The sequence below is a fragment of the Acanthopagrus latus genome, chromosome 14 (assembly GCF_904848185.1).
Source record: "Acanthopagrus latus isolate v.2019 chromosome 14, fAcaLat1.1, whole genome shotgun sequence".
Lineage (NCBI taxonomy): Eukaryota > Metazoa > Chordata > Actinopteri > Spariformes > Sparidae > Acanthopagrus > Acanthopagrus latus.
Genome location: NC_051052.1, coordinates 19,147,747 through 19,219,835, shown reverse-complemented (window position 1 = coordinate 19,219,835; position 72,089 = coordinate 19,147,747). Strand labels below are relative to the sequence as shown.

The window sequence follows — 72,089 nt, the reverse complement described above, 5'->3', positions numbered from 1 at the left end:
GAAAGCAGAAAAACTTGTGTGACTTTTCTTTTTTCTTTTTTTTTTTTTGGAGGGGGCTGGTGGTCGGAAGTCGAACGCCTGTCGAGGCGACGCGAGGTCTCATCTTTCTGGGTGGTCGGACGTGATGGTGTGTTGAAGCTGTGTCTAATTGGCGTTATTTTTAACATCTAGCGGTGTGTCAGCCGAAGAAACCTCCGGAGTTATGAACGCCACCTTTAATGGAATCTAATTAGTGGACGGGTGTGCTAACAGAAAGTCAGTGAGCAGAACAAGCACCCATGTGTGTGAGGCAGTGTGTGTGTGTGTGTGTGTGTGTGTGCTCCTTATCTGATTGCTCACTGAACAGTTCTGATACCTAATGCATTGTGACAGAATATGTGTGTGAGTGTGCATGCATGCATGTCTTTCCAGTGCAAGCATCACTTACCAGAACTTTCTCAAAAGGCTGTTGGACCATATATATATTACATAAAAGGACATATTTTTGTATTTAATTAGGATGATGACAAACAATGTTTTTTTCTTCTTACATTCGGATTAATGAGATAAAGTGGAATCAGTGTAAATGCGCAGCTGACATTCAAGGATCAACAGTCCAAAAACCAAGAACAATGGTATAAAACTCCAGGTATTCAGTGAACAGTGAATAACTTTTTTTTTCCATATTTGAGAAGCTTGACAAAAGGTCTAATGTTGTGCTCATCGACGACTCTCCCCGGCCAATCAGAACTTTTTAAGGACAGTGTGAGGACAGATAAGTTACTTTTACGTGCCAGAGCAGAAAAACAGCCTCAAAAATGTGAACTACCGCACATGAGATGCAACACAGATTGACTTATTTCATCTCCAGAATTAGCACATTGTATCTACTGACATTACAAATGTTTCAAGATCTTTCCCAAACTGAAAACACTGATGTGGTTCACCAAAAAAAAAGAGTTCATTAGACAACTTTGGGTTTCCACATTACACACTGAACCTCGATTAGCTTCCAAAGTAGTGATTATGTCACAGTGTGTTATGGTTTTACCTCTATAGTCTAAAGTGTACAGTGTTTGGATGCACATCAATGTGAGGATGAGTTGTTATCACAGCGCAGTATTTTGAGTTTCAACCCAACTGCTAATAGGAGCCTAATAACATCATGAAGGGGAAGAGTTAGTTTCCTCACTGAGAAGTGGGAGGTGTGCAGCCTACGCTCGCTCGCTCATAAGAAAACACTTTGTACTGCTTGAGTATGCTTAATAATAGAAGTCGACTCAACATGGCAGTTCAGTGTGATCATCAGACTTCAAACTGATTAAACAACTAATCACTGAGAGACTGGAGCTCGTTGTTTTATATGTTTTACCAAATGTTTATGATGCCTTATAGCTCACATATTAGAAAATCTTCACATCTAGTTTCAGTCAATCCAAGAGTATGACCCTAGTTAGACCCACCAACACACACAGACACACACAGATCACAGTATTGTTTTTGGAATTAGACGAAGACAGATTCAAGAGAGATTAGTCTTCTCAGGCGACATAATCAGATTTAGTTTCTGGCCCCCGGAGCATCCTCTGGAGCAGCGCTGATCTGATCTGATCCCGGCGTCGAGCACAACAGCAAAAAAACAAAAAAAAAGAAGCCAGAGTTAACCCCGCCTGCCCTCCTCCTCCATCTAACTCTTCCTCCCGCCGCCCTTTTTATCTCCACAGCTCCATATTTGTTAAACTTTGTTAAACTACCTCATTTATTCTGGCGCTCTGCGGTCCATTCTTCCTACGTCTGCTTCTCCCCTTTCTTCTTTCCTCTGCACCTTTTTTTCTCCAAACAAGTTGTTTTTTTTTTTTTCCTGCTCATTACTGCCTTCTGGAAGCATGAAAGTGAGTCTAAAAGGAACATTAAAGACCGTTGTGTTTATTTGTGTATTCGGCGTGTTAAAACTGCCAACTAGCCGGCCGGTAATGTCTGTTTTCATGATGAGCCTTCCCATGGAGTTTACACCGCACACTGAGTTCATTACAATAGATCAGTGGAGAGAGAAAAAGAGGAAAGGATGGCCGAAAAAAAAAAAACACACACTCACACACACATGCATACACACTCACACTGATATGTGTAATGGGTCCTCCTTTTATGATGAGCAGCGGTAATTAAAAATGCCACTCCGTGTGACAGGGCAGGGTGGAGGAGCGATGGGAGAGATGGGAGATGGACGGAGGAAGGGAGGGAGGTGGGAGTCTGGTCTGGTCCTCTCTTTAATGAGGATCCTAATCAACCCAGCGGAGGCTGCCCTGAGACCCCCCAGGTTCATTAGACCAGAAAAACCAGACTGCCAGCAAAGGAGGGGAAGAAGGGAGGGGTGGGACCACGAAAAAGAAAGAGGGGAAAAGTTTTCACCGACTGATGAGGCAAAGAAATGTTGCAGGGGAGGCAGGGAAAGGCAGGAAAAAGTGTAAAGGAGAGACAGAGAGGAGGGGACAGATGGGAGGATGGCCAGCGGAGATAACAGCATGGGTCATTGGGCGAGTCACGGCTGCCATCGATCCCCTGATTGGCTGTCTGACGGTTTCAACACGGCTGCCAAACCCTTTAAAAAACGGGGGTGTCTCCTACTGTGTGTGTGTGTGTGTGTGTCTCCATGAGAGTGTGTGTGTGTGTGTGTGTCAAAACGAGTGCTATCTGTGCCATATGTAGTCCATGTCTCCGCCACCAGAGCTGATATCTGTCCACCTTCCTCAGGAGGCTGATAAGAGCACCTTACAGCTGCACTGATAAACACACACACCATCCTTTTCCCAGCCACTGAGACAAAACCTGCAGGTCCATGTGTGTGTGTGTGTGTGTGTGTCTGTGTGTGTGTGTTGAGTGTAACGTTTAGTGACGTGTGCACACTGTGAGGTGAGAGTGTTACAAAGTGTTATACTGGCCCTCAGCCCTTCCCTTCCCGTCCTCTCACATTGATTGGACAGCAGGACGAGGAACACACATCGCTTCCAGCAGCCCACTCGACTCCTCTCCTCCCTCTAAATGCCAAGACACAGTATGTGTGTGCATGTGTGTGTCACTATCAATTTCATCTGTGGGGGGAAATCTCTTATGGATGAAACTCGTCATGTTGTCGTGTTGAACAATGCACGAGTTTGTGTTGTGTGCTTTTATTTCTTTACTTCTTAATATGTGGCTTAAATGACTGCAAAAGTCAAAAAATGTGAGACTGGAAATGGGAGTTCTGCGTCTTTACGTCAACGTATTATGATAAAAAAAAAGTGCCAAATAAAGATTTAAACGCGAGGAGAAAACACTCGGGATGATTTATGCGAAGCCTTGCATGTTTACATCAGCTTTGTTGGAGAAACTAGCGTCGAAGCTAAAATAAAAATGTTCAAAAAAGCACCTGTAGCTGTGTTCATACACGTTTGGGCTCGAGATGCACAATGACATCAACATGTTATTGTTAAAATGAGATTGTCAGTATTGGATTATGTGCATGCAACACAAACCGTCGCCAAGCTAATGACCTCAGAACCTCCAGGGGGGAAATTCAGCAAGTTGAATCCATCAGTGTTGTTGATTGTTAAAACCTTGAGAGCAGAATTAAGAGGCTGTATCGTAAATAACATGAACTATATAAGTTATTCTTGAAAATGAGTCCGTCATGGTCCGAGGTTTTAGTTCAGGTGATTCCCTGAAAGTTTATCCCGATGTGTCTTCCTGCCTTTGTCTGCTTTCCCACCATGTTTCTGCCCCCAGACCTCCGTTTGTTCCACATGGCTTCATGGTTTGTCAAATTTTTTGCGTCCTGTTTTTGTGCAACTCTTGTCTCCAGTTTGTTTGTTGTCCTTTTGTTGTTTCTTACATGCCTGTCTCATTGAATTTACACTTTTTCGTCCTCACCTTTCTTTTAGCTATACTGTGTAAACATCGGCCTGTAGCATTAGGCCGGAGTTGTAACCAAACCTTGACTGAGAGACTAAACAAACAACTCGGACTGACGGATGCTTTGCCTTGTAATTCACCAAAATGAGCTGGAAAATAATGAATATTGGTGAAAATCCAGTATCCTGCATCCGTAGTTTGGTCCTTTGGATTTTGACCTCAGTGACTCTATTGTCTGTGGCGTTTCTCAGCCTCAGAGGCTCTTCTACAATAGTTTCATGCTCAGTGACTCCGAGTAGATCAGATCCACCACTGTGTTTGACCGCTGGCTCTTCATTCAAACAGTGACTCGATAAGTTGATCTGAATATAAAGCAGTTTAAACTAAAGCGAGAAAAAAAAAAGCTGACGTATTAGTGAGTCTTCGGCTCACAGCTCCAGCCTTTGTGCTCCAAACACCAGGTTATTCATCATTGTGTTCGGCCTTGGATACGAGTGGTTTCTACATTTAAATGGCAGCTTTGGCACAAGTAAGGTTTCTGTGACACAACGTACAATTTTCATTGAAACTGCGTCTCAGAGGGTTTGACTCAATCTGTGGTATTTTTTAAGGCTGTAATTTTGGGATGTTTAGCAACTATTGCTGTTCAGGGTGTTACTCTCCCTGTCGCTGAGGTTTCACTTCTGATCTCTGATACTTTTGCCGGCACAGTCGGGGAATCTGCTGCCCAACCTTTGAAGTCTGGTCCACATTGAATAATTCCACTATTCTTTTAGTTATTTAAGCCCCGACAGTTACACCTTTTTGAAAGTCTAGGTCGTTTCATAATCCTTTATATAACATCTCTTTCAAAGCTAAGACATCCAGTTAAATGAGTGTTTTTGCTATTTGCTACTTCTGGTTTATTTATACTGTATTTCTGGTGATGCATCAACATTTTTGCCCTTTTTGTCTCTCATTGTAATTCTCGGCCGAGTCTCCAGGATGTAATGTTAGTTGTCAACGTTTCTGCAAATGACATCTGTTGGGGGCATTTCTATCTGTTTTTGTGATGCCAAAAGTCTTTCACGGAAAGTCAGACAGTCTCGAGCCGGTCTACTGGAGACTAAAACCTGGTGTCTTTCACGGAAAAGTTCATCCATCTCCAGCCGAGTTTGTGGAGACCAAAACTGGGTGTTTTTGACCGGCAGTCAGACAATCTCCAGGTGTTTTTGTGGCAAAGGAAACTGGTTGTTCTTCATAGTAAATCGAACCACCTGCAGCCATTTTTGTGGAGACCTCCAAAACAGGTAATTAAAACCAAACCATGAAGCTTCCTGACCTCAAACCAAGTGGCTTCTATTCGTAAACTTAAGCAGAACATCAACACAGTTTAATGAAACTCGAACCTTAACAAATTTGCAGAGACGCACTTAGCTATCATTTATTCTGGTCATTAGGTTGGTAAATCTCTAATCTGGAATGTCTAATAAAGTCAAAAACAGGAGTTTAAAAATGAAAAACCAATCAGGATTACACGTGTAGGGTGAGAAAGAATCATGATCGGTGTAATCACTGAAATTGGCTGTGGAGAGAGAAAAATACTAACAGAAAGTCAGACGCTGAGCACTGATGTATAAAGGCGAGGACGCCCTGTAGAAAAACATCACCGAGCACAAACCATCCACCTGCCCTGCCCACAGCGATGAAACTGTGACGACTCCACAAAGATTTCCATGCCAGACAACAAACATTCATTATGCCGGAGACAAACAATTCAAAAAATTCTCCTCATCTAAATAGGCATTACAGCTTAGAGGAGTAAACAGGATTCACAGAGGAGCTTAAGTCTTTAGGATGCCGTTGTGCTCTTCTTGGCTTTGAGGATATTGAGGCACCTCTCTGTGCTGGAATCGCTCCCTGGGTCATAAGCATCTCGCTGCATTAGAATAATCACCTGTTTTGTTTAACTAAATTATGGAAAACAGGAGTGTATTATGACTGAGCAAACAACTATTTTTAATCCCGAATGTGTAACTCGATTAAACGCAATTTAAAACGGCAGACTCTGCGACGGTGTGGGCGCCGCTAAATCGATACGTACTTCACACACAAAAAAGTTTGCCGCTTAATAAAATTTGTGCATTTAATAAGCAAATTATTCTAATCATAAACCTCTTGCCAAAGCAATTAGTGATAAATTATAATCTTATGATAAATTATCTTGTGTTGACAGCCTGGGGGAACGCTGCAATCAAACATTAATTATTCATTGGGTAATTAAGTTCATAGGTGTTTCTCCCTCCCTTCTCCTCCCCGCGCTCTCCCCTCCTTTTTCTTTCAAGGGTGGCATAGGTCGAGTGTCCAGAGTTTAGTCATCCAAACTTTTCATTAGATTACTGAGGAACAAACTCAAACACAAGGAAAACCAGGCTAACCAGGTACTGTGAGCCTGCTGACGCGGAGACTTAAAGCGAAACTCACCTCCATGTTACGTCGCATTCGGAGATCGATATTTCTGGCTGGCAGGACGGCAGCTAGCAGAACAAGCTACTGCTAACGCGAGATGTTCAAAAACTTTATTTTTAGTAAACTCTGTGTACACAAACAATGTCCTCATGTGTAGAGACCCTGGTGATACCACGAGTAAAGTTTCATGTCGTGTCGAACCTTCTTACTGTTTTAAAAATAACGATTTTGATGCTATTGCTAAAAGTGCCTGTAGCACTCCCACTGAAAATGAGTTTGAGCCGAAAACGAAAATACAGTAAATTGAAAAAGTGCCTCTTTCATCGTAATTATGCTTTTACATGAAGGTTTGACATTCACAAAAAAAAAAAAAAAAGCCTAGGTTGCATTTTGGTGAGAGTTTCACTTTAAGGCTTCATAACTTGAGCAGATACATTAACAACAGGTCGGTACAACTGCAGACGGCGACGACACTTTCTTATTCGTGTAATTTTGGAATCAGCGAGAAGTTTACAATAATCACTTACATCCTGTTTATGTTCTTCACAGTCACAGCCATAATTTAGACTTACTGTGAAGGATGACTAACAGAAAGTGTAACTCAACAGTTGAATGCATCAGGTTCATTTTCTCAATTTAATAAATGTGTCATTTTGTCGAGATTAAATTCCGTTTGCAATTTGATTTGATTCGACTTAGCACGGACTCAGTTGGGGATATTTCAGTCAAAGTATTAATTATGCTCTGAAATCAAACAGATTCTGAGTAAAATGTACAAAGAACCATCTTACCTGCTGTGATTTAAAGATGTCTATACGTCTTTATATTAAGGGTTTAATGAAATGCTTTTCAGAGATGCGATATTGTCACGATTTTAGCATCAAATTATTAAAATGCTGTAGTGAAAGAGCAAGAAAGTAGTGACAACAACAAACATCCTCCCGAGCCATCCCTACATCCCCAGCTACAACCAGCAAGTGTTTGGCATTCTTGCTTAAAAAGAAAATAACAACCGATAGATTATGAGAATTGTTTCGTGTCGCTTGATCGAGTGCCAATAAATGTTTCTCTAAGGGTGCAGTTGTGCTGTTGTTTCCAAATGTTGAACTACAGCCTTGAAACCACAAAAAAAATCTGACCCCGACATTCAAAATATCAGAGTTCAACACACTTTCTGCTGTTCACAATGAACACAGCATCATCTTTTTTTCTGCATCTTCTCTCCTCGCTGCATCATCCAACTCAGGCGGTGCACACTCGACACAATCATTCAGATTCTTCGCAACCATATGCAAAAAAAAAAAAAAAAAAAAAAAACCTGCAGCAGCGACCGCAGACACAAAGAAAAGAGAGAAAAATCACATGAAAACATTCTCATGACTACATATAACTGACAGTTCAAACCTCGGCACTTCACCAGACAGACAGGTACTGGATTGTGTTCTGAAAATAACCGGCCCGGCCCAGATATGTCAGATGGGGTTGAAAGGACAAAGCGTGTTCGCGGGGAAAAACAACGCCGCCATTCATCAAGTTCAATTACACGGAAGAGACATCAAACTTAGACAACGAGACGAGCTGAGCGGCTGTGGTTCTGGGATAGTGTGTGTGTTTTTTTCTGTTTTTTTTTCTTATTAAAGTCTTTTTTTTTTTTGTTTCTTCTTCCCTCCCTCACTGGGAAGAGACAGCCCATTACCAATAACAACGATTTCGGATGAAGACATGAGGAAGATTAAAGAATCAAAGAAATAATGAGCTCTGACTGTCCCTCTTTGTTTTTTCCGCCTCAGACTGACGCTCTCGGCATGATGGAGTGGCGTGCTGCTGCCATCTAAAGGTGCGAGTCGGACACAGCTCGGTGCTGCCAGTGTGACAGAACTATGAAACACTTCATTACGGGGGGGTGGCGGGTTTTATCCAATAACATCTCCCTTCAGTCCGAGAGAAATACTCACCCCTCGTGTAAACTGATGGATTCAAAGTGGCGCTTGTCTCTGGGGTTGCTGTGGTGAAGGGGAGAAGGGTGAGGAGGACGAATGTGGGATTTAATTAGACAAAAAGAAAAAACCGCAGCGTTGTTCAACGTACAGGCAGGAACACAAACAGATATCACTGTAATCCCCTCTGTCAGCTCCAGCCAGGTATTCTGCTGGACAAACATATCCTGAGTTATGTCATTATGTACATTTTTTCCCGCCTCGCACCGTTAATGGGAATCAATTATTTTTGTTAGATTTTGTTTTTTTCAAAGCGACATCGTGAAGCTTCAGACTGTAAGGAGGTTAATGAAGCTCTGAAGACGCTCGCTGCTGCATATTCATCACTCTGAACATGTTTGTTAGCCTGTCCAGGTCTGTTTTTGTGAAGATCAGCTTCACGCTGCCTCGTTCGCTCATCATACGTATCACAGCACGGCAACAATTAGTGTTTGTTAAGTGCTTGTAATGTGAGAATAGTAACGTGATTGGATAGCCGCACAGCTTTGACGTCGTCGCCTCAGCTGCTGTGAGAATCTAACCTGTTACTAAGGAACAACTTTTTTCCCATGTGTTGCAGCGGTGAAAGCACAGCGCGGCGCCGACGAAGATACAAGACGGGTTTGAAAACGGCAATTCGTTGTCATGACCGTCAGAGAGTATTTCATACTTCGGTGCAACAGATCTATCCACCTTGCCGTTGACTCGAGTCACGCCCGTGTCTCCACCCTGCGAACAAATCTGAACGCACCAGAGGTCTGCAGAAAAAAAACGCCAACATACTATCCTGGCGTTTGGACTGAGACGTAGATCTGATCAGAGATCCAGAACCAGCTTTGGATATTCGATGCTACGAATGCATTTTTAGCCAAAAAAAACTGACACCGTGACTTTCTTCAGCCTGTGTGAGGCTGCATGTGGGCTTGATACTAAAAAGACGTCGCATTTCAAGTACAACCGTTCTGATTCGTCAACAGGTCGCCACGGTACCGACTGCATAACGCACTGTGACGTGTCCCGTTAACAGAAAAAGCAGACGACCCGACTCAGAAGTCAGGTATGTTTCTCTTTTTCACTGGGACACCACCGCGTCACGCATTATTGCTCTCACACCAGCCTGAAACAAAAAAAACAAAAAAAAAGAAAAAACACAGGACAGCCAAACAGTTTTCTGCTAATTAAAAGTCTGCAAACTCTCCCTGCTACATCTCAGAGAACATCCTCGCACAAACACACACACACACACACGCTCATCATGGTTTAATCAGTGCGGATGTACTGTGGAGGCCCTTTCCCCCTTCGGTGCCAGGCGCTATTGTGGTGATGACTGCACTGGCATATTGATGTCAAGTCTTTATTGTGTGGGTTTACGGTGGAGAGAGAGTGTTGATTATCTTGTAACCTCTCCACCCTTTCTCTCCACACCTCGCTCCCCCTCAGCTAACAACGCCGATGTGTGTGTGTGTGTGTGTGTGTGTGTGTGTGCATGCATGTGTTTGTGTGTTTAGTCTAATGAAAGCTACAGGCCCCCACCGCCTCCTTTGGCATGTTCACGCCAAAGCCTCAATCAGACGCTCTCATGGCTGTGTCTATGTGCCGGGGCCTCTCTTATCCCTCGCTTACATTAAAAAAAAAGAGAAGAAAAAAGAAAAGAGCTTTGAGGGGTGTTTGTGTTGCTCCCCCATGTCTGACTGTCACTGTGCCGCTGCCTCTGTCCTTGTTCTAAGCCCAGATATTAAAGTTACACAGCGGCAAAGATTCAGCGAGTGAAGAGAGGGAAGGATGATAGAAGATCTATACACAACAGAACAGAAAGAAGAAAAAAATAATACAAAATAAAAAGCGGGGTGTGGGAGAGTAAAAAAGGAATCGTTTCTGAAAAAAGTCAAGGCATCCAGATCACATAGACAGTCGCGGTTAGATCCGCAGACGGTTCCCGCAACCAGAAACAGACGGCAATAGAAATGGAGAGAATGAATGAAGAGAGTGTAGAAGAAGACAGGCATTTTGCTCTCCTATCAAAGTCTATTAGTGCCAGCAGAGAGGGGAAGGGAATCTCAGAGCACCTCCAGGGTTTGATTTCAACTCAAGGACGGCTACGACGCGACGATAAAAACGATCATCAACGCATCTTTACGCATCCAAATTTAGAATTTCTACACATGATTTTTGATTTCCTCACCATGTGACAACAACATAGTGTGTTTGTAATGATCCCTGATTCAAACGACAACACTAAACACCAGAGTAGCTGCTAACTGTAGCTGTAGTTAGCTCATTAGCTTAGTTAGCTGTGCAGCTAGCAGTCCAAAAGTGGGAGCTAGGAGTGGTAATATGTGATAGGACAAGCTGGGGTTAGCCTGTTAGCATGCTAACTTCAGAAGACATAGTACATAGACGTCTTTGACATAACGTTGGAATTTACTTCTTCACATGCCGTTAATCATTTTGGTAGTTTGTTTTGTTGAACGTTAATTTTGTTTAACTAAAATTCTTACACATTGCACCTTTAATACCCCCCTAAAAAAACAAAAGAATAACGGTGATATTAAGACAGAGTGCAACAGGACATGCTAGCAAAAGAAGCTCTTACCATCGTGAAGTGAAGAACTGCAGAAATTTGGAAAAGATTCATGCTGCTGCTGGTCCAACGCAACATTAGCAAACTTCCGCTCGTAGTTCAGCGTAAGAAGCTGCTAGCTAGCTTCAGAAACGCTAACTAGGCTGCATTAACAACAGCAATGCTAGCACTAGGTGTTTTAATATTTACATACGTTTACATTAATGAGGTAATAATACAAACATAAATGAATGAACACGCTGTTCTCAGAGGAGAATAAGGTCGACAGAACACTGTCTGAGGCTAGAAAGGTGGCAGGGTCCGCCACATATAAACAGAACAGTGTGAAATTGTGTTGTGCTTCAAGGTGAGTTTGTTTATTCAGTCACAGAAACAAAGAAATTTTTATTATTTAGTTCACATGGTGTACTTTTAAAACTTAACATGATAAATCAGCTTTGATAAAAATGTGTTAAAATCAACTTTAAAATAAAACAAATGAGTGTTAAAACTTCTTCTCAGGTCATTAACAACCGCCGTCCCTTCCCTAGTGTGTGCATCTAAATTGGACCCAACACAATGAAATATCAGCCACAACTTAAGGTGCTTTTAAACATGTTGTGTTAAACTCATGAGAATGTTTAAAATTCTCCATTATTTGAAGTGTGCGCACACACACACACACGTACGTGCTTATGTAAGTGTGTAGCAGCGATAGCGGCACTCTTTATTTGTCTCACTTGCACTTCCTTGTGTTCGTAGCGCTCCATCTCAGTTTCCGGGGCGCTGTGTAGCTGCAGTAATTGCCATCGGAGCGATTGCTCCTCATTAGATGCTATGGAAGCTGTAATTGGCCATCCCAGGCACAGCGATCAATGCCACCGTTATTATCAGGATTTCAGGCTCCCGGGCCCCAGACGGCAGGCCCAGCCGAGGCCAAAGGGGAACCGGGAGGAGGGGGTGGGGGGGCATGTGTGGAGGTGAGGCTCCACAGCTTGTTATGGCTGCATAGAGACTGGACAACTGCTTCTCAAGGTTTTCTATTGACAGCTCGCCATCCAACATGTATCCCGCTCTCTCCATCCAGCTCATTGACACTTTCCCTCCACAGAATCTGTCTCTTTCGGCCTCCTCCCGTCTCTCACCCTGCCTCATTAATGGGACTCCTGCTGCTGCCGTATCTTGAGCTGCCACACGAGCCCTGTCAAAAGGGTCGTGTTGTGTTCAATCTATAGCAGGAATCGCAGCGCTACAACTGTTACTGCAAGAGGATTTTGCCTCAGTGTAACAGTAAATGCACCGTACGTTCACTTTGCTGGGTAAAATAAAACCATCTTTCTAAATGCGTATCCCCTCAGAGTTGTGTTTTCCCACACAGCTCCCAGCCGTGAAGGCCCCATATCCTAAAAATGGGACATTTCCATGACTTGCTTCTGAGTATAAAGCAGTATAAAGTTAAATACACATAATGTGAAAATGTGAAAGTGTTTCGTCTGTAAGAGGTTGAAACCGTGCCTTCAAACAAGCCGTCAGGACTTCCGTATGGTTGTGATGTCACAACGATACAGTCCGTGTCTGGCTGTGGTTGGGAGGGAAACAAAAACAGAAACACTGTAGGCGGTGTCTCCTCAGGCCTGCAGGAGCCGACCAATCAGAGAAGACTTTGTTTTTTGGGGGGAGGGGGGGTCTTAAAGAGACAGGCAGAAGTGCTGCAGCAATGTCTATGTGTTTGTTTTATACATTAAAGCATGTAAACCTTTTCTAGCATCGGAATAAAAGTATAAAAGCATGAAATAAGCAAAATATGGCACCTTTTTGGTTTGAAGATAGTTGGGTGACGTTTGAGCGTCTAATGTCTCATAAACCATAATTTTATGGTAAACTTGATTACAGTTTCAAGGGAATTAATGCCATTAATATAAAACATATTTGTATGAATGTAAACAAACTGTTCTGCTCTTCTGATTAAACTTTATTACTTTCCCACAAAAATAAAGACGACGATTAAAATAAACTTCAGACCAAGGTCCCTCGTCGTCTGCTCATACAAAGTATGTCAAAGACGGCCTGTTCAATAGATCAGACTACATCAGATTATGATAAAAAGAAAAGTTGCGTTATTGACTTTAAAGCAAAGTGGAGATTTTTCTCGTTGACATAGTTGTCGGTGAATAACACATTCAGAAGTGAATGAATGTTTGAAGCCACCTCCAAACTTCAGTAATTCATGGACAACAAATGAAATAAGAGAAAAGCATGGCTGCCCTTTAGGACTCTTAATAAACTATATTTTCATTACGGATCATTTGGGTCATCGTTTAATTTGATTATGTAAATTAAAGCAGAAGTAGAACTGGCTTTTAAAAGTATTCCAGACGCCCTTGATAATAACTCACAGAAAAAAAAGGTGGCAAAATTTTTTACCTCCTTCGAGTCAAACATCCCATTATCGCTCCTTTTTTTTTTTACTCCATTACCAGAAATACATAAAAGCCTCAGACATCTTCCCCGACAGACGCATTGTCGCCAGAAATCGTCTCTCTTACCTCTTTCACCCGTCTGCTTTTGTGGATTAATTTATCTCGCCATTATCCGAGGAGCTTTTTCTCCCTCGTGAAAAGAAGTCTCTGTAAATACGTTACAGCAGAGAGCGTTCTGTTCTTCCTCTACTGTAGAAAGAGCTTCGTGAAGGGAAAGTTATTTATACATCTGTACCACATGATGGAGGTATTGAGTCACTTGAAGTCTCTGCCCATGTCCTTTACAAAACCTTTTAATTCCCTCCAAAACTTTTTTCACATTTAATACTCTCGTATCCGCCTCGCCGCTGTGTAGAAGCCATTGAGTTTCTGTGGATTACGTCTCAGTGATCCGGCAACTGGTAGACAGGTGAGGACGAGGATGGAGACGAGGATTAACCCCCTGATGGTTTGCACATTTGGAGAAGAGATATAAAGAAGAACAGCAGGCAGATGTTAGACGCTCATCAAAATGGCTGCTGCGAAGACGGATAAAGTTTTTTTACAAGCTGCTGTTTAACCTCCCATAAGTTGGTTTTATGTGCAGTAAAGACCGAGAAACAACCTCTTTTTTAAATTTGCCACCGCGTGACTCAACACAGACCCAACACTTTGTCCTCCAGGTTGTCCTGGAAGTTCAAACTAATGACCTTGAGCCATTAAGAAATGCTTCGCAAACATTTTAAAACATACTCTAACGGAAGAATGTATGTTTTTATTTTTCCACCTGAAGCTGAATTATTCCTCCTGCCTTGCCCTCCAATCAAAAGAGGAAAATGACAGCATTGTACGTTTCTACAAAATCCCCAGATACCTTAAAGTTGTATGTTTCATGTTTAATATCAACATTTCTACAATATGTTACACATTTTGAAAACAACTTTTTGACAAAAGGTCTCTTAAAAAAAATAGTTTAAATCGTAAAAATGTTGAAACGCATTCTCCACCAGTGGTCTCTCATTTGAACTGTCCAGTGGCGTCACGCTGACAAATTTTTAAACTCAAATTTCAACAAGTCAAAAGTTTCAATCTTAAAAATGATGAAAGCGTGAAGCCACTGAACATTTGGCTGAGATACCACTGTTCGAGAAAGTGTTTCAGCATTTGTTAGCGTGAAACCACTGGCTTTTTTTGTCGTTTGAGATGGCATTTCAACCTCTTTAAGCAAAGAACCACTGAATGTTTTTTGAAAAGAGACCACTGTTGGAACTGGCGTGAGAGTGAAACTACTGGATATCTTTAACGAGAGACCAGGATTCAAGATTTAAGATGTTTATTGCCACTCTGGTTGTACAGGTGAGCTTCAAAATGTCCGAGACAGCATTTCGACACTCATAAACATGAAACCACTGAATGTTTTTCACGAGAGACCACTGTTCGAGATAGCGCTTCAACATTTGTAAGTAATAAAACACTGAAGATTTTTAAGAGAAGTCAAGATATTTTTCAAGACGTATTTGTAGCAACAAAAGTGGGTATTTTTGACGAGATGTTTGGACACCTCGCTGAAGAACGACATTTAGTTTTAAACATTTCCAGCAGCGTTTGTGGCGACAATCCAAAGTACACAAACGCATGATCTTTATCTAACCTGAACAAAGTGGTTTTAATGCCTGACACAAACCGGATGATTGGCACAGCGTTGTTACAATATAAATGTAATCTAAAAGAAACATAAAGCTGCAAGACAGAGAAAAGTTGTATCATGTTTTTGCAGAACGTAATCATTTATTCTGGGGATTGAGTGGCTCGAATACATTCTTAATATTCTTTCGTCAACAATTAATGACGGCTTACACATCAGCTCCCTGTAATTAATGCACATTATATAAAACTTTAAACTGAGACTTCAGCTTTTTGCTTCACAAGCTAAAACTCAGATCTCTGGAGTGTTCACACATCAGCTCGGGAAAGACGTGTTGAGAACATATCGACTTCTGAGAGACATTCAGACTTACAACATGACACTAATGGCACGCAGTCGTTTCGATGATTGGCTGTGGCCTGTGATCGTATGAAAGCTGTGCAGCGTTTTTGCTGTAATTAGTAGCAGCAGCGCATGTTGGGGGCGGCTTCTGATCAATGTGCATGAAAGCTGTAATCAGCAGTGTCACTGTCGCAGCCCCGAGTCGATCGACTCCAGCTCGGGGGGGGAAATTACACATCTGATCAAGAATGTGTGGCTGGAGGATATTGAACATCTATATTTGTATGTTTGCAGCTCTCAGCGGTTTAATTCCAGCGTGCTGTTTTAGAAACTCCTTTTATTGACAGTGTGGTTTCTGTTAGCTATTGAAGAAATGCATGTTTCACTCATTTCTAATCATGTAGGGAGGATTGCATTTCATGCGTAGACGGTAAGATGAGGGGTATTTGTTGTGTCACACTGCCCTCTATAGGATATATGGATGATGTATGACGTAAGAGCAACATCACTGATGACACCACAGAGGGGCAGCATCTGCCTGCTCTTATTTAAAGAGTTCACATCATACTAGAATCACAAAAAGATCCATAAATGTTCTCTTCCACCCTGTCAGAAGCCAAAGATCAAGGATTGAAGTAAGACTTTTAAATCTAGAGATGATGTACAATCATCTCAGACGTGAAAATACGTTCATTAATTCCTCCTGTGAGCAAACACTAATAATAAAACCCTTAAATATGCTTTTAAGACATTTTTGTACTCCATGTTTGACTGTAGTTGTTACAGGATGAAGGCTGCAAACTTTATATCTCAGACAAGACCACAAATTCATGATTAATAATCTAAAACTATCTGATCTATCTAATCTACATTGTGGCTCTCGACGTTTTCAAGTCACTCAGCAGCTCGGTAGAACCGGCCCATAATAAAACTGGTGCAAACGTGTGCAGAAGCAACGACGTGATCAATAGTAATTAAACCTGGTGGGGTGAAAAGGGTTTGCAGGACTGAGAGGACAAACCTCAGCGCTCAGACGCCTGACGGATGTATAATTAATCAATGGAAATGGTGTAACTGTATCCACCAGGCGTTCGCCACGTAATTACAAAGCTTATTTTAAGAAAAGGAATTGAAAACTAAGTTTAAATGAAGCCATTTTTATTAATGAGGCCTTCAGGCAGGGAGAGTTTGTAGCTCTGCAAGAAGTAGAAGAAAGAAAAAGATAAATTCAGAAATATCCATCTACTGTCCGTTTCTGCTCGGGGGGTCAGGACCAGGAGGCAGATGGTGAAGTATGTTAAACACAGGAATCACAAGAGAAACAAGATAGAACGCGGACTTATACAGTGCGCCAATGTCGGACAATGACTGCTGAGTGACTCAACTACAGATTTATCCAAATGTGCGACCGATTTATAGATTTTCTAAAAGTTGCTTTAAAAGGATGAAGACCTTTCTGTTCACTGCTTCCTTTCACGAGAACGACTAAAAGACTTTGACCTCTTCTATTATAGCTTATGTGTCTATTTTTTAAGCTTCAGCATGTTGTTTCTTGATGTCTTCCTTCTTGCATTTTGAGTTGCCCTGCGTCTAAATTGTGCTGTACAAATAAACTTGCCTTGCATTCATATATCTGTAGTGGACACAAAGGGTTGACAAGCCCTTCAAAGAAAACACTAAACACTGCAGAAATGTGTCTATGGTGCAAATACTTCCAACCTGATGTCTGTCGCTGTTTAGTATCATTCTTGTGTTACGGTACGTCCAAGCGGTCCTTGGTAGCTCGTTAAGTTGTATCTCATGACCAACATCATCAGAAAACCAGTGAAAAAGCCACTGCAGACTTAATTCAATCATGTCCTTGTCCACAGCCTGGACAAAATATTAAAGACAAGAACAGCCTAAAAAATAATACTCAAAGGATGTTTTTACCATCAGCCTGCAGTATTTATCGAACGTTAACCTATTATGCTTCACATGTTGACAAAGTTAGTCTTGAATCCCCCTGCAAGACCCCATCAGTCCACACGATGCCAGTGTTGCACTGCTGAACACTTGGCTCTGTTCAGTCGGCCTCCTCAGCTCAGCTCGCCCTCCGACAACCAACAGCGGCTGACACGAGTCAAATAATACAAGATGACGGATGGAAGTTCTGATGGAGGTGCCACAAAGCCGAGGAGGTCAGCCGATCACTGAGAATGAAAACATATGACTCACTCTCCACCTGTGTGAAGCTTATTTCCGCCTCCACTGTGCTGACGTATGTGACTATGTCCAGAGACTGCTGACTCCTCCACGTTCAGGCCCGTCAGAGGTACACCACCTCCCCCACCCCCCATTCTGATGCATTATTGGTCCACTCTGTAGGGCCCAGGAAGCATTTTGGGAGATAAGGAAAGAAGGCCAGGCTCTGCGATCCCTCAGATAGCACCTAATCACATTCATTACATCAATTAGGGCAGTCCGACACAACACCGGGCCGGGAGTCAGACCTCCATCTCCTGCTGATCGATGCTAAACACAGAGCACATCCTCCAGGCTCCAACCTCCACCCTGGAGACCGCCGTACTGTACTTCTACCCTCACCTGATAAACCGCTGCTCCACCTGGGGAGCTCTGAAGTTTACAACCACATCGACCTCAGGTTTTTAAACACTGGTGGCATTATTTCACAATTACAGGGATGCAACACACTGATACGTTCACATTTACGTGTCGCAGAGCAGAGTTTAAACAGACATGTTTCAGCTGCGTTAGCAGCAACAATGGTAGGTATTTTTGACGAGGAGTCCAGATAATTTGCTTCTGAAACACTGGGTACTTTTTAGAGACTTCAGGACGTCTCCAGCCATGTTTGTAGGAACAAGAAACACACACTCTGGGCTAGAATATGATGTGTTCCCAACCCTAACCAGACCAAGAGTACAGCATTGTCACAGATGACGGGGTGAGCATGATTATTTGGGAGGTAGAGGTATTATACTTAAGCGAGAAGACTGTGAAGCCAGCGACCGCTGTTCAAGACTGTGTTTCAACATTTGTAAGTACAAAACCACGTTCTAATGAGACGTCATGAAACTGTCCAACTGTATTTTTGCAGGATGCCCTCAAATGTTTAGACCTGTAGCTTAAAACCAGTCTACGTCTGGTTAAGGTGTGAAAGTGTTTTATCCACCTGGGTCATAAGTTTAACTTACTTTTAAAATGACTGTATTTCAGCTAAAAGCATGTTGAAATATGATGAAACAGCAACACAGACGTCACTGACAACTGTCACATTTAACCCTTCATGTAGACATAAAGTCAAGCGGCCTCACATCGATACGGATCAATAAAAGAAGCCGGATCACTTCTATAAAAATCACGTCCAGAATATAAACACAATCTCGGTGTATTGGCAAACCGATCTGCTCAACAGTGGACCTGTGGTGCCTCTTTAAGTGCTGAGGATATTAAAGTGGTTTAAAGCTGAATGCACATCCTGAAATCCCCCCTGTGTGTAACTCCATCCATATAATGATTACCAAAGTAGAACCTTTAAGAAAGGCAAAAAAAAAAAAATATATGTGTATTTTAAGCCGTGCACAATGGCTTCCTGAACGATAAATATACAGAATGATAATCTGAGCCGGCTGGTCATTAGATGTGATTTCAACAGAAGCTTTCGGTGCTGCTGATAGATAGCAGGAGCTGTTCGAGGCATTCAGGCTCATCGAGTGGAATCCAGAAGTTAATGTCAGGTAATAAAAATATAGAGAATTAAAGGGCGATTTCACCACATCTGGGAGTTTTACCGGTTCAATAATCTCCACATGTGGAATCCTCTTTAAGAGCCGACCAGGAAACAAATCCTGAAAATACGTTCATGTACTTTTTTTCCTGCGTACCTGATGTTAAACTAATGTTCCCATAAAATCCTGATCGAGACACATTCCTGTATTCACAGAGCTGCAGGGTTTGGTCAAATTATTGGATATTTGATTGGAATAAAATCAATTTTTAACTATTTTGATTTTTAAGCAGAAATGTCAAATGTTTGCTGGTTCCAAAATATTAAAAGAGTAATTTCACCAGAATAAAACCCAAATACTTAAAAGCAGCAAATCCTCACATTTAAAAAGGAAACACGAATCTGATAAACTGCCTCCAGGGATGTCACTCAGTTGCATTGTGGGTAATGTAGGCGCCAGGTTTTGAGAAGCTCTTCACTCCTGTGACACAGTTGGACTCATTATGGTCAGTTTACAGACAAATTATCAAAATGGATCCAGCAGAACCGGAGATATTTCGAAACATGGCACCAACGATGCAATTTAGCCAGTGAGTGACGTCACTGGAGGCAGTTTATCAGATTACAGAAGCTTCCTGTGGACAAAAAGACTTCATACTACTTCCCAAGAGCTGTAAAAGAACTTTAGTATGTAAAATTGTTGCAGTGTTCTTTTAAATTTAAGGATTTTTTTGCTCTTTATTTGACAGTAGGTGAAGAGTCAGTGGATTCTGGACTGGGGGTCGGACAAAAGAAGCAATTTGACGACGATACTTTGCACTTTGTGAGGGGCATTAATCGATTAATCGTTAAAAATAATCAGCAGGTTAACAGAAAATAAGATAATTGTTTAGCTGCAGTTGGAGGAAGACGTGCAGAAACCCACACAGAGGCCGACGGTCGGGCAGACGTGGAGGGTCACGCAGAGTTTGAGCAGGTGATACACGTAAGATGTCACAAGGTTAAAGTCACATGAACGCTGTCGTGCTCTGAACTCGCTGCAGGTGTTTGCGTGAGGACGAGGAGCAGGTGACACGCTCAGGTATGGCGTCAATGCGTGGAATGCCGCCTCGAGCGTTCACGGCATCGATCAGATGTCTGAGCGGCAGGTATGTCTCCGAAAAAAAAAAAAAAAAATGTTCATCTATTCTGAAAACCAAACGACTCGTGACCATCACGGGGGCGTTTGCGTGCCACATGTCGTCGGTTGACCTCCTGACTGAGCCGGCTTCCTCCTCGCTTCCCCGCCGGCGACAGAAAACCTGGTGACACCGGGATGAGCGACAGGCGAGGAAGAGGAGAAATGGCGCCGAAAACTGGGAGGGAGATAAAATGGATAGATAAGGGTCGGGGGCATCTTAGAAAGAGGAAGAAAAAAAAATGGGAGAGTGGATAGATTGCGACGGAAGGGAGAGAGAAAGAAGAAAAAGCGAGGGAGAGAGAGTGGGGGGGAGGGAGGGAGGCGGCGGGTGAGAAGAGTGATGCTATTGATACACTGGAGCTGCAGAAAGAGGAGAGGAAGGTGCGCTCCATTTTTTTTTTTTTTCCTTCCTTCTCCCCCCCTCAAAGTGTTATCGGAAGACATACGTTACGTTGACAGCGCTGCGTCCACGCCAAGCACATAAAAAAAAAAAAAAAAAACACACACCGCCTTTATTTCATCTCCCACAGATAGTTATTAATAAAAACCAGGACAGGGACACACACACACACACACACACTAACACACGATGAAAGAGCGATGGAGAGTCCAAAAACGCAGAGAGGAAGGAGGACGGTCGTGTTGCGAGGGAGGCTCGTCCGCCTGACGACGTGGAGTCGAGAGCGATGAGGACTCACACCTCGATTTGTCAGTGTGATGAAATAAACTCCGGCGCTCCACACTCTCCTCCGACGTGACATCTGAAGCGCCTCTTTTTTCCTCCTCTTCCCCTTTTTTTCCCAAGTATTCATGTATGCCCTTATTTCTCTTCTTACTTCCCCCCCTCTCGCAGACTCTCTCCCCTCTCTCTCTCTCCCTCTCCTGCCTTTCTCTCTCAGAGTCTCGGTGTTATCAGTATCTGACACACAGTGAATCAGGGAGTATCTAGCGGCCCCGCTATCAGACCTCTCTTCATCTCCCGCTGCCCCCTCTGCGCTCGGGCCTATCAATCAGAGAGCCGCTGCCAGGACAGATGCCCCGGCGACGACGACGACGACAACGCCGCCGCTGCCGACACAACTCCGCTTTCCAGCCCCGCAACTTAGAAAAGGAGCACACAATTAACCGGAGTCGTTCAGTCACTGCGGCGAGGGAGCGGTGGGGAAGAAAGTTAAGCATTACGGGATGTCTGGGTGGGAGATTGTATTTATACAGCGACCGCTCAAAGCGTTTTACAACACAAGAAGCACCGGCTCGGTTTAGAGTTCAGTGTGCTGCTCAAGGACGCGACGACATGCAGCACGCTGGGGTCAGGGATCAAAACCAGAGACCCAAGACTGTAAAATACCTTTTGGTCCAGTTGCACATCATTTAATCCCTCGTCTCTCCTGAACATAGAGTGAAAAACGTAGAGTCCAACGAGTGCACGAGAGGTTTACTGACTTAATTTTGTGGCTTTTTTTCCTTTTATTGGACGTTGACAGCTGAGACATGTTAAGATAGAAGAAGATAGAAGAAGTTTATTTTTTAACTATATTATCTTTCCACCTACGATTGCTTTGATTCTTATTCCGTTTATGTCAAAATAACAGTCAGACACACATCAGACATGCATGAGAACTGCTTCTCTGCCAACAGAAGGCCTCAGTCTGACAGCATGTACACCTTTACTTTGTCACATCTCCTCCACTGTAGTTAAAACATCACACACTCACCTTTGTTGATCTTTTCCTGGAACGTTAAAACCCTCAAACGCAAACCAGGACACACGGCTACTCTTTGTGCATCCACACCTTCAATCTGAGCTGCTCCTGCAGTCACATGACAAACTGCACCAGGTGCAGCAGATCACACTCACCTGAGGCCGGCCTGTTAAACACCGTCGCTGCCCTCCAACTCTGGTTTGCTCAGCCTGGGTGCCATGGAGCTAGCATGTCCATGAGCACTGGTGAATCTGGAAACATGTAACAGCAGGAACCACATGAGACTCTCCCGTCCTGCTGCTGGCCGTCTGGATGTTTCCCCACAGAGGTCCCCGGATCTGCGCTTCACTCCGGCAGAGTAGGAGCTGATTTAACTTCACATCTCTGTTGTTGTTGCTGTTGTTGTTTTCTGCTGACGCTGCTTTGTCTCAGACATCTGATCGCTCTCCTCGCCTCGTCGTGCTGTTTGCCTGCTGTTAATATGAGCTTTTCATCTCACTACGTTGGCACTAAAGTCTGGATCCTCATAGCGTCTGAGATTATTTCCCTCATGGTTTTTGCTGTGTGCAATTTTTTGAGGCCTCCGAGCTATCGATTTACATGCCGGTGAAAATATGAATCATCTCCACGTTGGAGTGGTATGAGTGTAGGATAATGAGGTGAATTGGTTGTGCAGCAGTTTGTGGTGGGTTGGAAATGCGGCTGGCGTCTGGCGCGCCGCTCCTACGTACAGTTGTTTCATGGGAACCTCAGCGTGGACACGTTCACAACACGTACCTCGTCCTCTACGCTGCTGCTGCTGCTGCTACACCGACCATGTGCTCACACATGCTGCTCATCGATGCTACTTGAGGTCTCGGCCTTACGTGTTCACATCAAGCCTGAGGTTTGCTTTGCTAAATCAAGGTACGTGTTGATGCTCTGCTGTGGATTTTCTGATGCCGTCTGTTGTTTGAGATCTACTTCCTGCTAATTTCCGCCTGGATGCTAATTGTGATGATTTGACCTTTTTGTATTTGTGGATGCCTGTTAGCTTCCTGCTTCCTGTTAACCAACCACTGCTAGCTGCAGAGCTAACTTAGCTAACAGCAGCTACAGTTAGCAGCAGTTACAAGTTGCTTTTGATGATATATTTGTTTTGTTTTTTTCAAGAATTAATTTGACGGTGGCCATGTTCATATTGCACCTTTAACTGTCTGACTATATTTTGGCTTTTAATTAGCATCTAGAGCTGGCTAATTAGCTTTAGCTGGTGGCTAAACTGAAATAACTTGAAATAACTTGAATAAATGAAAGAATTAGTTGCTGACTGGATGGCTTATTCTGCGTTGGCAGATGGTGAAATGTGTCTGAAACCTCTCAGTTAAAAGCTTGGTGTGACGCTTCATGTGCTAACAATCTTAGCAGCTAGTTGTTATACTGCTGCACAGACTTCTGGGAGATTTACTGTCGACTTACAGTTCTGCATGTGGTCGAAGTTTTGCTATCTGCTGATTGTTTCATGCTGCTGCTGCTGATCTCTCCTTGTGTGTGTTTGTATTGCAGTTACTGTATGTTCTTGTGGTGGCTGCGCTCATTTTAGTTTTTAGGTTGTTCCGTGTGTGTTTGGTTCTTTGCTCCATCCGTCCAAGCCTCCATCCAAAGATATTAGGCGCTGGCACATCTGAAGGCACTGAGAGATGTCGATGTTGAAGGTTATGATTGTATCTGTAAAGGTTTATTTTGGTTAATTCTTACAATTTGTTTGCAAAAAAAAAAAAAATGCTCTTTATATTTTTGGCTTTGACGGTCAAAGACAAGCGTCTGCGGCGTCACCGGAGCAGCGTTACACAACGACTCTACCGCAGTGGGGGTTTTTTTCTGCGCCTTTCAAACTAATGATACTGCATTCAATGTCATCTGTCTTCATTTAATTGTCAGGTAATTGCACTGATGTCTGCACTGATTACATCGAGCCTCAGGTGTGATTAGGACTGTATCTACGCTTCTCGATTAGAAATTAAAAAGGGGTATTTTTTTCTGTTCCGATCCGCAGCAGCGTCCTCACCAACCCTGACGTGTAAAATACTGTATGTTCATCACATCGTTCACGATTCAACCATCCGCCTGACCAGATTCTGATCCTCTCATTTTGCACACACACTTCATAGAGGCATAAAAGCATCAGAAGCGCCGCAGCATTTGCACCAGCGTCGGCCTTCAAACGGCTCACAGTGGTCCGATCCTTGACTGTTGAATTAAGTGAAGGGAAAAAAAAAAAATCGAATGCGCAAAACATGCGACGAAAGGAAAGGGATAAAAGTATGTTTGAGACTCTCATCTATTATTGAAGAGGCCACGAGATCCAGATCGCATCAGGCCTGGGACAGTAGATAGTGTTTCATGGTGGCTTTGTCTTTAAATATTCTCCTAGATTGAAAGCTTCAAAGTAAACTTCAATTACTGCAGTGATTAGATCTGGCCTGCTCCATTAGAGGACATTCTAGCTCGGAGGGGGGGACAGACAGACGGAGAGAGAGCAGGGCGACGACTCTCAGACCCCCAGCCAAGGAATTACTAACTATTGATCCTGCTGCCACAAGCCATCTGACAATGACATTATAGTTGTGTAGCTTCAGAAGGAGCAGTACAGTTCGGCACCGGGGCTGACGTAGTTCCCCCTGCAGAAGCACTTAGACGTGGAGAGGAAAAAAAAATCCTGCTTCGCCTGCAGGCGGGTTTCTGCCGGCTGCTGGTTAAAGTTCCTGTTTGATTCAGGTTTTATCGCTTTGTTTTGAAATGATGATGTTGAGTTTCATATCAGTTCTTTGCAACTTAACACGCTAAAAACGCGACACGGTTCGAGCTGATCTTGACCGTTTGGCCGTTTTGAGACCATCAACGTGTTTTTTGTTTCAAGACCAGCAAGATCAACCCACACTGGACTCCTTTTTCCAATCGTTCATTCATGTGAAAATATTCTTTCTTTAATATATTCTGGATTGCACCGACTCGTCAACTCCAGAGGTTATCGGGCTCGCATTCAATGCGGCAGAGAGGCCTGATGGGACGGCTTTGACATGTTTGTTAGGTGAATAAATGACGCTCGATTGCCCGTAGGTGCGAGTGAGCAGAGTGTTACCCTGCCTCCCACGCATTGCATGCTGGGATAGGCTCCAGATCCCCTCGCGACCCTGAACGGGATAACAGGTTTAGAAATCGAACGGAAGGATGAGAATAATCAGGGAGCCGGTTCTGGCTGTACAGTAAAGTCAGGCCAGTCATGTGTTTTTACTGTAAGGAAGTCGGATCGTTTTCTCATAAGCTTCCATACAATCAGGCTTCTTTGTGTAACCAGTGGAGCCGCCGTGTGTCGGCTATCCACACTGTCCGATGTGTCCACAACAAAATCTGTTTCTTAGTTCAGTTGTTTCACATGCTTTAAAGGAGCATTGCACAATATGAACACATCATAGTCTGATGTTACATTAAATACACAATAATCCTGTCAGTCAGTAAGAAGAGCATCCAAAGTTTCATTTGTTAAAATTGATATAAGTCGAGACAACCATGCAGTACTTTTATAAACGGGATGTTCATTCCTCTCATGAAGCCTTAAATAATCAGACCTACAAAATGTTTTTTCCAGACTTTGATATTTGCATAAATGCCCGACGTGTATATATCGGTTGGCTGATATTGGCCCATCACAGAATTCCTGGTGAAGTTTCCGTCATTGATGTCATTTTAGACATAATATCTATCGTTAAACTGTGAAATGTCCCTGCGTCTATTAAATGTCTTTGTCACATGTGCAAGAAAAAACACACTTGAGGTATCAGTGCAGTGATTCTGATATAATGGCAGATATCAATATTGGCGTCACCCACATGAAGTAGTAAAAATGGTTTGTTTTTTATTGTGTGATGTCTGTTTTATGTCTGTGTGTTCATGTGTGTTGAATGTTCTCGTCCTTCAGCTTTTATTTTCACACACGTCTTCTCCGCTAACAACGCTTGGACTATTTAAACATGAGGGATAACAATCCGAGGTGTTTATTATCTCGACAGAATCTCTTTTGCTTGCATGTTGGAAGGTTGTCAATAAAGCAAACCGAACCAGATGCCAGGTGTCACCTCTCGCGTTTCAGGATCCAGAGTCTCGGGCTTCCAGCAGAAATGACGGGAAAATGCTCGACCCCGATAATGACGATAATGATCCTGATGGTTTTTCTTCGTCACAATGCCAATACTGTTAATAATGACGGTGATGATGATGGATATGATGATGATGATGATGATGATAATGACAGTGCTCCCAGTGATGGTGCTGGTGCTGTTGATGCCGCTGATGATTGTGGAAATGAGCATGTTGATAAGGCGCCCTAAAACATTTTCTTTGAGCATGCACGGCTCCTGATAACGGCACTGTAAGTCTCCGCTGATGGTCCTCGCTGACCAATCTTATCTGCTTGCATCTCGCTGTCGGACATCCACTTCCCCTTTCCTCCTCTCTCTGTTTGCAGGCTCCCGAAAACCATTACAACAACCTGATCACCATCCATAATCATGAGACATAATGAACGACAGCGTGGTGGGGGGGGGATTTGATTTAAAAAAAAAAAAAAAAATTAAAAACGGGGGGAGAGGAAAAAGGTCTTTGGGGGGGAAAGTGAAGAAGAAGGAGAACGCGAGGCCACTCGAGTGGGAGAAGATGGAGACAGAGAGGGAGAGAGGGGAAAGAAAAGGGAGAGCGAGGAGGCAGGGGGAAGATAGATCACGGTCCTGAGCGATTGTGACAAGCATAGACCCTATCAGCCGCTGTTTGTTTGCACACTCCCCTCTCTGCATTAAAGGAGCCGTCCGGGCCGCCGGCAGGCCGCGAGCGCTCCATCTCATCACCTGACACGCCAACAGATGTTATGGGCTGATAAGAGCCCCGCGGCCCCCTTTCCCTTTGCATCTACGATTACCTCCGCACAAAGGAGAAAGGGGCGGCGGAGGAGGAGGAGGAGGAGGAGGAAGGAGGTGGAATGGAGAGAGAGAGAGAGGGAGAGTGAGAGAGGGAAGGAGGCAGAGGAGGGAGGAGAGGAAATCAAATACTTCATGATGACCTGGTGGAAAAAAAAAAAAAAAGAAATGAAATAGATGGAAGTGGTGTGTGTGTGTGTGTGTGTGTGTGTGTGTGTGTGTGTGTGTGTGGATGGGAGATTGAAAAGTAGGGGAAAAAAAAGGGAGTGAGAGGAGGAAAGATGGTTGGGACACACTCATTTGTCCTGTATGAAGTGGTAAATGGCCTCGCCGTGCTTCCTGGCCCCATGCTGTTTGTCTCTGTCCTAATCGGCTTATTCCATAAGCACTGCTGCACCATCGTCATTAGGCAATGATAATGATATTATTTAACAGGGGATGAGAGAATTAAGGAGGCGCACTATCTGATGGCTAGTTTTTTCGCTCGCCGCCTCATTTCCTCATCCCCTTCGGAAAGCGCGGCGCTCTCTCTCTCTCCCCCACGTTGATAAGAATTGTTTTGCAATTGTGAGGACGGCTTTAATGACGGCCACATCCATCGGCTTTTTATTGCCTAAAAAAGAAAAAAAAAACATCATTACTCCAACTTTTATTGTGTATTACATGGCTGGCTTGTTCTCCAAATAACACTAACTAAATTGGGATGTCAATAAGCGAAAAAAAAAAGAAAAAAAAAGAGGGAGCTATGTGGAACATTGCTCTTGTTTGTTACGGCGAATGTAACCCAATCACTGCGGTAAATACATACATATCTCCCCGGCTCCCTCCCTCCGCCGCTTCCTCCTCCTGATCACTAATTTATGATATAATTTAACAACGCTTCTATATTTGTTCCGCTAAACACTTTGCGTGGCATCAAATTACGGCTCACAAAAGATCATAGAAACCCAATCTCATGCATCCTATTCTCAGCCAATCTGAATGGAGAGATTGTGTTTCCTTTTTCTTTTTCTTTCCTTTTTTTTTTCTTTTCCTCTTCTTCCTCTTCTTCTTCTTCTTCTTCTCTCTCCACTGCTTGGCTCCAAGTCTGGGGGTGGTGGTGGTGGTGGTGGTGGTGGTGGGGGGGGGGGGGGGGGGGGGGTGGGGGGATAGATGACATTACTAAACACAAATCAGCCAATAGAATAAACAAACTCGGGGGGATAAACAACAATGCAATCTCCATCTACGCGTAAACAATATGGAAGCGAGTGTGTGTGTTGCGTTCGTGCGTGTGTGTGTGTGGCTTCTCTTGATGAGATTGAATATGTGCAGATGATAAGCCGAACCAAGGTAATCAATGCAGTAATGACGAGGGGGGGAGCAGGAGTGGTGGGTGAAACGGGGGCACCGGTACTATCGCAGGCAGTCATCAATGGAATTTCTAAAGCGCCTTGCCCTTGTGTGTGTGTGTATGTGTGGGTGTGTGTGTGTGTGTGTGTGTGTGTTTGTGCATGGACCAAAAGCGTGACAAACGCGTCATTTCGTGTGCGAGAGAGATAAGCTCTAAATAATTGCAGTCTGACAGGCCTGAATAATGGCCAAATTAGACAGAAGGTGCACATTATTACGAGCGGCAAACATTCAAGGCTGGTTTGAGATGTAACTGGGCTTGATTAAGGCTCCGATGACGGCGATGGTGGTGTTGCTGGACCCCCTCCACCCCCTCGACACCCCCACCCTAATCCTACCCCCCCCCCCACATCTTCTACTTTTTCCCTCCTCTTTCTTCTTTCTCTCTCCCCGTGCATTAGCATTGCGGCGCTGCTCCGCTCGGTTACCTGTGGACGACCTCCTGTTGAGCAGCGGCCCACACACTGAGAGCAAAGGAGGGATGGGCAAAGAGAAAGAGGATGAGGGGGGTAAAACAGCCACGGCCGTTGATAATCAGTGGATAAAAGCGGTGGTACAAGGTCAGGGAGAGGACGCGGGAACAGTCGGGTGAAGGTGTGTGAAAGGAGCGATGGCGGGGAACAGAGACGAGATGGCGGCTTTGATGTTGATCAGCTTTGGATGTGGTGTTTTGTCTGTGCGGCGGTTACGCCACGCTCAGGTAGAAAGATGAGAAAAGGGCCTTTTTGGAAGCCTTCGCTTGGCTGGCGCTTCACCCGAGGCCCGAGCGAAACAAGGCGCCTGCATCCACCGACGGTACGGATCAGAGCGGCGGCGCGGCGTGACCCAACGGCAGAAAAGACGGGCTGAGAAAATGACAGAATCGAGCATGTAGGGGAGAAAAAAACCAGAGCTAAAATCAATTTCCCCACCTGACACGAGCCTTTATGGCACAAATCAAAGCATAGACCAAACTAAATTACATCAAACTGATGTAATTTTGCACCGGCCCTTTAAAAGGGAAAGCCGCAATTCATGTTTTTGTCCAAAAATAACATGGCTTTTTAGTCAATTTGGTAGCTAAACATCATCCTTGTACTATATTGCACCGCCTCTTTCGAGGGCAGTCTCCTTTTGACATGAATTATAAATGACAACATACACAGAAAACACATGAGCATGTAATGTGGCAGCATGTTGGCTCAGTGGTTAGTCCTCACAGCAAGAAGTTTCTTTTTTTTTTCCTTTCCTCTCAGGTTCCTTTGGCATTCAACTGGTCCGATGGAGGTTTTCATGGACTATTGAACACAGCAACAGTGTGGGGGTTGTTCTGGTGGTGCAGAGAAAAGGAAGGAACACAGTAACAATAACTAAAATATGAATTAAAACACATGAGCGAAACAGTTTTATTGGCTAACTGTGGGGAAAAAATGTGCTTGAGATTGTCCCTCGCATGATTTTACCCACAAACTTCAACTTCAAGTACTAGCAAATCCTTGAAGATGGCGACATTGAACACAACATTCAGCCATTATTGTCAGAGAAAGCTCCTCCTCACTGTCTCGTCGAAGGAGCTGAGTTGCTTTCGAGGCAGCGAACACAAGTTGTATCGAAGGCATGTCTGTTTGTTTGGGTGGGACAGTGTTCTCTGGCTTTTCTACTCAGTGAGACTTTTTTCACACAAGCTGGATAATTTCAGTTTTGGAGCAGAACTTCCCAAATCTATTTCTAACACCCATCTGATATCACCGGGAGTGATCAGATCCAGATCACATCCATAATCTCCACGCTGATCACTGCCCAAGCAGACGGTTATCTGCGAGCATTCGTGATTTGGGAGATTAGTGTTTTTAAATGCTTATCCGTGTAGACCTCCCCGAGGTAGTCTCTCTCCAGAGCCTCCGATGAATCACGGCATCACAATCGCAGACTCGGAGGGAGACACGGATCCAACATGTTGGCTTTTTTTGGGGGGGGAGGGAGAAGGGAGATGATGGAGGGGATGGCTGGAGTGGATCATGTACATAATCACTTGTTTATCACCAGAGCATCTTGCCAAATCACTAAAGCACTGCTCTAATCACAATAACCAGAGCAGCTGCTTCTTTCCTCTCCTGTGTGCATCTTAAAACCTATATGGGGTCAAGTTAGGGTTGCAAAGATACAGGTTTTTCGGAGCTGATAACACCAGCCTACGGATATTTTGGATAAAATCAGCATAAATATCTTTTAATGTAACGGTGTTTACAGTTATGAAGATAGACCTGCTAGCTCAGCTCAGATGTAGAGGCTTTCTAACAACTGCAGAGCTCTCATATTTATGCACTTGATCTTCCGGTTATCATGTGTCGACTAGAATTCAGACAACCATGGTTTAACAAGCAGCTAGCGCAATAATTAGCGCACATTACTGACCAACAATAGCTGCAACATTCAGGTAAGTCTTGGATCTTTACTTTTTCTACCAACACATGCTCATACTATAACAGAGTAGGCCATTTTCTAACAGTTGTAATCGTTGGACCATACCAGCCAGGAACATGCACTCATAGAACAGGAGTTGCATTTAGTAACTGCTATTTCACATAAAACATTAGCATCTGGTTAGCTTTGTGAAAAGGCCACAGTTTGTTGTTGTGGTCGATGACTCAGCGGTTACTGGCGGATTGAAGTTGGGTTGGGTCATATTGACACTTTGGGTTAAAAAAGGTCGTTTGCACACAACTTTAAGTACGTTTCGTAAATAAACATACGTATTTAAGTTCAAATAAATCACAAAAGATACAAACACTGGTCTATTATGTGAAATGTCTGTGTTTGTGTAGGTTTCAACCTCCGACCTCCACCATACATCACCTGACTTCCTCCTTTGCTCCCATCACGTTTACTACAGCCAACAGAGGTCGCTGCGTAACAATGAACGCAGATATGTACTGTAAGAAGTATTTAGTGTTAAGCACAGCTCTGTATTTGTTGTGCTCAAAGAAAAAGAATTACACATCTACACTTGTTGGGTGTTGAGCCAATAACCACAGAAATGTACTGAAAGTTCCTGAAAGCTTTTGAATAACTGCAGGCTAAGCTGTTAATTCTCCGTGGTACGGTCACACCAGCAAGTTATTTAATTCATTGAACATAAACTATGATGCTTAATGCTGCTTGTAAACAGAATCCATTCAGGCTAAGATCGTCCCAAAGATGACCACTTCTGTAATAAATCTGCAGTCAAACTACTCCGACACTTCACCTTGCCGGCCCTATGGGCCAAGAGTAGTGCATCTCTGATCGGAGAGTGGCTCTGGGTATGAGTGTGTTTCAGTGTTTGGAATCAGGATGAGATCAAATCCTCCATACACAAAAAGCTTCCTGCCATGTATCTGCTGTCCTCATCTACCTTGGCCTGGTAGGAGATGTTCTAGTGCCAGTAGGATGGAGGGCAAACTTCAAACACTAAATAAGCCTTATCTGCTCCCAGTGCTCGGCTGAGATTAGGAAAGGAAGAGAGGATGCCAGCAGAAAGGAAAAAAGAAAGGAAAGGAAGCCAACAGAAAGGAAAGGATGCCAGCAAAAAGGAGAAAGAGATTGGCAGAAAAGAAACGGAGGATAATAAGGATAGCGGAAAGGAGAGGGGAAGGAAAAGAGGTCATCAGAAAGGAAAGGAAGTTAGAGGAAAAGGAAAAGGAAGCCAGTGTAAAGAAACTGACGCCAGGGGAAGGAAGAGTCCAAAGGAAAAGATAGGAAGCCAATGGAAAGGATCGCAGAGAAATGGAAGCCAATGGAAAGGGAAGGAAAGGAAAGGAAAAGATAGAAAAGGAAAGGAAGCCAGCAGAAACAGATGGAAAAGGAAGCCAGTGGGGGAAATAAGTGGTGACAAGTGGAAAGGACACAAATCCAGTGGAAAGGAAAGGAAAGGAAAGGAAAGGAAAGGGAGATGACACGAAAACAGATAGGAGTAGAGGACATTTGAAAGGAGGTTAAAGGAAAGCTGAGGATACGAGAAGTAAGACGACCGGATGTGACTTGTAGACGAACGGTGTAATTTTTTTTTTTTTTTTCAACCAATTCAAAACCACCCCCACGCTTTATAACTCCCTGCTAAAGAGTGTCAGAGTCGACCCAGTCTCTTCTTGGAAATGAGCGTCTATCTTTGGAGAGAGGCGCTTGTTTTTGATTCCATTACCCAGGCGAGGTGTGGGGTGAGAGGGTGGCAAATGGGGGAATTTGGGAGTGCTTGGCGAGCGGGTGCATGGGGAGAAAAGCCAGTTTGGGAAGCAGCGGTGGAACCACAATCTCTGGAGTCCATTCTGTCCCTGCCGCCCTGTGATCCCCACAGCAATTAAAGGCAAGGAGAGAGAAGGCCACAGGGAAGTCCAACAAATCACGCCTACGTCTAGATGCACTCGGGCTTACTGACAAATGTATTATATTCTGTGCATATGGAAAGGTACCGAGGAGAAGACAGTGAGGGTGTCTAAAGTGAGATTTACTCACAGAGTTCTTGTAACAGTGGATCGAGGGGGTTTCAGAGGACTCTCAACAAAAACGAAGAAACATTTGATTTGACTTTTAGCTCCCTACTTGACAACTATTTTATCGCTTTCCCTCCTCTTACCATTTTCATTTCATCTTGGCTACAAATGGGATGGGAACGTGTTAGGTTGTCTTTAGCATAAAAGAAAATACAATACAAGAAATATCAAATATCATAAAGTTGTAGAATCAGGCTGTTTGGTACCATCATGGCTACCAGGGGCCCATAGGCATTACAGCCCAGGGCCCCCTTGTGTTCTCCGAGACCGACCTCCATTGGATGTTGGTCTGATACTTACCAATTTGGGGTTATCAAATCTAAAAACTGGCCTTTTTTTGTCCATAAACCTTGAGGGAAAAAATGAATTGTCGTTCTCACGCGGTACCCAGTGACACCACTGTGAACACTCGTGGGTACAAACCTTTAAATCTGGTTCGGCTCCTCATCTCATCACACATTCGTTCCACATGAGAGACGTGAAACAAAACACGAGCAAATACCCAGAAGTCAAAAGTTTCCAACTCCCCCAAAGATCATAGAAAAAACATATCAGTATTCAAAAGAAATCCCACCCACTGATTTCTCAGTTTGTCACAGACCTACTAACACACTTACATCATTACAATAATACATTTGCATCTTTTTATAATCTCCCAGGTTGGATGTAACTCATAGAAAGTTGTGATAAATTGGATCTCTCCTGTTTTCTTACTCCTACACTGTCCAAAGGAAGAAAAAAAAAAAGGAAGCACAATAAACACCCTCATCTGGACCAATCAGACAACGATAGTGAGATTGTCTCCATCCTCCGTCGTAGGATGATCCTAAATCCACGTCACATCTCTTCTCACACCCCCAGCTTTCAGCTGAAGTTGAATATCGCCACTCACTCGTCGCCGGCGCTTTAAACCGGTGCCAGTGGCCACCCACTCCAGCTCTTATCCCCTCTTCTTCCCCTCTCCTCCAATGTCCATCAGTCATTGTTCCCTCACCGTCCTCCTCCTCTCCTCTCCTCTCCTCTCCTCTCATCTTCTCTCCTCACCCACCCACCTCCTTCCCCAACCCTTCGGATTTGATCTTGATTTCTTACCAGGAAATATCTACCAAGGGGCCGTCCAGCTACAATAACATTCAATAAAAGAACACAAGGGTGGCCGAGACCGGACCACTGATAGTGCCACGATTTATGGGCCCTGCTCGCTTGTTTGTTTCAACACCCGACCACTCACACACAACCGTAAAAAAACACATACACACTCGTAGGTCCATACATCACCAAGCGCCTCACCTTACAGTGAAGCACGGTGCGTATGTTATTTGTATTTATGAGAATCTTGTATTATGATCGCAGCATTGGGTGCCTAATAAACATCTGAGCTCCAGGTCTGGTCAGTTTTAGGTCTTTCAGTGTTTTTTTCCTGGAGAACTTTTACCCCTTCTAGTTCACGGGTTTGGTTTTTATCCCTTTAAACAAACTCCACGGACTCTATCACCTGTTAGGCTGTAGTTTAGAATAAGTTTGTGACATTAGGTCTGCCTGTTTTAAACTACCACTAATCCGTTTCGTTTTGGAATTATTGCATTTGTGCCAATAACTTTTTTTTTATTTTTGAAGTAGTTACACAGATGAATGTGTCTACGGTACAAAAATGATGTAAGAATAGTTGAATAAATCCTTTAATTCTTAGAAAACCAGTCGGGTAAAAAGAAAAGTATAGTGACGTCCAGTGGATGTTGTGCACCAACAGGTACTGAGGTAATTGGTGCATCTCCTATTCCCCCCCAGCCATTTTGAATTTCTGATTCCATATTTCAAGATAAAATCTATAGGTATAGGGGGATAATTGGTTATTCTAATTAGTCAGATTTAAAGATAATAAAACCTGCCATCAGCAACTTGCATCAAAAGTGTCTCTGTGGGTTTCAAGGTTCTTGTTTCAGAAAACTTTACATCTGACATCTTGGTCGGGCTTTGTTCCTTGATGCTGTAAGAATTAAAGCACTTGCTTTAGCCCGAAGGGAACCACATCAAATCGAACACAGGCTGGGCTGTAGTTGTTGTTTTTGTTGACACTTGTCTCAATCCCCTTTGTTCCAATGTCCATATCACAAGCCCACCGCACACTGACGCCCATCCAAACAGGACTACAAATGGCTGCTGTCCCACAGTCTGTAACATGGTGTGGGACCGTGTACGGCTCCTCAGCCTGCTCAGGAAATCCGCTGTGACCAACTCTGTCCGACCGGACAAGAAAAGACAGCGGCCCCTTATGCCTCGACCCCCGAGGGCTGGAACCGAGTGTGACGCAGCTACCCACAAACCACTGGGGTATCAGCCCCACTGCGCCCACACTCCCTCGGCGACAGCGGAGCATCGCCGTTACGGGACGCACCTCTGGGATTCGTTCCCCGTCCCGCCGCGGTTATCTGCTCAGGGCCAGGGAGCAGGGACAGGCGTGGGACGGAGGGGTTGGACCGGGGTGTGGGGGGGGCAGCACCGATCCATTTTAGGACGGTGAGGGATCATCATTGTCTCCCGTCTCACCCTGTCACTTACTATTACCAAACCATTGGCTGACATCCTGTGTATTCCTATGTGTGCGATTCCAGAAAAAAAACAGTTCTGGATGTGTGGTCTTGGCATCGAAGTTGCACACGCGCACTTTACAAGCGAGCACACACTCTCCCTTTCTCCACAAACACACACTCTCCATACACAGACACACTGTCATCACTACAGGCGCTTCTCAGCAAACCTACACATCGGATTGTGAGTGGTACAGCTCTTCCTAGCAGACTGTGTGTGGGAGGGACAGAGCCACAGGCGCTAAGTGTCTCTATAGCCCATGTGAAATCACATGTAGGCTGCGATGAGCCTCCAACCATACCAGGCACAATCACATGGAGAAACCGAGGGAGAGGGAGCTTTAGAAGACCACCAAGGATAGCAGCATGGCGCAGGATGCCTGGGCTGTCTTCGTGTTAAGGCCTTTTTCGTCACTGTTCCAAAGTATTCACCACTTAAAACAGATTAAGAGCTTGGGGAATAAACAGGCCCGATGCTACGAAGTGGGGAAACACAGGAGGAGGGTTTCGGGAATTAGAGAGCAGGACGAAAGGGAAAGAAGCCTTTCAGGAGATAACGCCTGGAGAAGCAATCAGGATTGTTCACATATTAAGGCGCTTGTGATGAGGCAGATGAATGGATGAACAAAAGGGGGTAGAATAGAGACAGCTGGTTTGCTTCGCGGCAGAAGGAGCTACTTCCTCTATAATTTGAGATCTTCAGAAGCTCAGTTTTGGACTCGAATGAATAGATAAGATCGTTAGATGGTGTCGACTACAGTTCTTGTTTTGTTTGTTCCCCATTAACTGTGTATTTAAACTAAAGCCCACCATCCACACACAGCCTGTTCCTGTTCATTTTGGCTTGTTGTTGGGGGGATGTAGGAGGTGGACGGTGTGAGTGTGATGAAGCTTGGCTGTCCCCGTCCTCGTCCTCCACATTTTTCCCTCTACAGCGTTGTTGTGTCTGATGGGACGGAGCCCTCAGTGTGGGAGAAATGCATCAGATTAGACTCCTACGCATCTGATTAGTTCCTTCGGGACAGAGTGATGCAATGGTTTTTGTCCATTTTTGGCCCGTTATTAGTCCGGATATAAACCCGTCGGCGCTGTCCACTCCTGATATAATGGGCATGATATTGTTTTATTTCTTGATAACACGAGCCCTTCGATCAGACAGTCACTCATGGGAATGTAAATAATAAAAGACAACAAAGTCTTGATAGACGAACATCGGAGACACAGCAGAGCGTTATCACTGCATTACAGTACTAATCGCTGCACGGCCACTTTACCACAGACTCAAAGAGCTGCTCTATTTGATTCAGAAAGATTATTCATTACGTTTGTTTATTGTCTGTTGAACTCATTGTTGGTTTGGCTTTAACTGTTAACAGAGCATGAAGGCACAAGCCAATATCTCTAGAGCAGTGATCCTGAACGAAGGTTTGATCTGATTAGTAGAACTACCTTGGCAAAGTACTTTGTACCTACGTCACATAACATTTTTGTAAGTTTACAGACCTTGCACTGGACACAAAGAGCAGCTTCCTGAAGTAAAGTCCTTTGCTTGTTTAACACAACCACCCGTCCCCATACTGACTTTTCTCCCTCCTCACTCCGTCTTTTGCAGCTATAATAATTGCTACTGCTTGTAGAGTTTGCCACCCAACAACAAATCTAAACATGGGGCACAAAAAGCCACATATATGGACATTTTTCTCATGATACTGGGCCGGTATCGGTACATTTCGATCAAAAATGCGCCCGTTGGGTAAAAAGAAAACATCCAGACACCAAGCTGCAGAATCAGTGAGGATGTTTTTGTGCACAGGTTAAAATCTTTGACAAAATTTGAAACTACAAGCGTTAAATAACTTTAAATTCAGTGTTTTTAACTCAGAATATGTTACCCATTCTGAAATATGGTCTTGCTAATCCAGTAATCGAGTACTGAGGTCTAGATTACAGGTCAAAGGTATTGAAGTAGCACAAATGTCTGTCTTTAACCCCAAACTTTTGGCTCTAGTTGTGAATTAATGTGGTCATCATGGGGTTTGACAGAAAGGGTTAAAAAACCGGGTCGGAGCAGATCGCTGCCACAAACCCTCTGATGAAGCTGGAACTTCTGATGCCGCCACACGCTCAGATCAGCAGAGGAGAAAAGAACAGTCAGAAAGTGAGGGGGAGGCCGAGCGAGCGAACAAAGTGACGCTGCTGTTAATCCCTCATCGATTCAGTCATGCTTCTTTTCCTTCCATCTGTGAGCGGTGAGGACTAACAGAAAACACAGCCGTCTTTTTAAAATAACATTTAAGTAAGTTGCCGCAATGATGGTGACGATAATAGAGAATGCCACCAGCGAGCGCGGTGGGCGTCATTGTGCCTTATTGCCCCCTCCCCAACCTCCCCTCCACTGATCTGATTTGCACAAAAGATGTGAGCGGGAGGAAGATGATTACCATAACAAACACACAGTTGCAGACGCACTGTTCCCCAGGGAAGTGTCAGTCTAAGTGGGAGAGTATGTTGACATTTATAACCATCTGGGGGGGACATGGTTGCTATTTCTCAGCTGTTTAACTTCAATTAGGGGAAGGAAGGGTTGGGGAAAGGAGGGAGAAAGGGGGGAGAGATAGAAGGGGGAGGAATGGGTACGACTTGTTAGCGAGTGGCTAAGTGGCAGCAGAATCGGCGCTAAAGGGGAGAAACACATTTATGGGTGTCTCCTAAAGAGTTTGCTTTGTGCCCCGGCCTTTGTGGCTTCACATTGATGGAGGGCTGCAGATAGCTATGGGAGATTATGTATTGACGGAGGATGTTAATGTGGACCCAGGCTCCCTTCTTTTTGCAAAGAGTGATTACACTGCGAGGGCCCTCGCAGCGCCTGGAAGTTACATCCATTCACCTGAAAGCCAAACAAATATCTCAGACCTTTCTTTTTTTAAGGTCAGCATCAGAAAACGGGCGGCCGGCACTCTTAAAAATTGAGATGGTAGATCCCGGCGGAGTGGAGCGAGAATGAAAGACGGACAAAAAGAAAACCCCACCAATAATAAAATGATGAGGTGGGGGGGGGAGCGCGAAAAAAAGGTCCTATTGGACAGGAAATAAAGTGTGCTGTCAGTCAGTGGCGGCGGCGCTGCCACAGTCACGTCTCCCAGGTTATTGCTTATTGTTTACTCCCCTCTGAAAAGGTCAGAGGTCGCGGTGACCACATCTATTTTTCCCTCCCACCCACTCGCCCCATTCTTCTCCGAGCACAAGGAGGAACAAAGAGCGACGACGGCGGCGGAGGGAGAGGGATGGGGCGTGCGGTTGGAGGGCGAGTTGGTGGCGGCGGCGGCGGCAGCGGCATCGGAGGCAGTGGCGGTGGAGGAGGTGGTGGTGGGGAGTGGAATTAGAAAAAAAAAAATATAGAAAGGGAGAGCAGCGATCAGACAGCGCTGATAAGGAGAGGAGGCAGGGGCGGGGTGTTGCTGTGAGCTTTTGGGGGGGAGGTGGTGGTGGGAGGACGGGAGGAGGTGGTGGTGGTGGTGGTGGTGGTGGTGGAGGGGTGATGTGTGTATTCAACTCCGGGCTGACTCCTCTTATGCTAATACAGCCAATTTCCTCTTTTATTTCATTTCTGGAGCCGAAATCTGCGATCTGCGATAAGGTTGCCGTGGCGACCGCCTGTTCCCCGGGCGGATGCGGGCAGCCGTGTGATGGAGATGTGTAAGTCGGCGGGAGCAGCAGGGAATGAATAATTTAAAACTCCACCAAGCTGGAGAGATAAGAGAGAGCAGGGCTGAGGCCTCTCTCTCTCTCTCCCCTCTCCCTCTCTCTCTCTCTCTCGCTCACACACACACACACACACACACACACACACACACTATCCCTCGCCCTCCATCTCTCCACCTCACCCCTTCCCCACAATCCATCTCTCCACCTCACCCCCTTCTAACTCTCAATCCCTCCTTCCCCCTCCCTCTCTTTCACTTTCTATTTCTCTCTGCGGACATCTAAGGCTTCATCCTCCAAAGCAAGCTGACCTCCAAGGTCAAGGGCATGATGGGTAATTGAACCGGCGGTTTGGGGGCGGCTGGGATCGGGCCCACGGATGATACAGCAGAGACAAGAGTGGATGGTGGATGGTGATGGTGATGGTGATGGTGATGGCGGCGGCGGCGGTTGGAGGAGGAAGGCCTCGCTCCAATCCAATCTTCCTCCTCCTGCTCGATTCAAACGCGATGATTTCTCCGCCGCCTCTCCCGCTGCCAAGTGTTGGGAGCGTTCGGCGAACTTGGTTTTACTTCAAGTTAAGCCCACTTGGCTCGTGTCATTCTTACATTAGTCACTCGAACAACAGCCGCTCTCCAGCAGCACAATGGCCCGGCACTTGAATGTAACACATGCTTGGAATAGTTGAGTGTTCCAGCTCAATGGTGCTCCTGTGTAAACACGCCGAGGCTTTTCACGGGGACTCGCTGTCCTGAGATGCTTGTGTGTGTGTGTGTGTGTGTGTGTGTGTGTGTCGTCAGGGTGTGATTAAGACAGGTAAGTTAGTCAGTTATTATAAGAAATGACACAACCTTAAACTGTATAAAACTGTTTAGATAATCATCTGTTGCTGCAGAGTCAGTAAACTGTGAGATCAGCCGGTGTGGCGACAGTCACGTCAAGTGTTCAGAGTTTATATTTATACTTCTGTGATGTTTTACTGCAACAGTTAATCGACTAGATGTCAACTTTTAAATGAATTTTTTGGAAAAATTGTAATCCGAGTAATTTTCTAAGAAAAAAACACATAAAACTTGAACACTGAATGTCTTTAGAGGACGTCTCTCCCGAGCTTTGGGAAACACTGATGCACATATTATTCACTATTTTATGAGTTTACAGACCGAACAGCGAATCAGATCATCAGAGTCGACACATTAATCAACCTTGTTGTAGCAATTATATTAATTTGCTGGTTGTAATTATTTATTTTTAAGATTTTTACATACAGAACACACATCTTATTAAATGTACTGCAGTATATTAACTGCTTAACAGAATAAAACAACAATCAGCTACATGCTGATGATACTTCTGCGCTTTTATTTTGGTAGATTAAAGTTTTACTTGTGTTTGTTTTATATCGTGTAGGATGTTTTTCTCATCGTCGTCTCAGGTCAGTTTCATTCAGACTATCTACACCTTCTGCTGACCCTGGATTCTAGTAACGACCTCCCACAGAGGAGAGATGCTTCTCCACGGACGGAACGACAACAAAATCATTGCACACTGCTCACAATGACACAACACTGTTATCAGACCTCATCACAAGATGCACATAGTCTCTGTGAAACTGACCATCAACTAGGAAACGTAGTCAGCGTGCTGATAAACGTTATTCCTCGGACCAATTAGTCCTCCATTGTCGTCCAAAAACTCTCTAAAAGACGCCACAGAGCCGCAGTGTCGCTCTGAAAACAGTCGCTTCTGACAATAAAAGACACAGACAGAGTTTAGAGCTCAGTGCACCAGGAAGAGAAGTCCACAGTGATTAAAGCAGAAGCACGGACAGCTGATCTAAAGTTCAGTGAAGGTCACATGACTGCATCTTTTTAATCAGCGTGAATAAAAGTGCGATCGTTACTCACAAACACGTGACCGGCACTCGTACATTTCGGGAGTTCCCCCGCCTGACACCGCTTATCCTTTTTTGCAAACCAGTCGTTTACGTTAAAGATCTCAGAACTCCCAGGGTGCATTTGTTTTTACTCACAACTATGAAATCCATTATGCAACAGAGACAGAGTTTGTGACCCCACCAACCCAACCAGTCAGCCCCAAATCCACCAGAATGCAAAACCTGTTGGTGTTTATAATTTAAGGATTATAACACATTCTCTTACTGGAAGTGCATAAAAACACTCTGAATAAAATGGAGTGTGTGTGTGTGTGTGTGGAGGTCATCAGGAAGGCAGCAGTGTATCTCTGATGCAGTGTGAGAGGATCTTAGAGGGGATTTCTCTTTTTAATTCCGAGTTTCTGGAGGCGGTCATGCGGGTCAGTGGCTCGGCTGCTCAGCTGGCGGAGGGCTGCGTGTGTTACGTTACATCCTCGACTCCTGTCTGTCTGGGCCCCGCCAACCTGTTTTCATTCCTCAGCCGCAGCGCGAGGCTTTATCGCCATGGAGATAAACCACCGGGTTTATAAACAACCCTCCGGCGGGTCACGTCCAGGTGAGGGGTTCGCGGCGAGGTGTGGCCGACGGGAAGCTCCTCCCCCCTCCGTCCTCTCCCTTCCTCTGTCCTAAAAAGACACAAGTGCAGGAGGGTGGTGGGGGAGGATGGGGGGGGGATTTTTGAACAAAAAAGCTGATTCATAAACAAGCCACACAGGGCGCCCGCACAGGTAATCTCAAGCCAAGCGTGAAGCCTTCATCCCTGTGGCGCCAGGAGGCAGCTCGCCCCGCCAGGACGCTCAAACGCTCACAGAAAGTTGAGCAAAAACTAAAAACAGTGCGCTTCGGATGAGAAATTCCAAAAGGTGGATGATGCGCTTAAACAATAAACTTTTTAAATGTAAGTGTGCTAATTTCTAAAATGTTCTGTTTTAAAGCTCATCTCGTTGCACGTGGTCTGTCTGAGCTTTCTCATCTGAGCAGAACATCTCGGCCCGCATCCTCCCGAGGTCGCCTCCACGTCGAGCAGGATCAAGAGAGAACGTGTTTTGTCTGCCGAGTGCAACATCTCGCATTCCTCCGGGCCGACACGTACGGCTTCGGCGACAAACACGCAAACAAACAAAAAAAACAAAAACATTCAAACGTTTGCAAAGGAAAAAGGAAAAAGAGAGGTTCTTTCCCCTCCTCTTCTGCCTCTGCACCAAAAACACCTGCAGCTCCTCCGCCGGACACATGGTGGCACTACGTACTTAGAGGAGACCTGCAGCTCCCGGGTTCACCCTCCATCCTGCCTCCAACATGGAGTCCCACCAAGTGGAACAGAGGTAAACACACACACACACACACACACACACCTAGCAGATACTCCAGATTACATTGATAATACCAAAAAAAATATTGGCCCATAGAAATAATACAACACAGCAGATAACAGAATGCTATCTGGCCTGATCATGATACCACAACTAAACGCAGGCAGAATATCAACTCTCTCTCTCTCTGTCTCTCTCTCTCTCTCTCTCTCTTGCAAACAAGAAATAAGAAACTGGGCCTTCACAGCGCCGGAACGACAACATAAAACAAGACTGACACCCTCACACTGAAACCCAGTAGCTCAACGCACAACGAGAAGAAGAAGAAGAAGAAGAAGAAGAGGAGGAGGAAGCCGGCACCGTCTCGTCGCGGGCCGACGAAAATTAACAGCAAATGTTTTTCAAGTATGTGAATCGGTGTAAATAGAGCAGTTTTTTAAGAGGCTTTTCAGAGGCTGCGTGTGAGCAAATATGATTCCATTAAACAGGATATGAGCTCTCTCTCTCTCTCTCTCTCTCTCTCTCTCTCTCTCTCTCTCTCTCTCTCTCTCTCTCTATCTGTCGTTTTCCTTTTTTTTATTCTGATGGCTGTTAATCTAGATTAAGGTTTGTCTGCGTATAGACGTTGAGGGGAAAAAAAAGGATCGAAAAGGCAAATTAAAACACACACACACACACACACACACACACCAGTCATCAAATCTCATTCAACCAGGGTCACAAAAATAGAGGGAAGGAATTACTGGCTCTTTTATTCAGACGCTTATTATCTCCTTTAATTAAATTACTCCCCCAAATTATTTCTCTGTTTAAAATTGTAATCTATAATAAAGGGAATAATAATAACTTTAAATATATTTGTTTTAAATGAGGAGAGAGATTTGCCTGCATGGGATGAACATCAATCTGTTTTCTTGTTTGGTTTTTTTTTGTTTTTTTTTTTGAAAGGCACTGGTAGATTTACATTTGTTTAATTATAGGCGCTCGCGATCGTCTCTATCTGAACTGCAGAGTGCGGAAAGAGAGAGAGAGAGGAGAGAATTGTGGGGGCCCTCAATTAAATCTGATGTTAATTAAATCTGATCTTGTTTTGTGTATTAATCAAGCGGCAATTTTAATCTAGTGAACACACAGACTGTAATAAGAAATGTGGATATAGAGAGAGAACAAGAATTATTTTAATTTCATGCTTGTGATGAATGTTTTTTTTTTATTCTTCTTTATTATTATTATATTTTATTTAGCTGACTTGCATTAGTTCCTAATCTCCCCCTCCACCCTCCTCCTCCTCCTCGTCCTCCTCCACCAGTCTACTCTCTCCATCTTTTTTTTTTTTTAACGCAATCTGAGCATCAGATCCAGGCGCTGCTGAAACGTCTGCACACGTATAAAGAGAACGTGGAAAAAAATAAAATAAAAACAGCTTTTGCATAATTTGGCCCACATTCAAAAACGAGATGTGTTAATAACTGCTGGTGAGTTAAAAATTAACAGTGATGTACGAAGGTTAATGTTTTATTTTATATTCTTTCAAAAAAGCGCGAAGAACGGAGGCTTGTTTTGCAGATTTTTTTTTTTTTTTTTGTACTTTCTGTGCTGGTGTGTTTCTGGGTGTGTGTGTGTGTGTGTGTGTGGGAGTGTTAATTATGTTTACATCAGCATTAAACTGTGCCCTTATCAGATGTACTATTCCTTTTCAGAGGCAGGTTCTTGGTAGAGTGACACCAGAGATAAGTGGGAAAATTTACTCTGTGGTCAGCAACTATACACACACACACACACTTACACACACACACACACTTTATTTCCTCTGGTTATTTTTTAAGCAAATGTTCCTCCTGAATGCAGAGATAGTAAAGGAGGGAGGGGGGGAACACAACCTCTATCCAAACCACATTAGGCTAATTAACAAACTCATTTAAAGCCGGAGAAAATATTGATTGCCATACATTTGTTGGAGGATGGAGGTGAGGAGGGAGGAGGGGAGGAGGAGGAAGTAGCGATGGGAAATAAATAAATAAGAGTCTGGCAGGTGTATGTAAATTGTTTGTTGGCAATGGAGAAATTTAAATTACAGTTCAATCAGAGAGGAGGAGAGCGAGGGGGAAGAGGAGCGGCGGAGCACCCTGTGATTTCCCGTCTCCACGCTTAGTTGATATTTCACTGGGTGAGGATTGAGCGCTACGGGTGCATTTCACACCCTGAATGAGAAAGGCAATCTCGCTCAGCCGACTAGAACAATAATTAGAATGGAGATTAAATAAAAATAATTAGAAAAAGTTCATCTAGTTTTGATGTATTAATTATTCCGCCCCTGCTTTATTCCAAGTCTAATTATCTGCTTCAGTGAAAATGCCAAGATTTTCTGTGAGTCATAAAAAATTACATTCATGTAATTATGTCAGCAATTTGGGGGGAAGTCAGCTAAGCAGAGCGTCGGCTCTCTACTCCCCCCCCCCTCCTCCGCCTCCCCTCCCCTCCCACCCCCAGTTTAAAGTAAGTAACTTCTAACTACTTATAACTTATAAGTTAATACAGTCCCTTTCAAGCCAGGGGTATAAATAATAGAATGCAATGGGAGATTATTTACTCTTTAAATGAGGAGCTGCTCTCTCTCCCAGCTTCTCGCCGACACTTCCCCAGCCTTCACACTCGCACGCTCTGCAGCCCGCCACAATGAAAACAAGACGGAGTTTTTATCCGTCCTTGGTCAGTAGATAATAATTTGCATATAAATGGAAAATATTTATTGTGACCAAAAAAAAAAAAAAAGAAAAAAAATAAGGAAAGGGAGATGTAGGAAGTAATATGCTCATTTTTCAAAAAAAAAAAAAAAAGAGAGAACCTCACGGGGGCCCCAACTGTGATATCTGTATTTTAGGAGTCAAGCAGTTTAAAAAATAAGACGAGCTGAATCTGGTGAGAGAGAGAGAGAGAGAGAGAGAGAGAGAGAGGGGGAATAAATAAATAAAATAGCGGGAGAAGAAAGGGAGAGGGGAGCCGAGGGAACCTTTTTAAGATGTTTACTACACAAATGGAGTCTCCAGAGAAGACGGCGTCCTGATGAAATATGAGAGATAGCTGTCGACATTCACTACTTTTTTTTTTTTTTCTTCTTCTCCTGCCTGTGTAGATGGAGGCGGGCAGGGCTGGAGGACTAAGCTGTAATGACTTCCCTTCCCCTCTACCTGACTCACCGGGGGGAAACCAATAAAGTTACAAAAAATAAACTTTACAGATGTGGAAAATGTATTAGCAAGATAGGAAATAGGTGACTGCACTTGAAAAGAAATCGAATATTGAAGGGTGGGAAGAGGAGGGGGAGGGAGGGAGGGAGGGAGGAGGGGGGAGAAAGAGGTAAGAACCTTTAAAAAAAGAAAAAATGCAAATGTAAACACACTTTGCAGTTTGAATGAAATAAATGTAAAGTGATAGGTTAAAAAAGTGGGAATATCTTTAGCATTTTTTTCTTTCTCGATAAGGGCGCAGCGAGGCGGCGTGGAAATGCAAAACCTCGGTCTGAGCGGGAAACACGTGATGCCGCCGTGTTTTTAAACAGGCGCTCACGTTGAAGTCGGGTCTCCAAATCGTTACACTAAGAAAGTCGCGTCTGTCTTTGCATCAACCTCGTCGTTTAGATTCATTAAACGACACCCAGCGTTGGCGGCGCAGCAGCTTGTGTACACTTTAATGCCGGGGCTCCTACGTGGAACCGATATGCATTCAAGTAAAAAAAAAAAAAAAAGCGTACGTAAGCCTCCGTGTGTACACAGCGCAGATGCGATTGTGGAGGTGCGGGATGCATGTTAGCCCAAACTGATTGAAATCGATAGGAAACAGGAAGAGGTGTGCGGAGTATTACACAGTCGCCCGTTCTGGTACAGCAGAGATGTTAGCGTGCCTGCCTCCCCATGTAATGGCTTCACATGAGCATACATACATATGAAGCCCCACAGCAGCGAGCTCTGAAACAGATAAGGGCTGAAGCTCTTTGACTTTCCATTTCCTTTTTTTGCAGAAGAAAAAAAGAGAAAAAGGCAGGCCGAGACTCGGGGGGGGTTCCTGTTCTCCCCCCAGTTCGTCGCAATTGTGTTTCGATTTTCATGATTTTGACGTCTCTGAGGTTGATTTTACAGTCGAACAGCAGGTTACTCAGATCAGATTCTCTAAATGAGCGGAACAGGTTTGGAGAAAGGAAGCCAAAATAGTTTTGTGTGGATTTTCAGGAGAGAAAAATGCTCCAAAAACTACTTTTCGCACAGATTTGGCTCCTGTACAGTCTCTGATGTTTGTCCAGAGTGAATGAGGACGATGTGACAGTCGCAACTCAACTTACTGAGATCAGATTCTCTAAATGAACAGAAAAGCCAGCATGTTGACCTGGTAGGTCAAATGTGACCACTGATACAGAAATTCCTCATTTGCAATAAATTAGCTCGTATTTTGTCCTTAAAGATGCACTTACAAAATAATGGGGCCTGTGCTACATCTCAGAAGAGAAAGTTTTCAGGCCAGAATTTTACAAAAATCGACTTTTGCTTAAAGACTTTTGTTCGTATCTGGTGTGTGTGTGGTCTCAAGTGAACAGAAGAAGGAAGCAAAAACATTGTGAGCTGGTGATTCAAACTTTGCTCTCATGTTGCCTTTTTAAAAAAAAACACTCAAGACGAAAAAAAAAAAAATGTTTTTTTTCCTGCGAGCATTTTAAACAAACTTACTCTCTGACACAGTCGTTAGACACTGAAACACAATAATGCAGCCGTTTGTTCAGCTCGTCATCATCAGAGGAGGAAACTTCCTGCAGCGTGGCTTTAAATCCGCAATTCAAAAAACACGAAATGGATGAGTTACGGAAAGGTCGCTCCCTGATATTTTAACAGAAGTCCAATACCTGAAACAATCCGACTATCACCGCGTTCTGATAAAATACACAGGAATCTGAGAGGCGTTGGCGGCGCCGCGTGTTTCACAGATACATTTTCTCATCCTGTGCAGCCTTCTACTTTCTCATTCGGTTTCTTTCTTTCAGCCCCTCTATCTGTCTCTGGCATCTGCTGAGGAGACACCATGTAGGAGTGGTGGTTATCAAGCCCTGATCAATGCAAGCAGGAAACATACTGATTAGAATATGAACAGACCGCAGAGAGAGGAAAATATGGCCACACACACACACACACACACACACACACACACACACACACACAGAAGCAGCCCAAGCCACTAAATGTTGCAAGACGTTTGTCTTTTTTTTTTTTTCTTTTTCTTTGCAAATATAATTCTTCTGATTGAATTTCACAGTATGACCACATCCAAGACACCTGACTCTTAATATATGAATGAGCTCCCCTCAGTCAGGTTTGAGTCAACAGGGAAGACACACTGACGCACGAGAAAAACTTCCAATTTACGAGCAGTCCATTTCTCAAAGCTCACATTTGCGTTCGCGCAAGCAGCTTCTGATACCTCGAAAGAAGTCGGTCGTCTTTGCTTTGAGGAGCAGTGGAGTGTATACAGGTCTCCTCTGCATTGTCAAACAGAAGGTTAGGGCTTTTTTTATTTTATTTTATTTTTTTCTAAAGAAGTCCAGGAGCTTAACTGCACTTCCACCGCCATTGTTAGAGTTCCAAACATTGACTTTAGGCCGGATACACAATAGTCGACTGAACGAGCTGTGAAACGACTTGTGCTCACTGCTCCGGTTGGATTTTGGAGAACATGTGCTGGATAGTTGGTCTGTCATTTATTATTCATTATAGTTTCCAATGTGCGCAGCTGCCTGTTGTGCTTTTTACTCGTGCCAGTCAGGGACTAGTTTGCTTATTTGGCGAACTGTCAGTTTCTCATGTTCACAGGTCTCTAACGCGTCCTCGTCCTGAGCATTGAAACTGCACGCCAGCCCAATTCAGCATTCGAGGTTTATTGGGAAACTCTTGTCCACTGTCCTGGTTCATCCAGTGACGTTCAGTCCTTGTTCCGTTTTCATTTCTCCAAATACACCCAACCACCCGACACCCGGTCCAACCAATGACTGTGTGGTCAGCAGCCGTTAAAACTATAAGAGGTCTTCCCCTCACAGTGGTACTGGAACAATTAGCAGCATTTATTGATGATCCAGTGAGCCGGGGACGGACAGATGATTGTGTCTTATTCTCAGGACGGCAAATACCGACACTCAGGGATCCACCGCTAACCGAATGACCGATCAATGACCTGGGAATGAGACTCAAGAGTCAACTGTCGCTCTCCAGAATCTTGAGGTTTCTTTTCTTTTCTGTTTGACATCAACTTTGTACTGATGCTACCTGCAATCCTCCGTAGGCACTATTGCATTTTTTTCCAAGATGTTTCGGAATGAACAAACATGATCAAAGGTCAGATATGTTGACATGACTGGGAGAAATGATCGGCAGTGGTACTGCATGTACTGAACCAGCAGAAACCAACATAATAAACTGAATCTGAGGGGAAACAAGAGAGACAGCCGATGAAAACAAATCTGAAAGGTTTCAAATAGACGACCGTAAACACACCTGACAACAAGAAACGGTTGAAAATGTACTTTTGTCTTGATCACAACACGTCAACAACTGGAGTTTGGGGTGCGCACGCTCAATAACTACATGTTTTTTTTGTGTTAGGTGGAGCTTGTCGTCTGCTCATCTCAGGGATGGCGGTTCACCATCAAGTTCTCGCAGCAAAATAACACAAAAACCAAAGCAAACACAGATGTTTGTGCGGTGAGTCTTCACTCTGGCAGACACCTCTGAGGCAGCTTGAGGTTCCTTGTGGGAATGTCAAAACTGTGTACGTAGGTGTTTGTGCAAATATATGTGCGCGTATATGTGTGTGTGTTAGCTATTAACCACATTAAGATGCAGATTAAAGCAGGACGCGGGACACAAGCCCCGGTCAGAAAGTTGTGTTGACGTACTTGTGGCCTCCGACTGGCACTCTGTTGATAAGTCGGCCTTTTTGAATTCGTAGCCGGGCCAGAAAAAACATACACATTAATATGAGATAGCATTAACACTTGAAATGTAGGTTAGCCTCACTGAAAGGACGCTGTGTTGACGTCTTTGTTCTGTGGTGATCTTTGAAAATGAATGACTGCACTTCAGACGTTACTGCATGTTTAAGTCCAAACATTTTTATATATCAGTTAAATGTCAGGACAGTGTTCCAGGGTCAGGGTCTTTGGTCCATGGTCCGGATTGGGGCCATCTGTATGGGGTTAGGGTTGGTGTTGGGTTTAGGGTCGCTGTTTTTAGGGTTAGGGTCATTGGTCCATGGTCAGGATTTGTGCCATTGGTACAGGATTATGGTCAGGGATAGAGAACGTGTCATAAGTACATAAATAATCGGAATGATAATGGTTTCCAGAAGTCTAGTGGTCAAGATTTTACATCTAAGAACGATGTCGTCAAACGTTAGGAGCACTAAATCATAGGGCATTGATGTTATTGTGAGACTCGCTATTATGATGTAAATACATTTTGAAAAAGACATAAAATGAAACCACTTCCTCTCCTCAGTCTCACTTCCTTGCCCTCGCCAAGAAACATGGCTGTTATTTTCTCAAAAAAGAAAAAAAATCCATTAAAAAACAATCGGCGACCCCATAAATTCCCAGTGGAGCGGCCAACAAAAACACAACGCAATCAATCCAATTTCTTCTCCCTAAAAAAAGAAAAAAATACGGCTCCAAATTGCTGCCACCCATTATTATTAGGGCTGCCATTTTGACTGCTACACACCAGAATCCAAAGATCATATCTGAAAAGTCAACTTCCTGTTGTCGGACCAGTCACGCTGTTTTTCTGTTGTTATTGTTGCCGTGCAGCAATCTTTTTTTGTATATCCAGATTAGGAGGCACATAAAACCTAAAAGTGCCTCCGCCAGAGCGTTTTATGACAGATTTCTGACTCGAGAACGAGTCATAATAGCGAGCAGTGTTTGCTTTAGATTGCTATTTAGGGACGGTTGTCTTTGGCCAACAGAAGGCTCCGAGTGGGGGGAATCAAAAAAAAAAAAAAAAAAGAAGGGGCCTATCAATTACTGACCTCAATGGTCAACCCCCTGACTCATTTGGACTCCCATTTTCTATTCACACACACACACACACACACACACACACACACACACACAAAGCCACAGGTTAAGTCAGGGGTTCTGGAAGGATCCCAGGGTGAACATTAATTTCTTAATGCATTTTGGATCCCGTGGGGGCCGTCCTCAAGAGGAGGCCACACGGGACCACTCTGCCAACTCTCATAATAGGATTGAGTGACTGTGTAGTATATACTGCAAGTGTTTGTGTGTGTGCGTGTGTGTGTGCGTGTGTGTGTGTGTGTGCAGATGATTCCACATCTTTGCGTAACTCTAATTATTCTCTTTTTTTCATGATTTTCCTACTTCAATTGTTCTCTGATTTGCCATTTTCATAGTATCATACTTGCATTTGCGTGTGTGTGTGTATGTGTGCGTGGCGGTTTAAAGTCGATGCCACGCAAAGGAAAATAAAGCCGTCATTAATTAGCAGGGTTGAGTTCCTCCTCTTGGAAGGTTTGTTATTGCTATGTCTGAAGCGGGAAAGGAGGCAGACGGCTAACTGATCGACAGGCTCTCTGGGACCGGGTAATGATAATCAATATTGACACATGTTTTCTGCCCTCGCCATAACTCATAAACATCCCTACGCAGGCGGCCGCACGACCGGCTGGGTATGTGTACGCCTGCGGCAGGCAAACAAAAACAACCAGCATGTTCAAATTTAGACGGGAGATGAAATGGAAAATGTCTGCTCAGACAGGCTCTTCGACCTCTGCGGGTTTTCAGACGGATGATTCTGGATGCTGATAAATTTGGATTAAAACCGCAGATAGACTTTTTTTTTTTTTTTTTTCAAAACCACTATCAAAAACAAGACAAATAAATAAAACAATCCCAGTGAATTCCCGCTGACTTTCTTTATTATTTGGATGGCTGATCGTGTGGTCGATTTTAAGGACGACTGTCTGGTGAGAATCACCAAACATGTGATTTTGGCTTCACCGTGGCGAACGGTTTAGGTGCAGACCTTTTCCAAATTAAAGGCTTCGTTTGGATCTGAGCTAATGTGGTGAAGCTCCGGCGTCATGCAGTAACACAAACTAACTGAGGCAGCAATAGACCCACAACTGGTGTGTTCTGCGAGGCAAAATTACTGGTTTTATCAAAGGAGTCTGGTGGCTTTGAAGAAAGGAATGCATTTTCCATCAGAACGGGAAAATACTGTCAAAATAGCAGACGCGTAGACTGATATTGATTATTTTGCGGTGGCTATAATACATTTATACTCCTGTCTTCTCATGCAGACCAGCATCTACTGTAGGTTATATACCGACTTTGAAGAGTTACCTAATAGGATCCCACTTAAAAGCCGATCTGCCCCTTTAAGATCTCATGCTGCTAAGTAAATTCAACTGTACTTATAGACTGTATGACTGTTTCAACATGCTCAACTAACATTTAAGTGGATAAAGACACATGGTGAGTGACCAAGCTCGAATTGGAGGTCGTTCACATCCGCCATTTTACAGGCCGTCCGCAAAACTTCTGCTCTGAGGAATCGTGAGCAAGGATATGTGAAAAACAGCCTTTTCCAGAGGAGTTTACGTCCGACGCATTGACATATAGATATATAAAGATAGATTTAAGAGACTTTGGATGAACCCTCAATAGAAACCAGAGCCAGGTTAATATGCTCTCCTTGTGGATGCATTAGTAAAAGCCAAAAAAGTACAAGGAGACTGCACTAAAATAGATACTAAGAACATGTTTGATGTAGTTTGAGATCATCCATTACATCTTCTGACCTCTAGAGAGGAATTACACGTTTGTTTTTCAACTGTGAAATGTTCTGCTGATTAATGAACTTGGTCTCGAGCCTCTGGAAACAAATTTAATCCTCATCTTGATTAAAATGTTAAGTAAATGTTGGATATTTATGTGTACAAATGAAAATCAGTCTCTTCAAATCTCAAGTTATTGTGTCTGAACATTAAGGTTTGAGCTGCTTTTTGTCCCAAACTATCATCTCAGATTTTCCCCCAAAAAAGCAAAAAAAAAAAAAAAAAACCACCCTGTTCACCCAGGCTGGACGGCAACACAATATGGCAGCCGCTCTGGAAGCAGAAGGTCAGGGTCTCGGTGGCACGAGGGGGTGTGCGACGATGAAAAAGAACATTTGGGTCACTGGGCAATTACCGACACCCTCCATCACAATAAATGGACCCACACATACTCCCCCACCTTCCCCCTCAATTAATGCATTAGCGGGGTCAGAGGTTATGTAAGCACCAGTCTCTCTCTGCCAGAACCGGGTGGTGTGTCGTAATCCAGGAGGCGTGGCACTCGAAGCTGATTGGACGTCTGTGGATGTTTGGCTTATTATGTCAAAGTGAGAGCAGGAGGAGGGCGAGGAAAGTGCTGCGCTGGGTGAGGTTCGTGTTGCCTTGCTGGGAATTTATTGGAAATAAACCACATTTAATTCCAAACGTTGATAAAGAGACATGTCTTGACAGAAACCGCCTTGGCACAACCTCCAGCCGAGACCTTAAACATTTGTATTTTTATAGCATAGCATCTTAAAACTTATTTTTCATTGTAAATCTCTCAAGATGTACCTGAATGTCTTCTTGGGGGAATATTTGAGGGATATAAATTACATGTCTGATCTTTACATCCAGTAATAATCACACAAGCTTGACAGAAACTGTAAGTAATTGAAGTTGTGTTTGGACGGAGTCCTGTAACAGCAACACAAACTCACGCAAAAACACCACATACAGACGGCCCGGCTGTTTATTTATTCAAATGGTGCCATGAAGCGGTGCATTATGGCGGCTGTCATCCGTCAGGTAAAGGTGTGACGCTCTTCCTCTTTCTCCTGTCTGCCCCTCTGTGTTTCTGTTAGGAGAGTTTTCTTTTTTTTTTTTTAAGTGACAGCACCGACAGCTGTTGCGCCTCGGGCCAAATTCCACATCCACGCCGAACACTCGCATAATCACACGCTCATACACCTCACTGGTTAGAGCTTTCTAGGAAACGTGAGTTGACCTCTCCTTTCCTCACTGCACCAACCAGTAAGAGACACCAAGACGAGTCGCGCCTGTGATACCACGTGATGTGTAGTAAAACGTTTGGGAGGAACGCGGTCATCCGTGTTTCTGACAGCGTGATTACCGTCCAATAATTCATGTGATGTATGCGGGAGTTTCAGCTTTTTTTTTTAAGCAAAAAAAGTCAGGGATTGCACTAATTTGCAGGTGGGAGATCGAATAAAGGGTGAAACCAACTATTAATCACATATGATTTGCAAAATGCAAAACATGATAAAAATGCAAAGCACAACTGCCCAGAGTCCAGAGTGACGGCTTGAAACCGCCTCTTTTCTCCAACCAACAGTCCAAATTCCAAAGACTTTCATAAAAGAATCATTAAATGTCACTGTTAGCTTGAAAAATGACTAAAACCATTAACTGGCAAAAATGCTCGGCAACTCATTTCCCTTCAATCAACCAATCCGTGAAGATCTACTAGCAAACTTAACTGAAAATACAGAAATACAATTCTGTAGGGAAACTGGTCAATAATGCTGCTTTTCTACAAAAATTACTGGATCTAGGCATTTTTATTTAAATGCAGATCAACCAGCTAAAAATAACTTATTGATCCCATTCCCACATTTCATTATACCTCACTGACGTCACGTTTCATATCTCGAATATGCTTGAAACGATTGTAAGAGAAGAGACAACAACAGTTGACCACAACATTAAGTTGGATTTCTGAACTACTGGAAAAGAAAGTCCTGCAGGTACCATGCAGAGAATATAAATACCTGTCTATATCCGTAATCAAATATGATATTTTATGGTTTATAATATGTACATATAAAGCTGCGCATGGCCTAACAATCAGGTTTTACATTGTTGAAGAGGCATCTACACTTAAATTATCAAGTTCAAAATCTTTATCACACATGATGCATCAAGTGAAATAAGAGGGTCTGTATTGTGACTTATTAATAGCTGCTTCAAGAGTATTTTTTCAGCCGTTTTTACCGTTTCGTGTCACAAAAGTCGGGGTTTGTCCGAAATGACTCACCAGTTCATTTATCGCCCCTGAGATGATGGTGGGGACAGTGACATCGGTGCACTCAAGGCTTTCAGATCGCACTGAATCATCATCCATGAGCATCATTACCGAAAACTGTGGTGTCACAAAAGGACATTTCAATTTAGTTGGCCTTTAAAATAGTACAGTGTGGCCTATTAATAGTTATGAAGTCTATGCCTGTTGCAATCCAAATCCACAGTTCTTACTGATTGCACATCGCTCATTTAATCCTCATGTAATCTTCACACTCGACACTTTTAACTATCAAATCATCTCGACTGTTTAATCATCAGTTTCCTGTCGTCTACTTTTCGCTATCATCACTTTCATATATGTCATATCCTACATTTGACGTCTTTCTCGTACAGTCCATAACTGTCTGCATCAAAGTTTAGATTTTTCTATTTCATTCCTGTTTAATTAGATTGCTTAGAATAAAATAAGTCTGAAAACAAAACGAGACGCATTCCTTTTGTATGTTTGCATACTCGGCTAACAAAAACAGATTGTGATCTTGATGTGCTGCGGACCGTGATGTTTATCCTGAGAGAAATTTCTCTTTTTTACCGTCTCTTTATCACGACTGCTGCTAAGAAACTTCCTGGTCATAAACCTTCTATTTTAAGAGACCGTAGGACTCCTCACCAGCCGCTAGGAAAAGACTTTCATTTATTGGACTGTAACAGGATCTCTATGTAGTCCTTCTCCACTATGTAAGGTTTTTTTTTTTCCCCTCACACAACTTTAACTGGGTAGCTGCAGGGGTTAACGGTGGACAGGGACTCTTGTGTGCCCAGAAATTGCTCATATGACAGTTCTGCCTTATTCATGTCGGCTCTCTAGAATCGCTGCCAAAAATGTTTCGCTCTTGCTCCTCAAACGGAGCAGCAAAAATCAAGAGAATTAAAGTTTAGATATCCAAAAATATCAGGCAGAGTGTATATTTGATCCGAAAGTTAAGTTCAGGCAGTCCGTTAAAAAAAAAAAAAGAAAAAAAGCACGACACGGGCTGATGGTGACACTCCGGCCTGCCGTCCATCACCACCAGTCAATCATTCACCTATAATACCAGTTAAAATCCTCCCTAAAGCACTCTTTACATTTCCGTGTCTGAGTGTGTGTGCATGCATGTGTGTTTACAAGGGTAGTTGAGGCCATGTTATATTAAGTTTTAAGGGTGTGTGTGTGTGGAGGGGGGGGTTGCACACACAGGGACAGAGTCTCTTTCTCAGTGGTGAGACTTTGAAGTTGGGGCAGTTCTCTCTTTGAGGTGGTCTATCCCCCGTTCTCAACAGCGTTAATCATGCGTGAAGAGAACATGCTCGCTCTGTGGTCGGCCGGGCATCGCCGCTGATGGCTTCCCTCAGTCTCCATGTGGGGACGGATGGAGGGATGGAGGGATGGAGGGATGGAGGGAGGGGCCGGCCGGGGCTCGAGGAGGGGTGGGGGCTCTGATTAACATGGCCATGGGCTAACACACTAAAGAGAAAGTGCAACAAATAAATATACGGGGTCAACTCGTTCAGCCGGAGCTACAAAGGTAGAAAGAGTTCAAGGCAATTGAAAAGTTTTTCTTTACCAGGCAGTAAAGAGAGAAACCCCGCTGCAGATCACTGCCAGGGATAGTAAAATCATAGAAGTGGAACACTATGTGGCCAACAGCGTGTGGACACAGGCTTCAGTGTGCTTCGGTAAAGGGACTGGTTTTCATGGTTTGGGCTCAGCCTCATGGTGACAGTCGAAGGTCCACTTTGCAAGAAAGCTGATTCCCAACACGTCTAATACTGACGCACTGAGGTGGTGACTGACCTGACCTACAATCCTAAAGCATCAGTATTTGACAAGCTGGGAACGAGACTCAAAAAACAACTCTATTACAAAACAGACCTTTAAGGAGGCCTATTAATGGTCAGTGGAAATGGTTAAATATGGCGTAAATATATCCAATATATATCAATTTCTGATTTGTTCGAAAGCTGTGCTAATAGACTGTTTAGGTTTAGGCACAAGAAAGACTTGGTTATGGTTCGGAAAACAATCCCGGTTTGGCTTAAAATGACCTGTCTTGGTGGCCAAACTCACAGATGGAGATGGTTCAACTTCCTCAAAATGATCCAGTGGTGTGATTCGAGCTGCTGTCGGTCTCGTTGGCTGTAATAATGTGAACTCCTTCCCCTCCACCACCTGCTGCAACAGGTGGCTAATAAGCATTTAAGGTGAACGTGATATGTACATGTGATTTGCACAAACATTAACTTTCAACATTATATCCTGACAACTTGGCTTATTTCGGACTAGCCAAGAGTTAAGCGGAGTGGTTCACTGCCAAGGTGGCGACTACCAGAACCACCTCACTGAGCCTCACAGTGGTTCTTCAGAAACTTTGTTGGTGACGTCACAGAGAGCATGATCGTCTATGATCCCTGAAAGATTGGAAGCAGGTTTTGCAGCATACTTAATGCTCACGGTTTTGGATTGAGCTGGTCAACAAACACATGAATTTTTGGGGCTGTCTAGATACTTTGTCTTTGGTAATTCAGCTGCCTTTTAGATGTTAATAGTTGTATCGGGGGGAAGACTGTTGGACTGGGTCACGAGAGAAGTTCAAGGGCTTTGCAAGGCCCAAGGAAAGGATAGCAGAGGGAGTAAGGGTAAGAGAGAGGAAACGGGGGCGGAGGGGGGGACTTTGAGCAGGGGAGGCACAGACAGTTGAGTCATATTTCAGGCCTGATTGGAACTGACAAAGTGTTATTGGAGGACTCAGTCCCCACAGCATTGTTTGCTTTAGAAAGTCAGGGCCAGATTTATTATGACTGAAAAACATTAGAGAGATCGGAAGTGGGGACAGCGCAGGGAGCACGGCATGTCTGTCTGCACACAGGGAAAAGGGAACTTTAGAGGCCTCGCATGGAGATGTATTAGGCCAGATCTGACGTTTTATGCCGTTCATAAAAAAGATTTAAAAGTCCGGTGTTGAAAAACGCTAATGCAGTCAAAGGAATGACAGAATATTACCAATATAAACCTGTCAGTGCCCACAGCCTGTAGTTCTCCATTAGTTCACTCATGGAGACAAACGGCTGCCATTTGCCACGTTTAGTGTTATGGTCGCTGGAGTTCAGGGGCTGAGGAGACAGATAAGCGTATACATCTCATGAGTTTATACTCTTTTTATCTCTTCACAAAGCCCGCGGCGCCCCCGTACCATCTGAGTCCAGACCCGGTTAAAGCAGCAACAGCGATCACTTTCTATGTCTGGTTAAACATCGTTATAAGTTTGAGAGTCCGGGTTAATGACTAGAAGGTTATTGCAGAATTGATTCCTGAACTACCAAGGAAAAAAAAATTGATGGACTTCACTTACATGGCACTTTTGGTGCACTGGTGTTACTTCCCAACTGTCTCATTTAACTGAACCGCAACCTTAATTTCATTGTGATGATCCAGTAAAGACCCAGCGATCCCGGTTTGATTCAGGCTGAATCTTTGTCGGCCTGACATCTCTCTCTCCTTGCATTTTCCATCTTGTCAGCGTGTTAGATGTGAAAATATGAGAGGGAGAGCAGAAGCATAGTCCTTCAAGAGTCTTATCAGCCGTCCTCAGTGGCGACCGGACATTTCCAATAATGCCATCTTCAGCGGTGGTGATTTCTCTTGCGTTACTGTGGCTGGATAGAAAAAGCAATGGACATCCGCAATTCGTTCCACTTTCAACTTCATTACCTGGCCACTAGCGGTGCTTTATAGGCTAACATTAGCATCCGGTGCTCCTTCCCTGCCAGTCGGCACTGAAATTAGAGGAGTGAGACAGACTGCGACAACTTTGCTGGACTTGAGGACCATTTCTGGTGACAGTACAGTAGGTTAAAATGTGTGACGGTAGCTAGTTAGCTATTCACACATCAGCAAAACAATGGCGGTTGTTTCATGCTTGTTATAAGGGAAAGGACCAAGCGCTTCATCTTACCCTCCATCCCAACAACAATCAGGTCAATCTAGCTCTAGGCGTTGACGTGCCAGTCATAGGTGTAGGGCTAAGTGATGGGGTGTAAGAGGTGTTTTGGATTGGGTCAAAGTCCAGGTAACTTGGAAAATGTATCCAGGAAAGACACACATGTCACTCTTTAGATGCTCTGCTCAACAAACACACTGTAGTATTACATTTACCTCCATTCTAAAGAGGTGCAGGTTTCTGTTCTGTCACCATTTTAACTTCAGCAAACATCATGTCCATATTTTGTGATTTACTTGAACTGGCCCTTTAAGACCACATACTTTTCTCCTACCACAGTTTAATATTCAATTGACTGCAGCCCCTTATGGTCCCTGCAAAGCCGCCCGTTGGTGTTAATGATGTCGAGTCCCGTAACCTGTCACGAACGCTCTGCTGTTGCTGGAAAAGTACATGTTGCTCGCTCAACTTTCCCTGTATAAATAAAGCTTCAAATAAAAAGTTAACACAGGCAGAAAAACAATGGCAGCCAGAGCAGGGCGCTCTCATCCTGGCCAAGCGCTCACACATGTTTTGATAGTTAATGGACAGTGTGGAGAGGCTAAGCTCACTGTATTTGAGTAACCTCCGCCTGACCCCCTCCACCCCCACCACCACCACCACCACCACCGCTCCCCCTCCTCACACACTGGGGTAGTGAGCGACAGCGAGAACGAGGGAGGAGAGAGAGGAAAGAGAGGGAGGCGGCGGGGCCACGGCGGTGCATTCGGGTCCTAAATGAATGAAGGCTCTGGCTGGCCATCGCCCGTGTTGTGTTTGGCTTGGCAGGATGTGTCTACACAGTAACGTGGCACAGACAGCCAAAATCAGCTGACTGCTGCAGAGTGTCTGTTCGATGCTCCAGTGTTTGAGTTTGGTGGTTAAATCAGAGTTAATGGAAGCTGAAGAGAAAAAGAAGTGCAGCATTTAAAGAAAATTGCGCAACACTGTATCCAATTTATTTTTGTGGAAATACAGTTTTATAATTGATTAATCATTTGTCAGATATTTTTAGCAAAGACGCCAAACTTGTCTTTGTCTTTTGGACTGTTGGTGAGACTGAAAAAGAAAATTAGCTCAGTTAGCAGTGCAGCTAGTGTTGTGGACTGGACCAGGAGACTGTTGATGTTTACACAGATAGCACAGGAGGGCAAAGACTAGCTTGTTAGCATGCTAATTGAAGGAGATATTTCTGCAGCCAGTAAACAGGAGTCATAAAGTCAAAACTCTCTTTTATTCACTTTTTATTGATCATTTGTGTTTCAGTTGTGAGAAATTAAACCTCATGTGGCCTTTCAGTGTGTGAATTTTGGGCGAAACATGCAAAATAAAAGACACGAAATGGGATTTTCTTATTGCCAAATGGAAGCATCATGCAGTCTTTAACTTCTGTCAGTTTAAAGTCATCTACAGCTCCTGTTGAAAGGCAAAGAAGTAAATAATAAAACTGAAGACTGAAAGATGGAGATAAAGCGACGACGGCGCAGAGAGGTTGATTAAAGACGGCGAGCACACACAGAGATGAGGAGATGAGAGGAGGGAGCAGAGCGTGGAGGGGAAGGAGTGAGCTGGAGGTATAGAAAAGGGAAACAGCCTGGCAGATGTGAGCCACCTTGGCTGTGGCTCGCTGCAAAAGCTCTTTTGCAGGAGAGAAGAAATCCAGCGGGGTCCTGAGCGGCTGGTGAGAGTGCCAATAACTGAGCTGCCTGACAGATGACAGGGGGAGAAAATGAGGAAGGCAGCGAGGTGAGGTGAGGAGAAAGAGAGAAGAGACAGCCGGGCTCCTCAAATTCTTCCAGGTTACAGACCCGCACAGACGCCAGCTTGATAAGATTCTGCTCGCTCTTTCCAAGTTCGAATTCTAAATAATAACCCGGGCGGCGTAATTATTCTTTAAATCTATAATTTGTCTTAATCTTCAGCGGTCAGTCATCGAATCATTACGCGACTCTCTCGTTCGACGGCTCCCCCTCTTTGCGAGAGGGGAAAAGGGTTCAACCAAACTGCCACCAGTTCACAACGTAACAGTCATTTTCCGTCCTCCCGAAGGAATCCGGTCATATCCGTACAGCCTCCCGTCCTCCCCTCGTGTCCCTCTAAGCAACATCGAGGGTGGGGTTCTGGTTTTTGGGGGAGATAAGTTCACAGTCTGATCCCGCGTGAGGGTTCCCTGGCCGGGTCACGGGGTCGCGCCGGGGTCGGCGTGGATGTGCTGATCTGGGAGTGATTAGCCTAATACGATTAGCCGCGATATGACACGCTAGCAGAGCCAGGTGTTAGCTGAGGAGCCATAACCGAACGGCTGAAGGGGATCGAGGCCCGATGCGTTTTTAAGGACAAGAGTAGAAACCGGGGTTTAGGGGTTATAGAGTCTGTGTTTTTGAACTGGAGTCGGGGATTTGTCCCGAGCCAGACGTACAGTAGAGGAGGCACAAAGACCCCTCGCTCAGGTTACAAAGATGACACCAGAGGTTTATCCCATTTATTAGAAGAACCGCTATTTCTCTAAGAAGAGCCAGGAGTGCACTTGGAAGGTTTAACCTTTTTGACAGGTTTAGAAAACCTGGTGCATCAGGCTGTCGTCCAGAAAATGTGCATCAGAGTGGTAGAAAACAAAGTTAACTCAACAGAAAGCAAATCTGAGAAAGATGGAAAGAGAGAGAGAGAGACGAGGAGGAGGAGTGATTGTTTGACCTTTGACCTGGGCGTGGGTCCAGGCTGGCCCAGACGGGCAAACAGACCGCTGTTGGTTCTGGCCGCGGACACCGGCTGTGATATATGTTTTCCTGGAACCAGAGAGAAAGGAAGTCGGGGCTTTTAAAATATAGCGGATATCATTCATTTTTTTTAATATATGGGAGTTTGGAGTGTCTGCACGAACGGCGCTCGAAGACTGCTCGCTGCAGAACGCGTCGCGGTGGACACTGCACTCATAAGGCTATAAGTTAAGTCAACAACAGCTGGGGACTGCTGTTTCAAATCCTATTTCTCCTTTAAACCCCTGATCCTACATATACGAGCACTGTGACTGTGTGTGTGGAAAGGTAAGGTGCAGCTCAGTCGCGAAGGCCGCGTCAGTCAGGTGTTGCAGGTGTCGTCTCCGTGTCATCAGCACATGAAGAGCTGAGCTTGGTGCCGTACGCACTCATGCTACCTGTTAACTTTTAGACAATGTGTTGGAGCAAAATATCAAAATACCTCTAAATCACCATCTGCGCACTGACACAGATCTATATATTTAAGGTAGGACTTATATTTGGTGGCTAAACTTCATCTTGCTGCTGGTATTTTCAGCAGTATGAAGCTACATGCTGCTTCTGCACACCAGCGGTGAGATGACGGTTATCTACCACTAGAGATTAGTGCCTCATACAACCCCACATCAAAATACCCGGACCACCACTTCAATATGCAAAACTGCAAGATAATTCTTATCTCACAAAAATAAAGATAAGAAAATGTAAACAGCTACGATCAGTTGTTGGGGCACATTAAGACTGGCGGGTCAACTTTGGGCCTCAGGACCCGCTTTTGGCAGGTTTGCTCTTCACGGAACAGAAGAGCAGTCTTTTCACCTCTGTCATAGATATAATGAAAAAACTTAAAAGCTGGTCAAAATGTGATGACTTTATATCTGTTTTAGCTCCTTTTTTTAAAAAAAAAAAATTGTCTTGCTTTACTGGTGCACTGGAGGAGAAAAACTCCAGCAACACCTGAAGTGTATAGAACAACTTTATTATTAGACCAGTGTTTCGGCGTGTGGTCTTCATCAGGGTCCGCATTAAACCGCCAAGCCAGCCGGTGGAGTTTAATATGATAAAACTCTTACGAGAAGGCCGGGCTCTCCACTTGGCTAAAGCGAGGATTCAGAGGCTCAGCCAACCTTTTGAGATATTACACCGTGTGTATTGATAACCGAGATGATGATCGCAGTCTACAGTCAGATAATAAATACAAAAACAATGGATTTCTGGGAAACTGCTCACATGAAATCCCTCAAAATCAGGATTTTAACAGAGTTTACAGGAGAAGAAACAGTCTTGGATCTCCTGAACGTAAAGACTGTACTTCTCTTATTTGATCCGGTGCTGCGACGGTCCCACAAAGTCCCTCCTGTTGGAACACCTGGCTTTTTTAAAGGGAGCTCCTCAAGGACCTCGAGGTCCAGGGGGTCGGACCTGGAGCTTCCTTAGCCCGAGCCCCGGGGCCACCCCGCCTTTTGTCCCGGAGACGGCAGCGCTGCTCGGATTCCCCGCTCCCATTCCCAGCGCCGTAAGAGAATACCCCAACTACATGGGGTCCAACGAGTGGTCACGACATCAAGTGCACGTGAATGCATGCAAGAGTGTGTGTGTGTGTGTGTGTGTGTGTGTGTGTGTGTGTGTGTTTGTTGATGTGCATTGTTAATTGGGTGGCGGGGTTGATGTCTATGCGCTGCAGCTGACTGGAGCTGAATGGTGCACCTGCAGCATTGTTGGAGGAGCGCCGTCCTGAACCCTCACCCCTGACGTTTGGCCTGTAACTGTAAACCTGGACACACACTGGACCTCCTAATGCATGGACCACTGTGTGTGTCTATGTGTGTGTGTGTGTGTTTGCATTGTATCAGTACGAGTGTGTGCATGAGAGCATGTTCTAGGTGTGCGGTTAGGTCATCTGCATATTCCGTTTACCTTGAAACTTCAAGGCAATGCGCCCGTTGATTGAAAATGCAAAACTTCCTACGCGAGCGAACAATGGGCCTCAGAGTCCGAAGGTCCAGAGTTCAAACAAAGGGCCCAGGAAGCGCACAGGAGCCTGTTTGGCAGGTCCGAACATGTGAAGCCAGCTGTGAAGGACATTAGGCTGCGACGCCAAGGCCGCCGAGAACTCGTACAGTATGTTTCACAGGAGTCCCTGCCCGGCCCCAGCTGTCCCTTTAAGAGCCGAGGGGTTATTACTGGCTTTATTGTTATTACTGCCTGTTTTTTAAAGGGGCAGGCGAGCCAGGGGAGTAATCCGCCCGTCAGCACTCACATTAATGGCCTAATTGGTCTCTTCTCTCCCAGTCAAAACGCCGGGCCTCAGCCTCACGGAAATGCTAAGCCCTCAGAGCCCCCTCGCGCTTAAATACCCGAGAAATGCATGATGTCTCCGCAAAGTGGAGCCGTCACTACCCGTCTCTCCCTCTCTCATTCACATTGTTGTCATTCCTCTTTCTTTTTCTCTTCCTCTGTTCTGTTTCCCTCCATCATGCTGTGAGTCATCGGTGGCACCAACTCAGAGGAGAAACTTCAGTGGGGTTTAACCTCGAGGCTTAAAGTGGGTAATGTGTTGTCAACCATGAGGCGAATATGTCTACAAGACGTGATAAGCAGCGCTACATACAATGAAGAATGGCTCACCGGGGAGTTATCTTTCACTGAGAGCCACTTTCTTTTTAACTTACTTTAATAACGACTGCATTTCAATGATTTGTCATTAAGGGACGTTTAATAAGCTGCTAATATTTAGGCTACTTGGTAAGTTGACTTGTTCTCTAAGATTTTGATAGAAAAATGACACCTATTTTTGTGTTACGTAGTCAAATTAAACAAAGTTTAGCCATTTATTGAGCATGTATGCCAATATTTACATGGTATATTATAAAATAAAATCTGAGATGCATTACTTAACCACAAACAATTTGTTTTCTTGTACAGATGTGAAACATTGTGTGTAACATAGTGTTTTAAATGTAATACAAAGTAGTGCAAGGCTGCAAATAGCTGATAATATTCATTATTTTATTTCTAATCTGTTGATTTTTCAAATATTGATTTGATTTGAACTATTGCAAAGAATGACGCTGCGGCCATGTATGTTTCTATATATAGATATATATATATAGATATATATATATATATATATATATATACATATATATATAATCTCGACTGATTTATTAATATAGGCGGCAATCAAAACAATCATGCTCAGCTAAAAAAAGGTCTGTTACTAAAGATAAGCGAGCTAATCTCACAACATAAATACCTGTTAAAATTCCCCAATGCTAACATGCTAGCACTACAGCTAACAGCAGTGAGTGCTGACAACAAACATGTTTGTTTTGAGCTTTCATCATGATTTGTTTTCTTACATGTAACAGAGATGTGAGGTTGTAGGATACGGTTGGTTAGTGATGGCGAGGATGAGCTGCACATGGTTGTATATTCATGTATTTATTAGGCAACACAAGCTAAGAAACACCTCCAAGCTGTCCAACGAGATCTTTGTTGGTCGGATGCTTTAGCTGTAGCTTGTTCTTGTCGGTTTCCACAATCTTAGCTCACTGCTGTGGAGACGCATCAAAACCTCTATCAGCAAATGTTAAAAAAAGACTTGGTAATCATATCAGTTCTAAATCAGCTGAAGTAACCAAACAACTGATAGTTTCATAGTTAAGATTCACAATGACGATGAAGGACTACAATGATTTTATAATATATATATTGTTGTAAACGCTAACTGAGCCTCAGATTGGCCATAGATGGAAATAAAAATATTTCTGAGGCCACGTTTTACTACACTGGGCGCTCATAATGCAGATGAAACTTGTTTCCATCTTTGGTTAATTTGTGGGTGCGAGATAAGTGCACATATACACAGAGCCACCACAACAGATCAGTCCTGTTGATTTGTGATTGTGAAACTGTGAGACTTCACCTAAAAGTACCCCGGTTGAGTAAGAAAGGGAGCGGTATGTAAAAAATGTCTCCGTTTGAGTGAACTGCTGTTTATAGGTGCTGTAAAAAATAACCATTTTCGGTTAAGTGTTTCTTTGATGTTACTGAAATTCCACACAGGAGGGGGAGATGTCTTATAGGGTAGTCTGACGCATTTGCATATTCTGCATCCTGTGTTATATGCATCAATATCCTATATGAAACATATATATTAATTTTCTAACTGAGGGACATTAATCAAAGCCGCCAACAAAGAAAAGCCTCTTTGTCTGCTTAGTTTACTAAAACGTGGCCTCTGTCTATATATAATGGATATAAATATATGTTTTTGGCCGCTCCAGCGCCCCGTACACGTATCTCCTGCCATGATATTGCTTTTCTACATCAGCTCTAACTGTCACAGGGCTATAATGGCAGAGAACATCTTAATCGCTGCTAATTTGGAGGCTTTTGAGTCCATCCATTGGCCCAAATTACATCCTGTGGTCCGGTTACGATGCTGGCAGAGACTTTTCTCTCCCCACAGGTAACGACTAGACTTTCAGCGCGAGAGCCAAATTGTTTCCTAAAAACTTGCGGGTGTCCATCCAGACAAAAACTGGACTCGTCACCGTTGGATCTCCTGCCTCCTCTTGTCTCTCTGGTATAATCACATCACACACCAGCCCGGATAGTTAGCATGAAGTCTGTCGCGCGTGGGCCCCACTGATGTCGCTTCACATGATTTCTGGGTATTGAAGTTCACATCTTTCGCTCGGTTCTCGCCGCCGACAGAGAGCCAACAGCGCTGCAGCTTTAAACCCTCCAATGCAGCCTCGCTCCTGCTCCGCTGGCAGCTGGGGACTTTAAATGGGGCAGTTTGAGGTGTTAATGCCTTGCTTGAGGGCAGTATAGCAGGGGCGCTATTCACTGGGGAGACTCTGAGTGACATCAGACCATCAACTTTAACTCTCAGACTCGGTGTCCCCTTTTTAATGTTTTGCTCATATTCCCACACTTGCCTCGAGCTTCCCCGGCTGTCCGTCTCTTGCAGGAGAAAGTTTCCCCTTGATGGAGGATGGAACAGAATTCAGAGTTGATGGAGGTCATTTGCGGGGCAGGTCTCCCGTGCACCGTCACCCTCCGCTTCAGACACCTCTCACAGCTTGTTAGCATTAGCTATTAGCTCTGCGAGTGATGAAGTGTCTTTTAGTTCCAAACACAACCGAAGCTTGTGGAAACATTTCACCACGTCCCTGTTTTGGCAGCACTCTCAGACTTTATTCATCGTAATCTAATTGTTTAGATGGCTGGCGACGTTTTTCTAGATGTTCTAAGCGTCGACCCAGGGAGCTTTTCCGTCGCCTTGTGTCCCCCCCCCCCGCGAGTCGTGTGCCGGAGAGGTCAGCTACAGTGTGAACGCGGCTATCTACAGACTTTGGGGGGGTTAGCCAGCTAAATGAAGAGATTAGTACGATGTGAACCGCCACAGGTGGATGCAGTTATTCTATCATTTCCTAAACTTAATTAAATCAGCAACAGAGTGAGAACGAGGACAGAGCAGCGGGAGCGATTGACGCCTATCAACTTGGCCATCGACACAACTGGCTACTCAGTAGTTTAATTTTCAATTTAGCCCCCTTCTCCTGCTCCCCTTTAGGCAACTGAGAGAGTAACACACACACACACACACACACATATATATATACAGGATACTGGCGCTCCCGTGCCAGATCAGCCAAGATGGGAGGTTAGGGGTTCGAGGTTGGAGGTGAAGCGGGAGAGCTCAGTTGGCAGTTTAGTCGGGGAGGGTTGGGTTTTTTAGGGAGAGCTCATGTGTTAGTGTAACTGAAGCTGTCATCCAGCCCCGGGGTCACCTCCCCAAAGCACGCCGGCTGTCTCTTTTAATAGACTAAACACATATGTCTCTCTCGACCAGCGCGTGATGAGGAGAGTAGAGGAGGGGGTGGGTAGGTGGAGGGCCGCGGATTGACTTCGTAATTGGCCTGTCGCAATTTTTTAATGGTTAATGGAAATTGGCAATAACATGAGACGCTGCTGGTCGGTGCACACGTCACCCTGTGCTTTGATTAGCAGAAGCTGCAGCCAGGATGCATCAGAACAGAAAACAATCAGTTAATGACTGAAACCAAGAAAACAACTCGCCTCCAGTTGGTTAACACTTTCTGCGACTAACATTATATATATTATGCATAACGAGACAGAGAGGGAAAACCTTTTGCTTCTTGTGTCCTGGTGCCGACATGGTGGCTGATGCAACAGCATCACTTTTTATCAGTTTTATCAGGGTCTGCAATCAGTAAGTGTTAATAACTGATGATCTATTAGACGTCTAAGACAGATAGCGTGTCAGCTTTGGATTCATATGCAGAGCAAAGTACAGGAAGTGTGTTGAAATTGTCCAAACATCATAATCATCATATCTGAACAAAAGTCCCTTTGAAGACCAATCACATAAAGTGTGTCATATGCTTTAAATGCTTTGGCCTTTATGTGTTTTTGACAAGGATGTCATTATAATAAGATATGTAGCATTTACAAGACGCCCACTGTCGTACGCAGACTTAGTTCACCCCCCCAAAAATTTAAATTCTGTTTTTGTCTGTGAGCCTCCATGCCGATGACAAGTCAGATGAAGTGTCTTAGTCCACAAAACATTTCTGGGGCTTCACAGTGTTGCAACAACAACATCAACAAAACTTAAAATCACTTGATACAGCTTGATGGGTGCAATCCAAAACTCAGGAGATCGCAAATTAAATTTAAAAACGATGTGATTTACAGATGGTCAAGCTCGTGTACGTCAACACTTTTAGCTTTTACAGCCACACTTATGAATTTGGCTTTGAAATGGTTGTAAATAATAATTTCTCAAATCAATTTGTGATCTCTGAGCTTCTGGAGACTTGGATTACGCCTGACGAGATTATATTTTGAGGTATTTTCCCATCTTTATACTGTTGTTTATGAGAACACTGCAGCGCTGTTTTGCTGTGAAGCTCCGGAAATGTTTTGTGGACGACAAAACTTCCCCCTGACTTTCTGTCAACATGAGGTTGACTAGATAATGAGTTTGTTTTTTGTTTTTTGTTTTTTAAATTGGTAAGTTGTTGCTCGACAATGCATTTTAATACCCAGAATCAATAATACTGTACAACACTGAGCCTTCCCAAAATCAAACAGCGTTGCACATGTGTAGTTCCAGTATGTTGCAGTCGAGAGTTTGCTGAGGAAACGGTGAGTAAGACTTGTGAATCAGCCTCCAAGTAGAAAAGATGATTGACATTTCCCCTTCACCCCCAGACATGTTGTTCAAGTGTGATTAAGAAACTTCAGCATCCTTGTTTGTGTCTGCATCAGCAGCTGCTTTTACTACCAGGTCACTCGTGGACTATTGTGCCGTGTTGAAGAAGCCGGTGAGGGCGTAGAAGAGAACGGTGCAAAGTTCACGCTGATGTAAGAAGGCGGAGGTGGTTTGACAGCAAGTAAAAGCCAGTGGTGGTGGAAAGAACTTTAGTAGTATGATTTGTTTTTTCCTGTGATGAGTGCTGTGATTCAATGTTACGCGGTAATAGGTCGTGATTGAATATTATTCATAGTCCAAAATCAAGCTGCTGTCACGGAGGCCTCTACTGTAACTCCAAGGGGCCTCGTGCCTGCAGGCTGCACGCAGAACTCAACAATCGGTCGTTTGAGGTAGGCTTGCGAAAGTAGTTTTGGTGTTGGGATGAATAATTGAGCCAAATGTAGGTCAATGTGGCAGCAAACCGGTTTGTTTTCAGCTGTGCCCCTACAGGTCTTAGTTGGGCCTGTTGCACTATGAGTTTCGGTTGTCGACACTTCTGGGGCACTTGATCTGGATCTTTATGGAATGATTCACACACTCAATCTCTTATTACCATCAAAGATTAACCCCCTGGAACTGCGACTCTGGTCAACGTGAACTCATGTTGTGTCGGTAAATTTCACAAACTTCTACATTTCACACATCGCATTTCCGTTGACGATGTGTTTGCTCAGCGTCGACCGAAAGCATGCGTCTTCGTGTCAAAATATGACAAAAATCAGGACGTTTGTGACTCATTTGCTGAATTCAAGCTGACCACAGCGGCCACTTCCTCGTGTGGTCTTAAAATACCAACTTTTCAGAGCCAACTGAGGCGTCTTTCACACGAACAAATGTGGGTAGTTGGTACAGTAACATATCCACCAGCCGTGTTGCTGGAGGTGCAAACAAAGAGGTCGTTCATCTCCCAGAACGTCTTCTTCGTTGGTGCCAGTGAACCATAGAACCATCAACTTATGTAATAGAACCAATTCAGTTGTTGTTCCTGAGATTTGGCATGCATAACATTATCACCTCATCATGAAGCTAACCTTTGACCTTTTCAATTAACAAAAAAAAGTAACCCAGGCTGGGCTTTTATCCTTGGAGACACTTATATAGAACTGTTGTTGAGTAATGACCAAAAATGCATTTTGTGATGTCAGGATGATGAGAAATCCCCTCCAGACATTTCTAGGATGTCACATTCACAAGAAGCTCAAAACACAACAGCCAACAACAACAGTAGTCACCAGAGTAAAGCCAGAAAAGTGAAGACAACAGCTCCAAATGGGCAATTTTTTAAATTCCCCAGCCATGAAAAAGAGTTTTGAGAGAACAGCACTGTGGGCACTTTGTAATCTATAGTGACAATTCTTCAGTCCACTAATTTTATAATTGTACACTAGAGCACTTGATAATTTTGTCATGTTGCGTCTGTTTGCACCTCTGACATTATGGGATATAACACCTCACAGGATTGTGGGTGAACTGTGACATCACTGTAGGTAAAAGTATAAATATTTGATACTAAAAATAATGAACATTTGCTGCATTATCCCCGTTTAGGTAAGCAGTTGGCTAGCCAAGAAGCTAGGCTAACTGGCCACTAGCTTATTTATTACTACTTTAGCTGTGCTGCTTGCATGAATTCATGACATTACTCGAATTTGCTTTTGGTTGTTGGACTTTTAAGTGCTATTTTGTTGTCTATGAATCATTATTAGACTGCTATAGCAATGAAGTATAACATCGACGAGCCTTAGCTGTGAACAAACCCTTTCATTTATGCCGGCAAAGGATGGGTGTTGTAGAAATAATGCAAAAGAATATTTAGTACAATATATACAGAAATGTGGACATGGCAAATATTTTGGGGGGGCAGTCCTACTAGCATATTATGCTAGCTTTTTGTTTATGTTAACTAGTATGCAAGTCAAATCTGTTGAGCCTACAGTCAAGTTAATCTAACAGACACCCCCCTCACACTAAACAGTTTAGATGGACAAAATGTGTCACCTCCTTTTGTTTAAGTATCGTCTCAGATTCATCTTTGTATTGCTAATTAGTTCTCAGGTAAAGGTTTGAAATTGCTGATATTGATTTTTAAAATGAGTAATAATTCAGAGAACTTCTTTGAGGCCAGCTTTCGGAGGAGGGTTTTGTCAGAGGAAGAAGAGAGGAGGCGCACCAGAAGGGGTCCAGAAGTGAGTCAGAGGAGCCTCCGTGCTCCACCCCACCTCCCTCCCCTTCAAACAGGCTCTTCAGAGAGCTGCTGGCTGGCTGGCTGGCTGGCTGGCTGGCTGGCTGGCTGGCTGGCTGCGCTGCGCTGCGCTGTTGAACTTGGCCTTGCCGTCACTCGGGGGTAACCCAACACCCAGCACAGAGGGGCCTGACAGACCTGGGGACGAGGGGGGCAGAGGGGGAGCAGGGGCCCGCTGGGACGCAGAGTGCATTTCAAACCCATCAGTGTCAGTTAGTTCACTAAGTGGTGACATAATCACCATCGCCATGGCTGCTCCTCTGGGAGAGCCGGGCAGGGAGGGAGAAGCGGTGGGAGCCCCAGGTCTCCTCGTCCCCCCCCAGCTGCCTTTTGGGTTTGGAGTGAAGCTGCTGTACCAAACTGCTCCGCTTCTGCACGTGCAATATTTCTCATAAATGTGGTGTTATAATGTAAAACCGCATTATAGTATAACAACATCAGTGTGATCCAAAGGTAAATCATTCCACTTGTTCCATTTGTTAACATGCTAACTGTTGCATGAAGAAGTAAATAACATGGAAATGTATTGTATTATTATTGTTATAGATTAATGTATTATTTAATGTACATTATGTCTTTAACCTGTGGAAATCTTTAAAATTAATCAAGAACCAAAACAACTACATGTTGAAATCCTGCAAAATCATACTTAAAGGAGCACTACGTAGTTTTGAAGATGATATTAAAACATATACGTTTTTAATGTTTTTCCTTAACTGAATAACAAGCTGTTGTCATCATATGTGACATTATTAGATTTGTGTGTGTGTAAGAAACCCTCACTGTTACATCTGGTGACAGTGGACCTACTTTTAGTTATGTCATATCCAGTTATATTAGATATTAGCATTTTACTAGTTAACAAATAAAATAGCGCAGAAAATTGAGAGGAAACCAAACTTCACACCTTATTTTGCAAATACAATGTACAGTCACCATTGTGTTTTTTTAATTCTTAATCTTTATGTTTTCCTAATTTTTAGCTGCGTGTCTTTCAGAGTAATGTAAAACCAGAGTCTCATTCTGAAGCGTCTCTTCAGTGGGACGTTTAACAACAAAGTGGCTGAAACACGACACTGCTCTTCTGTAAGATCATCATGTTTTTAACTGTAAAGTCTAGATCTTAAAACTACAGAACAGCAGTAAGGTGGAGTCAAAGCGAAAAGAAGCAAAGAAACTACCTAAAAATTGAAATTAAATACAGTCCTTAGTTATCCTCCACTACTGCAGCCTCACTATGATGTAAATGATTTATACTTTCCTGCACCAACATTTTCCAAAGTACTCTGTTTTGTAGCTTTTGATGTCTGCATGTGGTTTCCATTCATTTAGCAGCAAATCTGCTTTT

General features: G+C 44.0%; 1 long non-coding RNA gene across 2 annotated transcripts; it reads left to right on the top strand.

Annotated features, from left to right (window-relative positions):
• Positions 1–22,114: 22,114 nt before the first annotated feature.
• On the top strand, positions 22,115–49,055 carry LOC119032116. 2 transcript variants are annotated; one of them, XR_005078782.1, is made up of 4 exons: positions 22,115–22,268; positions 41,921–42,310; positions 42,522–42,703; positions 48,937–49,055. It is a non-coding gene; the product is annotated as an uncharacterized LOC119032116 (long non-coding RNA). The 2 variants fall into 2 exon arrangements; XR_005078781.1 differs by lacking the exon at positions 48,937–49,055 and having other exon boundaries at positions 42,522–43,376.
• Positions 49,056–72,089: the final 23,034 nt, after the last annotated feature.